Source organism: Glycine soja, chromosome 19 (genome assembly GCF_004193775.1).
Source record: "Glycine soja cultivar W05 chromosome 19, ASM419377v2, whole genome shotgun sequence".
NCBI lineage: Eukaryota > Viridiplantae > Streptophyta > Magnoliopsida > Fabales > Fabaceae > Glycine > Glycine soja.
Window position 1 is genome coordinate 5,227,576 of NC_041020.1, and position 72,089 is coordinate 5,299,664.

The 72,089-nt window shown below is 35.4% G+C and overlaps 2 protein-coding genes across 6 annotated transcripts; one reads left to right on the forward strand and one right to left on the reverse strand.

Annotated features, from left to right (window-relative positions):
- The first annotated feature begins 17,172 nt into the window (after positions 1-17,172).
- LOC114399686 (protein furry homolog) lies at positions 17,173-50,569 on the forward strand. Of its 2 annotated transcripts, none has more exons than XM_028361896.1 (17): positions 17,173-17,530; positions 17,631-17,749; positions 18,704-18,749; positions 18,897-18,969; positions 19,086-19,143; positions 31,855-31,950; positions 33,034-33,151; positions 33,228-33,494; positions 33,581-33,682; positions 36,309-36,666; positions 36,760-36,873; positions 39,294-39,922; positions 40,103-40,299; positions 43,003-43,210; positions 44,163-44,282; positions 44,591-45,361; positions 47,282-50,569. In XM_028361896.1, exons 1-17 carry the CDS (start codon positions 17,435-17,437, stop codon positions 50,330-50,332), a joined length of 6,423 nt encoding a protein of 2,140 aa, XP_028217697.1. In that variant the 5' UTR covers positions 17,173-17,434; the 3' UTR covers positions 50,333-50,569. The 2 variants fall into 2 exon arrangements, with proteins under 2 accessions (XP_028217697.1, XP_028217698.1); XM_028361897.1 differs by having other exon boundaries at positions 36,309-36,636.
- An 11,998-nt stretch (positions 50,570-62,567) lies between these two features.
- LOC114398418 (amino acid transporter AVT6B-like) lies at positions 62,568-66,866 on the reverse strand. 4 transcript variants are annotated; one of them, XM_028360606.1, is made up of 6 exons: positions 66,697-66,866; positions 65,901-66,333; positions 65,605-65,757; positions 64,726-64,929; positions 63,794-64,259; positions 62,568-63,001 (listed from the first exon to the last, which is right to left on the reverse strand). In XM_028360606.1, the coding sequence occupies exons 2-6, from the start codon at positions 66,331-66,333 to the stop codon at positions 62,866-62,868; spliced, it is 1,392 nt and encodes a 463-aa protein (XP_028216407.1). In that variant the 5' UTR covers positions 66,697-66,866; the 3' UTR covers positions 62,568-62,865. The 4 variants fall into 4 exon arrangements, with proteins under 4 accessions (XP_028216407.1, XP_028216405.1, XP_028216408.1 ...); XM_028360604.1 differs by having other exon boundaries at positions 65,901-66,339; positions 66,697-66,865; XM_028360607.1 differs by lacking the exon at positions 66,697-66,866 and adding an exon at positions 66,482-66,621.
- Positions 66,867-72,089: the final 5,223 nt, after the last annotated feature.

Below are 72,089 nucleotides of genomic sequence, written 5' to 3' on the forward strand. Positions count from 1 at the left end.
TCATGATACAAATGATTGTCGGTACAAATGCAAAAAGTGCAAAAGGAACCTACACTACGAAAAAGATTATTTTTACCAACAAAAAGAAGAAGCAAATTTTCTAGAAAATAAAGAATCCCTTGATCATACTTTGTACTCCGCTTTATCTTCTCAAGAATCAAGGGATGTATGGTATGTTGATAGTGGTTGTTCAAACCACATGACAAAAAACAAAAGTTGCTTTGTGCAACTAGATGAGACAATAAAATCCAAAGTTACACTTGGTGATGGAAATGTTCAAACAATTGAAGGAAAAGGCACCATTGCTGTTAAAACTCAAAATGGTAGCCAAAAATATATCCATGATGTTTTTTATGTGTCAGGTCTTACTCAAAATCTTCTAAGTGTTGGTCAACTTATTCATAAAAATTATAAAGTCATCTTTGATGATGATAAGTGTAATATCATTGATAAAAGAAAGGGCCAAATTATTTCTATCAAAATGGCTCATAATAAAGTATTTCCTCTATTTATGCCATTTAGGCAAAACAATGCATTGAAATGTGAGAATATGGATGAGTCCATACTGTGGCACTTGAGGTATGGTCATCTAAACTTAATGGCCTCAAATTATTAAAACAAAAAAATATGGTGCTTGGGCTTCCTTTTTTTCATCTAACCTTAAAGTTTGTGAAGGCTGCATTTATGGCAAGATGCACAGGTTACCATTTCCAAAAACATCTTGGAGAGCTAAAGCTCCACTTCAATTGGTGCTTGCTGATATCTGGGGACCATCAAGTACCCCCAACTTTGGTGGAAGAAGATATTTTCTCCTCTTCGTTGATGACTACACTCGAATGATGTGAGTGTACTTCATCCAACAAAAATCAGATGCATTCTCTTGCTTCAAGGAGTTCAAGGTCCTAGTGGAAAAGCAAAGTGGGCATTCCCTCAAAATCTTGAGAACAGATCGCGAGGGAGAATTCAATGGGCACATATTCATCAATTTTTGCAATGATCATGGCATCAAAAAGGAGCTGACTGTTCGTCACACTCCACAACAGAATGGTGTTGCTGAAAGGAAAAACAGAACCATTGTGAAAATGGCTCGATCGATGCTACAACACAAGAACCTGCCAAATAATCTATGGGCGGAAGCTGTTAGCACAGCAGTATACATCCTCAATCGTTCTCCAACTAAAGCAGTCTTAAATATGACGCCATATGAAGCATGGTTCAACAGAAAACCAACAGTTGATCATTTTAAAGTTTTTGGATATGTTGCTTATTCACACATTCCAAAGGAGAACCAAGAAAAGCTCGATGAAAAAGGAGAAAAGTGCATCTTTGTCGGCTATAGTGACCAATCTAAAGGTCACCGATTATTCAAACCAGATTCAATGTAGCTGATCATTTCAAGAGATGTCATCTTTGACGAAGGAGCAAGCTGGCAATGGAGTATTGAAGTCAATGAGACGCAAGAAGTAACCAATCTAAGCCCTTACACACTGCCACCATCATCAACACAGCATGACCAACAGCTGAAGCTACAAGTCTACCAGCTAGATGTAAAATCATCTTTCTTGAATAGAGAGATTGAAGAAGAAGTCTACGTGGAGCAACCACAAGAATACAAATTTCAAGGAGAAGAAGACAAAGTATATCGCTTGAAAAAGGCGCTTTATGGTGTCAAACAAGTTGCCCGAGCATGGAACAACAAAATAGACAAATACCTCGTCGAGCATAGATTCCTCAAAAGTCCAAGTGAGTTGTCACTATATGTGAAGATGCAAGGTAATCATTTCTTGATTTTGTGCCTATACGTAGATGATTTAATCTACACCAGCAACAATTCACAGATGATGGAAGAATTCAAAAAGGCTATGATGCAAGAGTATGAAATGACCGATCTTGGACTCATGAGATATTTTCTCGGCATGCAAGTCAAGCAAAGACCTGGACAAATATTTATCTCGCAAGAAAAATATGCGGATGACTTACTAAAGAAGTTCAACATGCAAGATTCCAAACCACTTGCCACACCTATGGCGATGAACGAAAAGCTTTCAAAAGATGATAAACAAAACAAAGTTGATGCAACAGTTTATAGAAGCCTAGTCGGTTCACTAATCTACTTAACCAACTCAAGGCCAGACATCGTACATGCAGTTAGCATCATGTCTAGATTCATGAGTAACCCAAGCAAAGCACACTTTGCAGCAGCCAAGAGAATCCTAAGATATGTCAAAGGCACAAAGGATTTTGGCATTTTGTATGAGCCAGATAGAGACTTTAACTTGACAGGTTATACAGATAGCGGCTGGGCAGGAAGCACAGATGAAAGAAAAAGCACAAGTGGATATGTGTTTCTTCTAGGCAACAAAGCAATATCATGGGTGTCAAAGAAGAAAACAAAAATTGCTCTATCATCAGCAGAAGCAGAATACATGGCTGCAACAAGCGCTGCGTGTGAAGCGACATGGCTCAGAAAAATTCTACAAGACGTAGAACAAAACTCCAACAGTTATTCATTGTGATAATATGTCAACTATTGCAATGACTAAGAATCCAATATTCCACAGTCGTACAAAGCACATTGAGATTAGATACTACTTCATCAGAGAGCTAGTGGAACATGGAGAAATCAAAATGGAGTTCTGCAAGACTGAAGAACAATTAACAGACATCTTCACCAAGCCAATTGCAACAGAGAAGTTCATCAAATTCAGAGACATGCTTGGAGTTCAAGACTTTTCTAGATTAAGGGGGAGCGTTGAAGATTAATCTAGAAAAGTGTAGATGTATAATTAGTGGTCCATTATCTAGAGAGTTCTACACCTAAGGAGATGTTGTAGTGTGTAGAAACTTCTTGAAGGATGTAGAAAAATATCTTATTATCTAAAGTCATAGAAGCACCTAGAACATTAAAGAGATGGATGGTAGATGATAGATGAGTCTAGAAGACTTTAGGACTACGTAGTATAGAAGTGTGTAGAAATCACCTATGTAACCTATATAAAGGCATAAGTTGTAGCAAGTCATGTAATGTAAGTCAAGAAGCTAATAAGCACAATTCAAGTTAAGGTGTCAATTATCTGAAAGCTCATCCTCTTCCTACTCTCATCATTTCTACCATATCCTTCCATAGAAAAAAGGCATAATCACGTCCCATATCCTAACAAGTGATGTGTCTAAGGATTGTGAAGAACTAGATGTTACTGTCGGTGAAGAACTAGATGCTACTATTGACAACACTTTTCTCCATCCATCCTCCTCTGTTGCCTCTGTGGCGGCAACACCTCACTCCAAAAAAACAAGCAAACTGATAAACTGCCACAAACCGAAATAGTAAAAGTATAAATTACTGTCCACATACTTCACATATTACCAGCAAATGCTATTGCTAGACTAATACTACCTTTGTCCTTATATATAATCTGGGAAGAGTAGTATAAATTATTGACAAATTTAATGTTATTAAACAAATTAACTATTTTTCTTAAAAGGTGTGAATTAATTGAAAGGGTCCTATAATGGAGGAGGTAGTATCAAAATCAACACAAGACTCCATTGAAATGAAAAACACTCATGGCATAAATAAAAATTCCTCAATCATAATGATCACGCCATTAGTGAAAAAATTAATTAATAATTAACCTTAGAATATTGTTGCAGAGTGAAAGATTAGAAAAGAAAACATGGGAAGTTTATGTAGAAATGTAGTGTAGAGAATAGTTATATAAAAGGTGTTTTTGGAAATAAAAATTTCAAACAAGGATAGGGGTATGTTTGGTAAGTAGTAAAAATAGCAATGGTCAAAACTGAATAAACAAAATTGAGGTAAAACCTTCGTAATTAGATTGGTCATTGGTCCAAACTCCAATATCAGTATGCTTCCAGTTGCACTGCATTCAGCCATGAGAATTAAGCTTTCCTATTTGGTGAGTTATATGGCCCTTTTCCTTGCATTGCACAATATAATAAAATTTCACTTTTTGTGAGGGTGATTGAAATGATTTCTGGTTTGTACATTCATTTCTATGATCATCGTGTTATTCAAGGTAAGTCTGTGATTGAACTGAAGTGGAATACAACATTTTATTTTCTTCCTTAGTTATTGTTTTTCATTTGTAATTGCTTGTTGTGCAAGTTTTAACTAGTTCTAACTAATGGCTTATTTTTCTGCCTAAAATATATGTTTCATGGGAAAATAAAATAAAGTGAGGACCCCTAATCAACAGTCATTTATAATCCACTAAATACTATCTGAAAGAAAGTTTTGATTTTTCTAGCAAATTAATGAATGGGTATCTGGGTATTGCTCCATTTCTTAAAGAAACTCGATCTGACAGGCCAACATATAAGCTGATTTTGATTATTGGGATCAGAATGGGAAAGATGTATTCTTTTATGGTTTGTCTTATGTCTCTATAACTTTGGGCCATTGTGTTGTTATGATATTTTGGCGTTTGGTACTTGGATTTTTTATTGTCATACTCTGAACTATCTCTGCCAAAGGTGTCACATTAGACAAGTATGTGCACTATCCTAGTGAATTTAACCTTAGCATTATCACATTTCCAAAGAGTAAAAGTTGACATGCTATATAAACATCACATACTGATACTGATATTGATTTTTGGATTAGTGACAGTTCTTTTGGATTATGTGATCTGATTTAGTTGTTGATGGTTCTTGCACTCTCCTTATTTTGTTAAGGTCTACTTTTTCCTTTCCTTGATTCTCTTCCGTAGCATCTTAATATCCACTAAACTTAATGATTATGAGCAGAGACATCATTGCTTGCTTTTTAATAGTGTCATTTTTTAATTTTAATACTTCTTTTGCTTGCAACTTAAAAAAAAGTTTGTGGCTTATAAAGCTTACTGTTCTAGAGATCCAAGATGGAACCAAAATGCTTGTTGTGCATTAATTTTTTTACTGGTTTCCTCAAGAATTCTAAGTTTTCCTAATATAAAATTCATCAAGTTATTTAAATATGACCTTATTTGTCGTACCATTCAATACTACACAGGATAAAATAAATGATTACAGATAGGATTGTCTTTTTGCTTTTTCTTTTCTTTTCTTTTTTAAATATTCATCCAAATAAGGAAAAATGATTAATTAATGTACTTTGTTACAAGAAGATGGTAAGAAGAAGCAAAACTATTATATATAGGGGACACTTTAAGCAAGAATAGGGATGTCATAATGCACACACATGACCTTTTTATAGTCTTGCCTCAGTTTAAGTTTAGATGAAGTGAAGATCTGGTAACTATCTAACTTCAATAAAACTGAAGTGTGTTGACTTTGAAAGGTGACATGGCTTTTTGAGAAAGATGTCAATGGTGTTGCCCATCAACTAGGAAGGGTGACATCATCTTTACCTAAGTCTCTATACTAATTATCATATAATCCCAAGTATTGAACATTTACTCATTAATAAAATGATATATCTAGTAAAAAAACTTTGAGAGAGATTAATTGCTACTCTAAGATCTCTAGATCCCAATCACTATTGTTATTATGAAATACTCTATTCATGAGTACCTAATCCCCATTCCAGAGTGATGCTTTTTTCGTTTCAAGTGGACAGAGTTTGAAAGTTTATTATTGGTTGGAAAGTTGATGCTTTTCTCATTTCTAGTGGACAAGGTTTGAAAGTTTCTAACTGGTTGGAAAGTCAACACTAAATCTTTTACAGGACAAGTTACCTTGGCTCTAGTGTTATTAAAATTTTGAATGAATACATTTTTATTTATACTATCTTAAATGGACATTGACCAACATAAAAGTAACCACTATAGGAAGCCATTCTCCAGAGAATGCAGATCATCCATAATCAAGTTTCACCTTTGATATTGTGTCATTTTCCATCTTTTTCCTAACTCTTTCAACTCACAACTCATTCATTCAAAGGAAAACAAAGAATGCAACATAAAAACTATATTAAACCTTAAGGCTTGTGTCATACCCTAATTTCGTCCGGGGATTATTATTTGATGATATACAACCTTTGATTGGCCGCTTCGAGACACTTGGCGTCCTTTGTTGCACAATGAATGAAGTCCCGAGACGTGTCAGAAATCAAAAGGAAGCAGGCTTGCGCAATCCGTGAAATTCCGTAATGTGGCGGAAATCGAAAAAAGGTGTTTTTGCGCAATTTGTGAGTTTCCGTAACTTCTTCGAAAGCTAAAAAAGAGTAAATACATAATCCGTAAGGATTCGTAACCTTGCGGAAGGAAAATAAGTATCGTTACGAAATTCGTAAAGTTTCGTAACGTTACGGAAAAAGAATTACCAAAAAAAATAGAAGGGGTGCACTTAGTAAAAAAAGGGGGTACAAATAGCAATCTGGCCCACTTGGGCCTTCCAGATCCTTCCTCCAGAAGGCTGTTGCTTCTGGAGGAAGCAACCTTGCTCGCCTGGGCGAGCTGGGTGGCAAGCTCCTCCCCTATTTTGCTATAAATAGGGGGAGGAGTGAAGAAGAAAAGGGTTCAGCCTTCTTGGCACTTCGTATTCTCTTAAATTTGCTGAGGAAAATTGTTTCCGTGAAGAAAATCCAAGCCGAGGCGCTTCCGTAACGTTTCTGTGAGTAATTACGCGAAGATTCTCGACCGTTCTTCAAGATTCATCGTTCGTTCTTCGTTTTCTTCAATCTTCAACGGGTAAGTACCTCAAACCGAGCTTTTCAATTCATTCTATGTACCCGTGGTGGTCCACATTTTGTTTCATGTATTTTTATTCTCGTTTTCATTTGCTTTTTATACCCCCTTTTGACGTGCTTAAGCCATTTATTTAAGTCATTTCTCGCTTAATCTAAAAATAAAATAAATTTCCACCGATCGTTTGAATTGTATCATCCGTTAATTTCGGTTAAAATGAATTCCGACCGTTCGGTCGTGCCGTAACCACGTTGGAAATAAAAAAAAAGGTAAAATAATAATATAATAATCAAAAAATACCTTTTAGTAAAGTAAAGCGAAAAATCAAATCAGACGTTTTCTCTTTGGGATTTCTCATTCTTAATTGAATTGACTAATAACTAAAGTGAAACTAAGGCTAAAATCAACTCGCCTAGTCAAGCTCGTCCACAAAAATAGGGTTTGAAAGTTTATCATTTCAGTTTCTTACCAAGTAAAAAGGATCATTTTTAAGGTCCAACGCCTTAAAAATGATCACAAATTCAAGTAAAAAGAATCGCTTGATTCACTCTTAAGGAAGAACTACGTAGGTCTGATTTCCTCTTTGATGGAGGGTACGTAGGAGCAAAAACCCCGCTTTTGTCGACCTCAAAAAACAAAAAGAAATAAAAGTTAAGGTAACACAATTTCCACAATTCTAAAAAATAGGCTGTTGTCCTTTGAGACAAACGTGAGAGGTGCTAATACCTTCCTCAAGCGTAAATACAACTCCCGAACTTAGAATTTTCATTTTGACCGGTTTCCTTCGGTTTTCCCGACGTTTTCCACAAATAAACGTTGGTGGCGACTCCGCACATCTTTCCTCCTTTGGAAAGCGCACCCGTGAGCCTCGCCCTCGCTCGCCCGCAAAAGGGCACGTTGCGACAGCTTGTTTTATATTTTGAATGGTGAGTCCACTAACAAATCATGGCCTTAACAATACACAATAAGTTTGATAATAGTGTAACAGAAGCAAGCATAACAAGAATAATTCTAAATACTGTACAGTCCAAAAACTAGAAAAAAGAATAGTGTTACTTTATTTTACAAAAGTTTTAAAATACAGTTCCGAATTCCTATTAGAGGTGCATGCTACTGTAATCATGGCCTTAACAGTTACATTTCTCATCACTGTAATTTAAAACCTTCAATTCAAAGAGCATAACAAATCAGGGCCTAGCCATTCATCTCATCCTAATAGCCAGACAAAAGAAAAAACAATACACAATAAGTTTGATAATATTATGACAGAAGCAAGCATAACAAGAATAATTCTAAATACTGTACAGTCCAAAAAAATTTAAAATAGAAAGTTTTTATTTGAATTTGTATTGAAATAGCAGTGGAAATTATAGACTCCTAGTCACATTTTTAAAACCTAAACTACGTGTTCTAGTTAAACATGTAACTTGGTGAAAAAGAGGTTACGGGACCCTTGTTCATAGCATTATATAAAATTAAAACCCACTGCAACTGCAACACAATGAAGACATTACTACTTGATGCAGTACCCACAGGAAAAGCATATTTGAGAAGAAAAAAAAGAAAGGGGAAAAATAGAAAAAATGATGAAAGCCTAAAATGAAGAATCATCATCCCCATTAAAAAAATCAGTAGAACATAGAAGACCCATGGACTCATGAAGCAAAAAAAGGGGAAAAAAGGAGACATGAAAGAAATCTCACCGAGAGATTGTCAATCGGAAATGGTGTGGTGCTGGTAGTGGTGCGGCGGAGCAATGGTGGTGGTGTGGCAGAGCAGGATCGATGGAGTGAGGTGTGAGGGAATGGTTTGTGTGAGAGAAGAAACATAGAGACAAGAAATGGAGAGACGAAGGGTTGGCTGTCTATGGAGGAAAGAAAAAAATAAAGAGAGTGAGGAGTATGGGAAAAACCCGTGTTTTCTACTGAAAATGTTGAAACCGAAAAAATATTGTTTTCATTTTTTGGTTAGTTTGGGAAAATATTTTCAGTGAAAATATTTTCAAAAATTCAACCAAACGCATTTTTATTCCTATTTTCTGTTTTCAGTGAAAATGAAAACAGAAAACAGGCAAACCAAACACCCCTTTAATATCCACTAAACTGAATGATTATGAGCAGAGACATTATTTCTTGCTTTTTAATAGTGTCGTTTTTTAATTTTAATACTTCTTTTGCTTGCAACTTAAAAAAAAGTTTTTGGCTTATAAAGCTTATTGTTCTAGAGATCCAAGATGGAACCAAAATGCTTGTTGTGCATTAATTTTTTTACCGGTTTCCTCAAGAATTCTAAACTGTCCTGATATAAAATTCATCAAGTTATTAAACTGTCCTGATTCGTTAACTGTTGGATCGACTCGAGAATTTTACTGGAGATCCCTAATACATAAATCTACATTTTGACCGTTGGGATCTGCTAGAAAATGTCCAGAACCCACTATGTACTACCCTTTCCACAACCAGCAATACACAACATTTTCTGCACAAGCACAATTTTCTACTGCACAAAATTTGACAGCTTTTTGCTGCACAAATTGGGCAGATTTCGAAATCACTCTTGCCCTCATCCAATTTTGCCCAAATTGGATCCTACAAGTCCTAAATCATGTATAAACCACATCTAAACCAAAGGCAAGCTTTAGACCAAGGCAATTCAAAATCTAGGTATCTAAAACCCCTCAATTTAGTGGATTTTCAAGGGTTAAGAAGTGAAAATGAGAATGGGGTAATTTTGGAGCAAGCTCTCATCTCACACAAGTCTATAACATTAATCTAAACTTGCTCAAACTGGTTTTACGACTAAAACTCCACCGAATCAAAATTTGACCCCTCTACACCCAATTTACCCTAGAAATGGCTCTTGCTTTCACCTTAGTCACTCATTTTTCTCCTTTGCTTAGGCCAAGCTTTCCCACAAGTCCTAAATGACATTTTAAACTAGGATTAACTCACTTTAACCTCTAATTACCACTAAATCCAGATTTAGCTTTTCAAACCCTCAAAGCCTCACGCTTTTTCACTCATATCACTACCATTCTCACTTTTAACCCTAGGTTAGCTCTACCCTCCATCTCTATCAGTTTTCTACCAACGATTTTAGCACACAAGCATCACAAAACATCATTATAAAACCCTAGAACAGAATGGGTATATTTAGCTCACATCAAACATGACAAGTTTAGCAAGCTTTCAACAAATTCCTTCACAAATAACTGCCATAAGGCATAAACCTAGTAGAACTACCCATCATATCTCCCAAAACCCAATACCCACAAAAATTTATGTGAGAAGAAGTCTACCCAAACTTGAAATTCGAAGTCCCACAACGTAGAGGTGCGCTTCACGACTCCGAAAATGGCTTCCTTTTGCGATTTGGAGCAGAAATGGTGAGTAAAGTTTGGAGCTTTGATGGAGGCTTCAGGAGAGGAAGAAGGGGAGAAAAAGCAACGTGAGGGAGAGGGAAAAGCTTCTGAACTTTTGGCTGAGTGAGGAGAGAGAACGTGGCTTTTTAGTTTAAAAAGGCTTCCTTTTTTTTTTTTTTTAAAAGGGTATGCCACATGTCTCCTTTTGAGTGGAGCAAAAAGGGGCCCACTTTTTCTCTTGATGTGACTCATACTCAGCCACAAGAAGAGAAAAATCTGACCTTTTGAAATGCTAAAATCCTGCATCGGTTTGCGTGTCGTTTCTCTGGTTCCAGTCCCTCGCGTTTCTCTGCATCCGTCGGGGCCAGTTTTTGAAAGTAAGCAATATATATCAAAACATTCAGAATGAAACCCCGAGTGTGGTTCAGAGGTTGGTTTTGTTAAATTTTAAGTTGCACGCAAAACAATAATTTTTTTAGACTAATTAATTGAGAATTAATCTATAACTATCTAGTTATGGATTTTTCTTCGTTAATTAGCCTAACCCGTGTATCTTTCCCCCAATATACCTACTTCTACCAGGAGTATATATGTATATATATACACTAAATAATACTTATATATATAATCATTCAAAATGCATCCTTTACAAAATTTCGGATAGAAATTTCCAGGATGTCACAATATTCCCACCCTTTAAGGAATTTCGTCCCCGAAATTAACTACTCTATGAACAAACTTGGGTACAATTCTCTCACCCTATCCTCTAACTCCCAGGTTGAATCACCCTCGTCGGGTCCCCACTGCACTTTCACCAACGCGATCTCCTTCCCTCTCAGCGACTTCATTCTTCGATCAGTAACCTTCCGAGGTTGTGCTTTATAGGTGAGGTTATCCTTCACCTATACCTCATCCACTGCAAGTATATGGGATGGATCCGGGTTGTATCGTCTCAGTTGAGAGACATGAAACACAGGGTGCAAGTTCGATAAACTCGGGGGTAAGGCGATTTGATAAGCTACAGGCCCAACCTTCTTCAAAATCTGATACGGACCTAGATACTTGGGCGTCAACTTCCTAGATCTGCCATGCACATGGTCAGTCATGACAAAAAATCAATTGAGGAATACTTGCGCAAAATCAAAGGCTATGTTGATGAATTAGCTGGCGTGGGCATTCCGATTCATCACGAGGAGTATGTTGATCCGCTCCTCGAAGGATTACCGTCAGATTATGCGCCAATCATCTTTGTTATCAAGAGTAAGAAGCGTACTCCCTACATTGTAGAAATTGAAGCTCTTCTTTATGGCCATGAGACTCGTCTTACATGCTACAATCGAGATGCTTAAACAACCAATTATGCATCACTAAACTACACTCAAGGCTACTCGAATCCAAACACCTACAAAATCGGTGGTTATCGAGACTCATCTGGCCGTGGCGGTTGTCGTGGTACCTTTTCTAATCGAGGTACTGGACGTGGGGGTGGTGGCTTTAGTAGAGGCCGCAATGGTGGTCATTTTGCTAACTTCCAGTGCCAAATTTGTCTCAAATATGGGCACACTGCAAATGTTTTCCATTTCAGGACTGATGTTAGCTTTCAACCGCATAAGTCCCTTTCTCTTTTTTATCCTACTACAATGTTGCTCATTCCTTATTCAAGTGAGCCACCTAGAACCTCCAACACTTGGGTTAATCCCAATTCTAAGTCAATAGGCTCAGGTCATAATCAACCCAATGCCATGCTCACAAACTTAGCCTCTCATAGGACTGCTTCAGCTGGTTCTACTTGGATACCAGATTCTGGAGCTAGCTTTCATGTTACTGGTGATTCTTAAAACATTAAGCAGTTCACTCATTTTGATGGCCCAGATCAGATCTTTATAAGTAATGGTAAGTATCTCCAAAACTGGTTCCTCAACCTTTATTTCTCCTATTGATATTGGTATAACTTTTAAACTTCATAAATTGTTACATGTCCTTTCTATTTCAAAAAATCTGTTAAGTGTGAGTCAATATGCCAAAGATAACTGGAGTCTCAATTTCATTCTCTCTCTCACTTTCACTCAGTTTATCGACAAAGGATTTTCAAGTGTTAGAAAGAAGGAAAAGGGATTGGAGTCTCAATTTCACTGTCTTTGTGTGAGGCAAATTTGTCTCTCTGCAGATATTATTTTGTAAATCCGAATGGTAGGAATCTTCAAAATTGAGTTCTGAAGGCGGTATCAAAATTTTAGGATGATCCAACGGTTAATAGGTCTGGGATCATAGTTTTACTGGAATAAGTTTAAGTATATGCGGGAAAGATAGAGTTTTGGGAGAAGAAGAATGGAGAATGAATTTGGGAGGAAGAGAGAGCGTAGAAACATATCTTAAATATAAAAACTGATCATCTCTAGTTATAAGCCTATTATTTACTCTTTTGTTTTAATTTTATTATTTTATAAAAATGAACTTTGTTTTACTTTTTCATTAAATAAATAACCAATTAAAACATCCATTTATTTTCTAAAACATCATTTTACTCTATTTATTTTTTAATACTATGAAACCCTTATTTTAATTAAAAAAAACTTTTTTCTCTATTCTATTTAATTTCTAAAAACTCTTTTAATTTTAAAATTAAACTCTTCTTATTTATTTTACAAAAAATGAGGTGTTACAGAAATCATGCATCACGAGCGATATTAGTCTTTTTAACTTAATGAGTTAGGGGACACCTATGGTCTCTGATCTAGGACAAAAAACAAAAGCATCTACAAATAACATTAAAAACAAGCAAGTATAATATTGATTCATCCAAACTTAAGTCATAAATAAATAACACTACAATGATAATCATTCAACGCATTGATTCTTAGAGTTAATGTTTTAATTGCTTAACAAAAAATCTAAATAAACTTGGACATCATTGTTTTTCACAGCAAAAACTTGTTCGTGAATAATAATCCGTGAATGCTAATTAGTAAGTGTACTGAGTCACACAAGTAATATAAAACGGTAAGAACCGAGTATCGAATCACATGAAACTTGTTTCATTTAGAAAATGTGCATTCAATAAGTAAACATTTGTGTAAAACAAGCATTAATCTAAAGGGGTTTTTGTCTACAATTCTAATTAACTACAAATTTAAAATATCTAAAAGCGAGAGGTAAAACCAGTTAAGTAAAAGCGTTGGGTCATTCTACTGAACCTACTTTGATGTTACTAAATATTTTTTTTCTATTTAATGTTGTTTTAGTGTTCTTATGCTGAAAACAACTACCCAAACCAAGATCCCTCGAGTGAATGAGCCTAACTCTATTTAAACTTCGTCCTTAATCCCTCAACAAACTTGGTTTAAACGAGTTGCATTAAGGTTACAACATAATATAAACTAAATCACTACACTTCGTCCCCAGACATACATTTCTCTAGCCTGCTCTATCCAGTTCTAAGGTTTTAAAGCACTTCCCAGTACTAAAAATCCTAACTTTACATACAAATGGGTGATCAAGCCACAAGCATGCAAGAAATAAGTGTAGATAGAAGCAATGAACACCTAAAAACAACTTTAAATAAATAGTTAGAGAATATTACATCAAATGTTCAGCAAAAATCCCCAACAAGAGGTTTAGTCTTCCATTGCAAGCTAGTAACTTTTAGCACAAAGGATAGATTTTTGAAGAAAAACTAAGGTTACAAATGGATGAGGATGTCTCCTCCATCCCTAGAACCCTAAAATCACTCGTAAAACCTAAACTCTCTTAAAGGCTGGAGCTTTGCTCTGTTTTTCGTCTCTCTGGGTGTGTCTCTTCATTTTCCTCCCTCTGTATATGATGTCGCTCTATTTTTATACCAACTTAAGTGTTTCAAAGGCTCCTTGACGTTTCAGATTTTGAAGGCTCGCTCAGCGTCATTTTCTCGCTAAGCACGAGTTAGTGAATTCTCGCTTAGTGAGCTGGGCGCGCTGAGCGCGAGAAGGGACAAACGACTCGTTGGGCAAGCTTGCGGCGCGCTGGGCGCGGGCATCTGAGACAGATCCTCTTCTAGGGTTTCCCCATGCGCTAAGCGGGCTGAGTGCCTTGTTTAGTGGATGTCACTCGCTAAGTGCATATGCCTAGCTTAGCGAGACACCAACTGCTAGATCTTCTCTTCATTTGGCCTGAAACTGAAGTTGATTCACAATAATTCACAAAAATGGGAGTATCTGTTGAGAAAAATCAAACTAAACATGAAAATATGTACAAATCCTACCAAAAGAACCATAAATTGAGGAAAAGATGCTAATTTCATATAACCATTCAATACAAAAGTTAGTTGTAAATGACGACTAACAATCATGTGATGATGATATTTTCCCAGACTTGTCAACTAAGTCATAAATTTATACATACAAGTAAATAATAGTTAAATATTGTTAAATAAAGTGAAGCAAATTTAATATAAGATACATATAATATCATCCGGCTACACAAAACAATATTCAAGATTTACAAGTCAATCCAAAACCAAAATGTTATTTGGAAGCATATGGATAATATTGACCTCAACATAAAAGTGCTTACATGAAATAAAATCAATATGAGATATCCTTAGTCCAATAACCTTAATTACAACATCAACACTTGAATTGAAAAGCATGAACTGTAGAGTTAAAATACAATTTGAATTAGAAAAATATAATTATTTTTGTTTATAGAAAAATATATGTATAATATAAATTATTTACTTAAGTAACATATATTAATTATATATATATATATATATATATATATGACATGTGTGGGGAAGGGTGGGTAATATAATACACTTAGCCACACTTATTCTCACAAAAATTTGCAGGTAAATACCCAGTCTCATTCTCAGTCCTAATAAGTGATTAATTATCCTCTCCACTTACGAATTATTTTGTGGATACCTATAATATTTGGATCCATTTTGTCATCCCTAGATGTATAAGATTTCTTGCTTTTTGTTCGATGTTATTTTCTTCTTTGTTCCTTCTTGTTGTAAGCTACGGATACCAGTGTAGCATATGTGAAGGAGTTTTTAGCATATGTTTCCATGGGAAAACTTGCCCATTCTAAGAAGCCAAACCTTTTGTAAGCTACAATTTATGATAAGGAAACAACCATAAGGAGCAAGTGGGAATGAATTTAGCCTTTCCTTCCATAGATCCACGAGATGCTTTTTATACAAATGGGTTATCCCAAAACGGGATATTACATTGGTATAAAAAACATCTCATGGATCTATCGGAAAAGATTGGTTCATTACTCGCCAATAAATAATTAGCTTTAGCATTGGAAAGTCATGAACTATTCAAAGCCGGTTACTAACCAAAGATCGCCAATAATAAATGAAGATCCGATAAATAAATATGATGGGGGAATAATCATAAAAAACACAACAACAACATTGGAAAGTCATGAACTATTCATAAATGTTTTTACACAATACATATACTCCTTTTAGTCTTAAATATAAGAAAAAAACATGACACACTTACTAAGAAAGTTAGAATTCACCCAAAGGTAAAAACATGACACACTTACTAATTGTATTAATTTCAATTAAAAAGTATTTTTTTTGGCAATTTTCATTCATTGAAACTTGGTATCAAGGGTAAAAAAAGTCATTGAAACTATCACTTCAATTAAATGAAGGATATTTTAAAGTTAGTAACATGAAATAAGGTAAAATTAGTTGAAATTTTCTTATATTTGAATGCAAGAAGAATGTATTTTTTTCTTCTTATATTTGAGACAAGTTGAAATATGGATAGTTCATCACTTTCCAATACTGCTGCTGTTGCGTTTCTGAGGGGTATTTCTCATACATATTTACTTGCTAGATCTTGAACTCCTCTTATTAGATTTCCCTTTCCAAGTGGACCATCCCCAAGAATGATCCTACCAAATTTTAATGAATTTCATTCTTACATTAGGGTTCCAAAGTACTCAAGCTCCTAAGTGATTCATGGCTACTTTCTTATATTTTGGATGATTAATCTATAATGGTTAAGCTACAATTTAATGAATGTTTCTTTGGAGAACAATTTACTTTCTTGAGTTTTTTTTTTGAATTTCTGTTGTCACAACATTATCTACTACTTGTGGACAGTACCATGAATGTTATGAAGAATATTTGCTGTACTTTTTTTTTTTGTTCAAGCTACCATCACATTAAATTTTTCATTAGTATTTGGCAATATAATGAACACAATTTTCTAGTTAAGGATGAATGTACGGTTATTATATAATTGTCGGGGGTCATTTTTTTCATTTAGTTATATTTTTTAGTGATTAGTTTGTCATCACATAAGAATAAATTAGAACAAAATCAAGAATAATAAGCTTATACTCAAAATAGTCCTTAATTACGTAAATTTAAAAAATCATCAATATAAAATTTTTAATTAACATTTTAGTCAAAACATTGTGTGCTGAGGTGAAATGTCCCTTATACATATGGATTTGTCATGTTAGCAATGACACATCACATACGTAACCAAAACATAAGATATTTAATAATTGAAATAATATGTCACAATATTTATACTTTTGGGACTAAATTGATTTTTTTTCAAAATATAAAAATTAAATTGTCACCAAATATAAAATACAACCAAAGTGACTGTATACCTAAAGTCTAATTGACTATATTTAGTGGGGCTGATATTTAAAATATAAAAATAAAAATATATATTAATTTTATAATCTTCATGAAAGTGTAGAGTAAATAAAAATAATTTTAATGATGAATAATGAATATTTTTTTTTTGGTTTAGTATCACATTAACTAGGACTATCTGAACAATCCTCTATGAAAACTTAATCATATTTAAAGTTTATCTTCCTTCTTCAATATTGTATTTTATGAGATCAAACCTAAATCTTCTTCTACAAATTCAATGTGTGTAATCAAAGCAGTTATATATTAATAAATAATGAACATAAACAGTACTAGTAAAATAAAAAAAAACAAGGCAATAATCTTACGAAAAATATTAATAAAATAGTATAAAAGTTAAAGTAAATAAAAGTAATATTATAAAAAGGAAAATAAATATAATAAAAAATCACACATAATAATAAAAATAAAGTAATTATGAATATTACAAAATTAAAATAAAAATATTTACATTTTACACCCGTCTAGTTTACGCTAATAATAATAATTTCGTTTCGGCATAGGCTCACCGCGATGGTCACGTCACGGAAGCCAAACCTCGAACGACCTTCTCAAAACTTAGATCCTCCGCAACTCTGAAACCCTCAAACCCTTGCAAATTAACCAACCATTCCTCCGAATTTCACTTCCCTTTTATCTTCAATTATCATTATTGTTATTATTATTAGTTGCAATCGCAATTGCGAAGTGAATCGGAATCAGAACAAAAAGAAAAATCGAATGGTTTTTCTCTAATTGAAATTGGAAATGAAGGCAGGGAGTGCTGCCAAGTTGATCGTCGACGCTCTGCTTCAGCGCTTCCTCCCTCTCGCACGGCGTCGTATCGAAACCGCGCAAGCTCAGGTACATAACTACATTTATACTTTTTTTTTTGGAAATGAAGTTTCAATTTCGTGTTTTTTGGATTCGGTAACTAACTGGTGTGAGTGAGGGTGCACCGTAGGATGGGCAATACCTGCGACCATCTGATCCGGCCTACGAGCAAGTCCTAGATTCGCTTGCAATGGTGGCGCGCCACACTCCTGTTCCGCTGCTGGAAGCCTTATTAAGATGGAGAGAGAGGTTAGGGCAATTAATTAACTCTTCCTCTTTTGCTATTTATTTCTATTAATCTTAGTTAATTAATAATTTGTTATTAGTGTTTTTTGTATTTTTCATGTTTTTTTAACATAACTAGTATAGTTTAGTTTAGGCTAAAATACACTCTTGGTCCTTTATCTTATTTTTTCTTTTCTGTTAATCTCGCTAAGTTTAAGATGTTTCGCTTAAGTTAAGTAGTGAGACTAAATTGGGTTGTTTGTGCAACTGACGAGACATCTCTCACTTTGTCACTCGTTGTGACCAAGTTAGGGTGTGCATTTGGAAACCGTTTGATTTGTGTTAAGTTTTACACTTTTCGATGCGAAAATGGAGAAGCAAGGTGATTGTGTGTTCGATTGACGAAAAGCGTGCGTTTAGTTGAACCCAACTAATATCGAAGCACAAGCTTAGTGTGTGTTTGGGTTACAATTGAAAAAGTGGATTTTGTTGAACTTAACTTTGTATACTTAAGTTTAGTTAAAAGTAGGTATAATGTAACTTAAATTATGTTTGCTACTTTCCATGTTCAACGATAAAGCAATCGAGGAGTAGCTTTGGGCTAAACCTCAGTTTGGGTGAAAGTCATGTTCAACTCAATTTGAAAAACAATTTGCCAAACAAACAGTTGCAATTTTCTATGAGGAGTGCACCTCAGTTTGGGTGGTCAAATGCCAAATCAAACACACCCATAGTGTGGTAAACAGACAGAAAGACCAACTCGGTCTTAACACACTTTAAGGGATCAAAGTGAACATTTTTAATCTTAATGGATTAAAGTGAAAAAAAAACAAGATGAGAAACCAAGAGTGTATTTTTGCCTTTAGTTTATGTTGTGGAACTTTGCTTGTGCATGAACTTATACATCTCCAACCCTGTTGTACTTAAGTAACTAACTTAAATGATTATTTTTTGTTTTTTATTTTTTCCCTGTTGTAGTGAATCTCCGAAGGGTGCAAATGATGCATCAACGTTCCAAAGGAAGGTTTGTGTGCAAGAATTTTGATATGTTAATGAAATAAGGAATGCCTAGGAAATTTTGAATTTCCGCACACAAGCTTAACTTTTTGTTTTGAGAACTGTGGTTAGTTGGTTCTGAGGTTTATGATAGCGTGTTTTTCATGGAATTTAGCTTGCGGTGGAGTGCATTTTTTGCTCAGCGTGTATCCGCTTTGTAGAGTGTTGTCCGCAAGAGGGGCTTACTGGTTTGTACATTGTTTGTAGCTATTATGTTATTGTGTTTGTTTTTAATATATTATGTGCATTTATTGTCCCATGAGTATTTATTTTTACTCATAACCTTTGCACGCTTTCGTTACAGAGAAGCTGTGGTCTGGGCTTGAAAATTTTGTTTTCGACTGGTTAATAAATGCTGACAGGTAATGCTGTGGTAGATGGTAGTAGGACCACTGTAGCGTGCTCATAGTTAATATAAATATATTTTATAATAAAACTATAGTCACTGCCAAAGCAATTGGGCCAGTCACTGAATTATGTAATATAGGGTTCACCAATCAAATACCATTCCACTTTTTTTTCAGTTCAGACTGTGGAAGTCAACATTAGGTTCTTTATTGCTAAAACTGTCAGTATTCTGGATTGTGCCAACTTTAGGTTCTTAATTGCTCATTTTTATGTAGATTGTGTCATTTTTGTGGGAAAGAAACTAAGAAAGAAAACCCCTAACCTATATGTTTGAAGAGTTCCTTCTTTTTATAAGTGCAATACAGAATGAGAAGCCCCTTTGATAAGTTCATGGGTTGAATCTCCCATGAAGCCTGAAGGACAAGTTTTTGAAATAAAAAAATGTGAGGAGAAAAACTTATGATTATACGTAAAAGCTTCAGCATTTCAATTCAGCTAAAATCACCAGAAACCTGAAAAGCACTGTCTCAAAGGATCTTGTTGAAATTATAGCAATTTAGGTAGGGAAGAAGGACGGAAGAGGATAGGGATTCTGAATAAATTAACTTGTGTATAACAACCTGATAGGTGATATGATGTGATGATTAATTATGATGAGATGTGATTTGATACAAAAGACGTAACACTAAACTCTATTTATGCTAATAAAAGATTCCTAATCCTAATTAAATAAGGAAACAAATAATGAAATATAAGGAAATATTGAAACCAATCCTAAGAGATCATATAAGATACTTTTAAGATATTCTAACATGAATAATCATATTCTGAGGTATTTCCAAGATATTCTTTTTATAACAGATCTTACACTATTTCTTCAACCAAAACCTCTTAGATGAATATAAAGCTGGCTAAACCCACTGCTCCTGATAAATTGTTGAAGTCCATTCCTAAGCTGCTATTAGTTGTAGAGTAGTTAGTCTTCTACTTGTGTAGTACTTCTGTTATTGGTTACATCGTTAAGAGTTTGACTTCAACCCCCCTTGCCCACAGTTACCAGCCACAACTAAGGTGGTAATAGACAGATTGAGAGAGAAGTTTTGTGTAACAGAGAGAGAAACTGATATTATTGAATATCACAAAAGTTAGTTACAGAGAGATATTTATACAACTCTAAACTAAGATAGTACAGCTGTTAATAGCAAAGAGGGAGTTGCATTTAGCAAAAGCTAACAGCTCTTACAAAACTGTTTTAACAATTATACATATATATACTCTAATACCCCCCCTCAAAAACTCAAGAGGAAGAGTTTTCAGAGAAAAAACTCTTCACATTGAGTTTGCCCCTGAGAAATTCAAATCAAGCTGAAGAAAGAGGCTTGGTCAGCATGTCTGCCCACTGATCCAGAGCTGGAATATGTAAGATGAAGAGTTTCTTAGCCAGAACCTTTTCCCTAACGAAAAAGACATCAATCTTCATATGTTTGGTGCGACTGTGGAACACAGGATTATGAGCAATTGACACAACACTCTGATTATCACAGTAAAGAACAGGAGTGGTAAAAGGGACTTGCAACTCTGTTAGTAAGGCATGAATCCATGTCAACTCAGCCGAGTTTTGAGCCAAACTACGGTACTCAGCTTCAGTGCTGGACCGGGCAGTGACCTTCTGTTTGCCAGACCACCAAGATATCAGATTTGGACCAAGAAAGATGACTGCCTCTTAGGTGGAACGCCTGTCATTCATGTCAGACGCCCAATCAGCATCACAAAACGCACAAAGAGCCAAGGGCTTGGTAAGAGAAGCAGGCTGAAGAAGTAACCCATGAGACAAGGTACCTTTGAGATACCTTAAAATCCTTTTAACTACTGCCCAATGAGATTCAAGAGGCTTAGCCATAAACTGACAGACTTTGTTGAAGCTGATTTTAGGTTTAGTTAAAGTAGCATACTGTAGTGCACCCACCACTGATCTGTATAGAGTTGGATCTTGAAAAATATCAGCACCATGCTTGGATAACTTGCAACTAGAAACCATGGGAGAGGAAATAGAATGGGCTTCTGCCATGCGGGTTTTGTGAAGTAAATCACGAATATATTTACTCTGAATCATAACTATAGAGTTATTAGGCAGATACTTGATCTCTAGGCCCAAGAAATAATCCAAGTGACCAAGTTGCTTGAGAGAAGGCAGTGTGGAGTTTAGTAGTTAACTGCTGAATGAGAGAAGTAGAACTACCTGTGATGATAATATCATCCACATAAACCAGAAGATAGACAATGTGAGATTGATGCTTGTAGATAAAAAATGAAGAATCACATGTGCTGCCCACAAAGCCAAACTGAAGAAGAGTAGACTTTAACCTATCAAATCACTGTGTCTTGGGGTTTGTTTTAACCCACAAAGAGCCTTGTTGAGTTTCAAACAAGAGACCTATCCCCAACTTCAAAACCAGGAGGCTGTCATAAACATTGATTCCTTAAGTAGCCCACTTAAAAAGGCATTGTTTACATCCAGCTGAAACAGCTCCCAACCATGTGAGAGAGCAACAGTGAGAATAGTACGAATTGTGATAGGCTTTACCATAGGGGAAAAGGTCTCATGCAAATCAAAACTATGGACTTGATGGAAACCCTTTGCAACCAACCTTGCTTTAAATTTGTTAATAGAGCCATCGGTATTTTCCTTAACTCTAAAAACCCACTTACATCCAATGGCTTGTCTGTTGGAAGGTAAAGGAACTAAGGCCCAAGTTCTGTTTTTCATAAGAGCATCATACTTCTGTTGCATGGCAGCAAACCAATCTGAATTCTCAAGGGCCTGTTTTACAGTTTTAGGCTCAGAATGAACAAGAAATAAGGAAGGATGAAGTCTAGGATTGTGAATCCCAGACTTGGACCTTGTTTGCTTAGGATGAGTGTTAAACTGTTAATTGGGGTAGGGTTAGCAATAGGAACAAACTCAGAAGGTGGTAAACTAAAGGTGGTGGACTCTAATGTTTGAGGATGCAAAGAATTGGACTCAGGTTGAAGATTCTTGAGAGACAGAATGTGATACTGAAGGAGGGTTGACTAGAATAGGAGAAAAACCAGGGGGAACACTAGGTGCAGGAGAGGAGTGGGAAGGAGACAGTTGGGATGGTTGAGGAGCAGGACTAGCAGATGGTGGAGACAGATTAGGACTAAGACTAAAATAGGAATCAAGACTCTTTAATGAGTTAGGAGAGGAGGGAAATAAGTCAGAGTAGGGAAACCGTAATTCATTAAACAAGACATCTTTAGAAACGTAGATTCTGCCAGTTGAAGACAGACACTTATAACCTTTGTGAGAAGAGGAATTCCCTAAGAACAGACACTCTTGAGAATGAAAGTCAAGCTTGTGTGCATGATAAGCCTCAATAAAGGAAAGCATGCACAACCAAAGTTTTTAAGGAATTGAAAATCAGGGTCCTTGTTGAACAAAGTGACATGAATAGCAAAATTGAGGGAAGCAGTGGGGAGTCTATTAATTAAGTAGACAGCAGTTGTAAAAGCATAATCCCAAAATTGTAAGGGTAAGGAAGCATGATGTGACAAAGTAAGACCCAAGTCAACAATATGTCTATATTTTCTTTCAACCACACCATTTTGGTGATGACTGTGGGAACACATAAGTCTGTGAGAGATGCCATGAGAGGCTAGAATGGTAGAAAAGGGTCTGTACTCACCTCCCCCGTCAGACTAGGGACTTTTGATTTTAGTATTTAAGTTGTAATTCAACCATGGACTTAAAGGTTTGGAAAACAGATAGAGTTTCAGCTTTAGATTTAATAGGAAATATCCAAGTGTATCTCGAAAAAACATCAATAAAGGATACATAGTATTTAAAACTAGCATAGGAAGTTAAATGAGAAGGTCCCCACAAGTCTGTAAAAATAAGCTCCAAAGGAGAGTATATTTTTTTTTGGAAGGCGAAAAATATATATATATTATTAATAGGCAAACTAGTACCAGTGGTACCAGAAATAAAGATTACAAGGCACCAAAGTGCTGCCCTCCAAAATAACAACCCACCCTAATATAACAAGATTATAAAAGCCCAGTCAAACTATCCAAAGGAATTCGATATATTGGAAGACCAATGGTTGAAGCTAATATTAAAATCTTTTTCTTTAGCCTTTAGCCAGGACCAAACTAAAAAGATAGCATGATCCATGACTTTATATGGATCAAAAGGTTTTCCTTGGAAAATCAGTTGGTTCCTATGCTGCCAAATAGAGCTAGTTAAGGCAATCCACCACCCACACCTTGTATTATGATTCACAGGTTCCCCAAAGCCTTCACAAAATTGAATAAAGTGGCACTTAGGGGTTATTGGAAGGGGACCTACTACCCGGATCCATCTCATGGATTCCCACCACAAATCTTTTGTCAGATTACAATTGAAAAATAGGTGACCCACATCCTCCTGTACACTTCCACACAAAGGGCAGTTATCTTCCTGGATAGTGATATTTCTTCTTAGAAGATTGTCCTTGGTGGGGAGTCTATTTTTAAGAAGCCTCCAATAGAAAACCACTGCCCGAGGGGGGATTTTCAACTTCCAAATTGTCTTATAGATCTTCCCATCTGAACTTGTTGTGCTGGGGTTAATGCATAAACTGTAAGCTGATTTAGTAGTGTATTGACCATGGGGTTCAGCCAACCACAGCATAGAGTCTTTAATATGCCTCTGAATAGGAATAGAACAGATTTCCTCCATAAACTGCACAGCTAAATCACTTTCATGATCAAATAAATTCCTCCTCCACCTGAGGTCCCACCCCCAACTATCATGATTAAAATCACCCATGTTTGAGATGAGAGCTTTTTGCTGTCTACTAATCAGAAAAAGCTGATTATATTTCTGCTCAAGAGTGTAGTCTGCCCCTAGCCACTTGTCTGTCCAGAATTTGATTCTTTCCCCACACCCAACCTTCCAAGTCAAATGATATTTGAAAATATCGGGATCCGACTGATGGTATAACTTTCTAAGGTCCCTCCACCAATGGGAATATCCCCTCTTGTCTGTATTAAGCTGGAATTCTGACCAACCACCATATTTAGAGTTTAAAACTCTTACCCAAAGCTGCTGCTGACCAGATGCAAAAGCCCATATCCATCTACCCATCAAAGCTACATTGAATTTCGAAATATCCTTTATTCCCAGACCCCCATCATTCTTGGGCAGACAAATATCAGCCCATTTCACCCAAGGAATTTTGTTATGAACATTGTCTCCACCCCACAGAAAATTCCTTTGTAAGGATATGAGTCTTTGGACTAGCCTTTGAGGTATCTTGAAAAAGGAGAGAAGGTAAATTGGAAGAGCATTCAGGACAGAGTTGATAAGGGTAACCTTCCCCCCATGGATATATCTTTTTGGGCCCATTTGGATAATTTAGATTTGAATTTAGTAATGAGAGGCTCCCACACCAGCTGGCTTGAAGGATTGGCACCAATAGGGATGCCTAAGTAGTGAAAAGGATAATCCATTTGTCTACAATTCAGGGTATGAGCTGCTTCCAAACCCCAATTAACTCCACCTCCTATGATCCCAAATTGACTTTTAGCAAAATTAATCTTTAAGCCAGAAGCCAATTCAAAGCCTCTAAGTAGAGCCTTTACAGCATAGACATTCTCCCAAGCAACCTCACCCACAAAAACAGTATCATCAGCATATTGCAATATATTGATAGGTTCCTTCCTCTTTCCAACTAAGAAGCTTCTATAGAGATTTTTCTGGGCTGCTTCCCTCATCATACCAGTGAGTCCTTCCCCAACCCAATTATGTTGAAAAGCAAGGCGGCTAAAGGATCTCCTTGTCTCAAGCCTCTTGAGGGGCTAAATTCCTTAGATGGGCTACCATTAATCAAAATTGATATGGTTGCTGATTGGAGGCAAGCTGATATCCATTTTCTCCATTTTTGGCAGAACCCCAACCTAAGCAACATATAATCCAAGAAGGACCAAGATACAGAATCATAGGCCTTTTCGAAATCCACCTTGAAAATCATTACTGGCTTCTTGCTTCTCATTGCTTCCTCCACCACCTCATTAAGGATCAAGATACCATGAAGAATATGCCTTCCTTTAATGAAAGCTGACTGTCTTTCATCAATGAGATCATCCATAACAGACCTTAATCTGTTAGACAACAGCTTGGCTATCACTTTATACATGCAACCTATCAAAGATATAGGTCTATAATCATTTAGGGACTGAGGGTGATTCATTTTGGGAATTAAGGCCACAAAGGAAGCATTGCTGCCTCTAGGAAAGCTTCCATGAGCATAGAACTCATCCACAAATCTTCTAAACTCTGGATTCAGCACATCCCAGAATTGCTTAATAAAATTGAAGTTAAGGCCATCTGGCCCAGGGCATTTATCCCCTCCACAACTCCACACTGCTTCTTTGATCTCTTGGTCAGAGAATGGGTCAGTCAGCTACTCCCTTTGCCCCTGAGAAATAGATTTGAAGTGAACCCCATCCAAGGTAGGTCTAGAGTGCATCTGTTCAGTGAATCTGTTATGGAAGAAATTAGCAGCTTCATTTTTCACTGTATTAGGTTGCTGGACCCACTCCCCATCTATAAGGATACCTGGGATAGCATTGTATGCTCTCCTGAAGTTTATTAATTTGTGAAAGTAAGCAGTGTTGTAGTCCCCTTCCTTCAACCATCTGGCCCTAGATTTTTGTCTCATTAAAGATTCAAAAGCATTTGAGGCATTCCATAACTCCTGTTGAAGTGAATTTCTGTCCTTAAGCTCTTGATCAGACAGATTTCGATGAGAGGCTAGATTCTCCACCTCATTTAGTTTCTGCTGAATATTGAGGATCTTCTTGGCATTAATATTCCCCTCTACCTTGCTCCTCTGTTTTATAACAGCTTTTAAGTTTTTCAACTTATTCTTAAGGACAATACCCCACCAACCCCCCTGCTGATCATTATTCCAAGCCTCCCTCACCATTTTTTGATACCCCTTCTGCTGCAGCCACCAGTCAAACACCCTAAAGGGCTTTGGACCCCAATCCACCATGCTAGTTTGCAAGATGGTTGGGCAATGATCAGAGAGATTCCTTTGAAGGACAAGTTGGCAGCTTTCAGGCCAAAGAGATAGCCAATTCTCTGAGACCAAGAATCTATCAAGCCTGCTTTTCACACAGCCATTAGGCTTGATCCAAGTAAAACTGTTCCCAGCACATTTAATTTCCTGAAGCTCCATATCAGAAATCCACTGATTAAAAGTTGAAATGTCATATGGATCTGCCCTTCTTTGAGATAAGCTGATTCTTTCCTCTGAACTTCTAATGTTATTGAAGTCCCCAAGAAAACACCACAATCCACTAGGATTAGAGGCCTTCAGCTGCCTCGGATCATCCCATAAAGCTTTCTTCCCAACCAGATCACAGGGAGCATAAACATTGACAATCATCATCCTCTGATTATTATTGGTGCATCTCCCTTCAAGCATTAAAAAACTTCTACCTTTCTCCCTCCTATCCACCTCAAAAATGGAGTTATTCCACATACATAATAGGTCACCAGCAGCCTGCATAGAAGGAACATAATCCCACTGAGCAGTCGAGTCCCCCCAAATGGCCTGGCAAATACTCTTATTAAAATTCTCCCTTTTGGTTTCTTGGAGACAGACAAGGTCCACTTTGTGTTTTACAATGAGCCTTCTAACAGCAGCCCATTTGATTCCCCTCCCCAGACCTCTAGAGTTATAGGAAAGAATGATCATAATTGTTGAATTTTAATTCCCTTCTCTGCTGCCATCATATTGTCCTTATTCTCCATATCCAACAACAACCCCTTAACCTTGTTATCATCTTCCCCATAAGTCAAGCCCATTTCCTTCAAAAGGGCACATTGCATCTCTATAGAGTCCTCGTGTAATGAAGGCAGAGGGTCAGTTTTAGAGGCTGGGTTGAAGTCCACAATTGGTTTCTCAATCTGTTGGACCTTGCTATTACTTCTCAACACCTCTTTTCTTCTCACATAAACCTTTGTGGCAGAAAGGGTTGGGCCACTTATCCGTTGGCCCATTTCCTTAGCTGCCACCTTTAAGTCATGTTGACCAGAGGCAGCATAGACCTTGCTGGTATTCGTGATATTCAAAATGCTGTTGTGATGCAGAGTTACCTCAAGTGGCCATGCTTTTTCGTGCCCCCCTCTATGACTTTTTCTGTCTTGCCCAAAATTTCCCCAAGGGTGTTAACCCCCTGACCCTCATCTGCATGGCAGTCTGTGATGGGGGCCTTTTCATTTAGGTTACTACCCTGCAGAGCTCTTTCGTCACAAGCACTTAATGCTAAACCATTTTCGGAAATTTGACCGTTGAGTGTTTCCTGCGCATTCTCCACATGAAGACAATGTTGGCTTTGCACGTTGTCATTCTGGGATTGGGCCACGTCATCGCTGAAGGTGGCGGACCGGTCCCTACCGATACGACCAAGGGATTGTACCCAGTGGTCTCTGCGAGCGTTAGGCGAAGGAAGCAGATTCCTTTGATCAAAGAAGCCACCGAGGACCTCGTCGGAGACTCCATCGGAGAACTCATCGCAGAAGGTGGCCCCAGGAATGTCGTCACCCACTGTTACAGGGGTGTTTGGCTGGGTCGAGAATGGAGAAGGGGGGAACCACGGGTTGTTTCGATTGAGCTTCTTCGATACTCCCAGGCTGGTCGCATCCTCTGCCACGTGTAAGACGTAATGTGCTCCATCAATGGTGGCCGGCACCGTCGCCTAAAACAGAGGTTTCATCTTCGTCCTCATGAGTATACGCGCCACATCCATCCTCTGCCTAGCCTCCACATACTCATCCACTTACACCACCTCACTGACATCCACCAAGACCTTCGCCATGTAATCCACCTCCCATACTGTCGGAGGAAGGCCCCATAGGAGAACCCACGTGAGCCTATGGGTCGGACGTATCTTCGGAGACCATTTCTGGAGCTCCGAGATAGGGGTGGACCCGTTCTCCTTCTCTTGGTGTATGAGTCGAGCGGCCCTGGATTCCTCCATGTGAGGGAAGAGAACCCAATCGTCGACCCAGTAGCAGGGATTAACGTCATCTTCCACCACCCATTTCAATTCCTCCTCCACCCTTTCAAACATGCCTCTGTTATTCAATCTTCCTACCCAAGCCTTATGAAGCCACTCAGTGTTCTCCTTATTCGAGCACAAGATCATTGGTCTATGATTGTCCTTTTCGGCGCGATGTGCACCTTCCACCAGGTTCAAGGAGCTCGTTTGACCAGGTTCGAACTCCTTAACCACCTCAGCATATGAACGAGGTCTTCCTTCTTTAACACTGGTTCTCTTGTCCATCTGAGCGCCTTTGTACACCTGTTGAGCATCCCCCATACCACGAGTAACAGTGCCAGTTTCCTGTGTGCAAAACACCTTCCCCCTGTCGAATTTCGGTCTATTAACGAACAACTTCTGCCCACCTATGAAGATGTTATTATCTAGTCGCCTTTCCAAACTCTGCACATCCACCACCTCTTTAAACCTGACAAAGCCAAACCTATGGCCTAGTTTGTTTTTGGTTCTGGGGATAAAAACCTCCCATACCTTTCCCCATTTCTGGAAAATCTGCCACATGTCTTGCTCCATTATCCCTTCAGGGAATCTGGAGAAGTAAAAGGTCGTAACATCATCCTTATTTCTCCATGTCATCTTCTTTTCTTTCCCTTGGCAGCTGTTCCTTTCCATTCTACCTCTACTAGCCGCCATTTTCGTTTTCCTCTTGCGTGATACTTCAACCCAGTCTCCATGATTAGTGATATCGTCAATCAGTTCCTCCTTCCTTGTATTCCATCTTTCTACAGTTCTTCTATATTGATTATGGCCTCCATTGTTACTGTTCCATTTGGTGTATCCGGTTTGAGCTTTATCCTCAGACATGTGTCGTGAAGAAGATGCTCGTTGATGTCGCACCCTCACACCATCGTTCCACCGAGAGGTCCTTCTAGTGCTCAAGGTTCTCCACCCATGGTCTTCCCTTTTCTCACCCTTTCTCTCTCTTTGTGTTCGGACTCTCTCTCTCGGTCTACCCACTCTCACACTCCCCCACTCTCTCTCCTTCACATTCTGAATGGACTCTCTCTCTCTCTCTCTCTCCCCCTCGCACTTCCTCGCTCTCTCTCTTTCATCTCACTGGAGTTATTTAGTAGATGATACTAACTCTTTTCCTACCAAATTTATTATGACTCAGGTTTAAGCAAGATAGAAGTTGCATGGCCTCCAACCCTGTCTAAAGATTCAGTATGAGACATTTGATTTCCATTTTTGGATACCCAAAGGAGAGTATATAGAAGTAGAAGAGTGAGAGGGCAATCTATGAGATTTTCCCATACAACAGGAGGAGCAAAAGTCTGAAAAAGTTTTATTAGATGAGGAAATATTACAATGTTTGAAGACTAGCTTCATGATATGGCTATTAGGATGACCCAACCTAGCATGCCACAAACTAATATTGCTAGGAGATGAAATTACAGAATTAGAAACTACATTGGAAATTTGATTGGCAGCAGTATCAACTGCACTAGACAAGGAACTATCTGTGGCTGAGCTAACAAGAGGAGTTGAAGTGGTCAATAACAAAGATGAATGGTCTTCAAGCTTGAGATTATGAAAGGAGTAAAGACTATCAGCACCAACAACTCCCTGAAGAAGGACTCTATTGGTCCCCTGAGATTTAACAAGACATAAGTGAGGATGGAACTCAAACAAAATAGAATTATCTTTAGCAAATTGACTCACTCAACAAATTTTTGTTATTGAAAGAACATTCAATAATTTGTGAAGTTTAAAAGTGATTTGAGAGTCATTAGGGGACACAAATGAAGAGGAACCAGTAGCAGAAATACTTAAAGCTTCACCATTTCCCATGAAAATCTGATCAGGTCCATCAAAGTGAGTAAATTGTTTAATGTTCTAAGGTTCACCAGTTACATGAAAGCTAGCACCAGAATCTGGAATCCAGGTGGAGTTAGCATTTCCATGAGGTGGAATTGGTGAGCATAGCACTTGGTTGTGTTGAGGCTGGAGCAGTAGTTCCAGATTTGGAATTGGGATTAATCTAAGTATTGGAGGTTCTGACAAAACCAGAGTAGTAGGGAATAGGTTGAAGTGCTGCTGGATCAAAGAAGGTGAGTGATTCATGAGGTTGAAAACTCATGTCAGACCTAAAGTGACAAACATTTGCAGTATGGCCATACTTAAGGCAACTTTGACATTGAAAATTGGCCAATTTGCCATCACTGTGATCTCTGTTGGAGCCACCGCTGTTGTGACTGGCAACACCACTACGGTCACCGCGGTCAGCGAAACCACCATGATTACCACCACCGCGGCCATACAAACCTTGAGAACCACCAGAATCACCAGATAAGTACGAATTGGAGTTCAAATAGCCTTGAGTATATTTCAAGGATGGAGAACTGAGCCCCTGAGTTTCTTTGTTGTAACAGACAAGACGAGTTTCATGACCATAGAGTAAAGCTCCAATCTCAGCAATGGATGGCGTACACTTCTTGCTTTCGATAACTGAGATCACTGATGCATAATTGGATGAAAGTCCTTCAAGAAGCGAATCAACATGTTCCTCATGACAAACCGACACTCCAACACCAGCGAGCTCATCAACTTAGCCTTTGATCTTATGCAGATATTCATCAATTGATTTGCCTTCAAATGAAACTGCACACATCGCAGTTCGCAATTGACGCGCACGAGACTTCGTCTGAAGACTGAAGTACTCATGAATCTTTTCCCAAACTTGATAAGAATGGTTCGAACCAAGAACACGTGATAGAACCAATTTTGAAAGAGTAGATTGGAACTAAACAAGGAGTGTTTGGTCCTGAACCTCCCATGCTTCATACTCAGGATTGACATGATCAGCTTCACGATCTTCTTCATTGAGATAACGCGGTGGAACAACCGGATTCATGACAAAACGTTGCAGTTTATGCGATTTGATGACAGGCTCAACATGCTGTCGCCAATGGAGATAGTTCGAATCATTGAGCTTCTCAGTGATGGAATTAGGAAAGGACCGAGAGATGAAACTCAAAGATGCGGAAACCATGGATGAAAGGATCTAGAACTTGTGAAGAGAAGAGCGCTTCGAAAAATTGGCTCTAGATACCATAATAGACAGATTGAGAGAGAAGTTTTGTGTAACAGAGAGAGAAACTGATATTATTGAATATCACAAAAGTTATTTACAGAGAGATATTTATAGAACTCTGAACTGAGTACAGCTGTTAATAGCAAGGAGGGAGGTGCTGTTAGCAAAAACAGAACTGTTTTAACAGTTATACATATATATAGGTGGGCTAGGGGTGACCACATTTAAGGTAGCTTTCCAACAGAATTCATATCATAAACACAGCTTAAATGTTCTTGAGGTGTTCTAAAGTCTGTAGTAATTGAATAATCCTCAGGCAACTCTTCTTTTCAATTTGATTTTTGGGCTATTCAATATTGGGTATGTTTTCAATATAGTTAAGCTGAATTACAGATAACGTTATATTGAAAGAATTAATATATTTATTCTCATTCAGACCAAGAATATGTTGTTTTTGAAACAAAATATAAAGTTTCATGATTAAGTTTCCATAGACTTTTTAATTCTCTTATTCTTCTATGAACTTTGGTGTGAACTTAGTGAACTCTTGTTCCAGGGTTGTTAGCCAGGTTGAATATCCCTCACTGGTTGATCTGAGGGGGCTTCTTCTGGACTTAGTTGCTCAACTCTTAGGTGCTCTGTCCCGTATCAGGTATCCAACTTATCAGAGTTGTATTTAAATTTTATCCAGCATGAAACAAATATATTTGATGATTATGAGGTTAATACATTTAATGAATACATCTTCATATCAATCAGATTCATTTGTTTTTGACACACACAAATTTTTGCTGGGCTTGATGAGTTATATAGATTTTTTTTTTTGTTTTTGATTCTGGAAGGGCCATATAGATAATTTATACATTGAAATCTGAATGATCTTAATTTTTTTAAATACGTAGTTTTCTTCTTTAGGTGTGTCATGGCTTTTAAGGAGGTGTTGTACTCAGTCCTGACCAATGTAGACTATTGGTTTTTGCGGTAGAAATTCAACAGTTTTATGATTTAATTCTTAAGTGAATTATAGTATGGACCAAATACCTTTAATTGTTTTCTCTGATTTATTAGTTGATGCCTTTAATACTGATTTTGAATAAAACAATGGCATATAGATTCTACTCAAAAAAGCAAATAGGGTTACTAATATACTGACACTTAGAAATTCTCTTGAGATGTGAATCACCTTCTGGTGCGCTTAGTGCTGGCTTTCCTTGTTAGAAAAGTGAAATTGGATGCCTATGGGCTTGACTTCATGAATAAATATGATTTTATTGGGTCTTTGTTGCCTTTTCATTCTGTATTGGGATTGCTAATGTTCTATCAGTACCTGTCATTCATTTGATGGCTTAGTTGCTGTAAGGCAACCAAAAGTGTATCTGAAAATATTTTGAGAACATAAAATCTAGTTATTTGCCAATTTAGAAGAAATGAATTTGATACTTCAGTTCTCTTATCAGATGTGGAGTTGTCTCCCTAAATATTAAAGATTGGTAAATTTTACATGTTTAACTTTTGGTGTTTTTGTGTATGTGTTAATTTTAAAATTTGATGGGTGAGTCTGGTTCAGTTCTAGTGGGATAAGGCTGTTGTTGTTGGGTGATTCTGCTTCAGTTCCTTTTACTATTGTTCAGTTTGTCATGGCTTATAATATGAAGCGGAGCCATTATTTTATTGTTTTGTGCCTCGATTGAAAAACTGTTTTGTATTTCATGGTATTCCTTTCTTGTTTTTATAGGTTTAGTTCTGTTACTGAGCGGTTTTTCATGGAACTCAACACCCGTCGAATTGATACCAGCGCCACTAGAAGTGAAACACTAAGTATCATTAATGGGATGCGGTACCTGAAGCTTGGGGTATGTGTAACAATTAAATGTTTCATGTAAAATATTACATGATATTAGTATAATTTAAATATAAGCTCCTTCTCAGGTTAAAACTGAGGGTGGATTAAATGCTTCTGCTTCTTTTGTTGCAAAAGCACACCCTATAAACCGTCAGGCTCATAAACGGAAAAGTGAGCTTCACCATGCTCTATGCAATATGCTTTCAAACATCCTAGCACCTCTTGCAGATGGTGGGAAAAGCCAGTGGCCACCTTCTGGTGTAGAGCCAGCACTAACATTGTGGTATGAAGCTGTTGGACGTATAAGAGTTCAGCTCATGCATTGGATGGATAAACAGAGCAAGCACATTGCGGTATGTGGTTCTCTTACCAATTTTATTATATTTCATGTCTTCTAATGCTAATTTTGCTGAAGTTTTTATTTCATTTTGTCATCTAGGTTGGGTATCCATTGGTAACTCTTCTTTTATGTCTTGGTGATCCTCAAATATTTCACAACAACTTAAGTCCTCACATGGATCAACTCTACAAACTTCTTAGGGTAAGTTCAAATTCAATTCACACACGTTTAGTTTACATTTGAATTGTGGCAAACAATAAACTTTACAGAATTTGTTATATAAGAGGTTAAATGAGATTTGGTCTTGAATTTTTTAATTAAAAAGTTATCTCGCATACCATGCATGGTAAAATGCTCATGTTTCAGCTAAGTATTACTCATCATTGCTAAACTTACTTTTTTGCATGAGAAAAGAAAGATAAAATATATATTTTAAAAAAATGTTTTGTTTTCTTTCCTTTCCTTTTACGTACTTCTCTCTCTAGGTATGGGGATCCTTCTCCTAAATTTACTTTGTTGAGATTAAAGTTTTATTTGATTCAATGTGGTGTATCTACATAAAAAGATTTATATGTTTACATTGAATTTCTAATATGTAGTTGTCTTTTTGTACTCTTAACATTTTTGCAATAGCTAACATTTGTTTTATGTAAAGGGAGGAGCATCTTATCATCTACAAAAGTGGGTGGCATGCTCACAAATTGATTTCTTTTTCATAAGGAAATTAGATAGAAAAATTTACATGGAGTGCAAAGTCATTCTTGGGCAAAGCTTAACGACCCAACATAGAGTTTTGGTTATGGATGTAATGTGAGAGTGGAGAAGAGAATAAGGACAAAAGGCCAAGATAGAGTTTCAAAGATCAACTGGTGGCAATTGAAGGTGAAAAAAAAGAAGCTTTTGGTGAATATTTATGGAGGAAGGGTGTCAGGAGGCATATGTAAGTGTAGATGATGTGAGACATAGTGGCATAGGGATTAGGAAGTTAGCAAATGAGACTCTTGGTGAATCAAGAGCTGGACTTTAAGGTAAAGAATCATGGTGATGGAATGCAAGTGAGCAAGATAAAGTAAGGGTTAAAAGGGATGTTATAAAGCATGTCCTTGTGTAAGAATGCTAAAAATTGGGGGAAAATGTGGTAGCTAAGAAGAATACAGAAGTTGGTTTGATGGGTTATACCACTTCTTAGGCACCAAAAGATTTACTTGCTTGCTAAAAGTAGGGAAAGAAAACCAAGAGACTGGATTAAGTTACATGCATTAAGGATGGAGAAGGCTTCTCAGAACATTTCAATTACTGGTCCAGCAATATTAGACAACAATTTTTTAGTACTAATAGAGGTCTACTTTAGCTATCACTTATGTTTTTCTTTGGGTTATATAGAGTGGTTCCTTTTCAGACCTTTTGTCTGTTTATGGAACCATTACTATGGCTACCCCTTATGTATTTCAGTACCTCTGGTACTCTTTATATATATAATATATTATCTTTGCTGACCAAAAAAAAAAATTAAGGATGGAGAAGGTTAAGTCTTGGTTATGGAACGAGACATTAAGGAAAGATGGACAAATTGCTTTCACAAGCTATTTAATGAATGACTCAATTTTTTGCATTTGGATGGCTAAACACAAGGGATGAAGACCAAAATTATACCTTTTATTGATGAATTTGAAAGCTTGAGGTTAAAAAACCATGGCAATTGGCAAAGTGGTTGGACTGGATGATATACTTATTATGGTAAGAAAGGGTCTAGGTGAGAAGGGTGTTGGTTGGCTTACAAAACTGTTTAACAACACTATAAGGTCTGAGAAACTGTCAACATAATATTATAGTGTTGTTTGATTCATGCAGACATGATTTACAATAGGAAAATATAATGTTGCTTGATTCGTGTGGCTGGCCCCACCTAGTAGGAAAATACTTGGTTATAGTTATTTATTTTTGTAAATAATTGTTAAATATATGAATATAAATTTGGGGCATGATTGAATATATGAATATATAAAAGTTTTTTTTCTTCCTTTTTTTGTTTGGTAAAAGAATGAAATTCAAAATAATCATTTGCATCCAATTCAATTAAATTGGATGGCTACACATAGGAATTTTTCTTTTCTCTTTCCCGATGAGATTTAGAATTATTAATAGATTAATAGAAAAGAAAAAACTGATTCCTAAATGATATGATCTATATTCATACTTTATATATATTGTACATATTCCAAATCTGTATTCCATCATCCTCATTTAGGGTGTCCTCAAAGGCGTTTGGTCCAAGGAATAGGTAAGTCAGAGAAGAGTGGATAAAATGTCCTTTCTTTCCCTGGTGATAATGTGAAATTTATCTTAACATTTTTAACTCCTAAAAGCATCTCCAATGGGGGTTTCTTAAGTGAAAAAACAGTTTCTAACAGTTTCTTCCCCATTGGAGCAAATCTATGTGGCAAGAAGAGTTTCTTAAAAATAAGATTTGTATCTTCTATAAGAAACTGCTTTTTAGCAATAAAAAATAATATTTATCTGACACATAACAATACCATAATTAAATCATAATTAAGTGAAAATAAAAAATATAAAAGTGAGTTTCTTGAAGTTTCCTTGAGTTTCTTACCATTGGAGCAAAATTGTGTATGGATTTCTTACAATGACATGACACTATGGGGACCACAAAAAGTAACTTAAGAAACCCACTTAAGAAATTTCCATTGGAGATGCTCTAAGATGTATAAGTGGCGAACTACAGTTCATAGTTACTTCATTATTTCTGTCCATTGTGTTTTTTTTTTTTTTTGAATTATATTAAGAATCTATTCCCTGGTTGGTCATGCAGGATAAGAATCATCGTTTCATGGCTTTAGATTGTCTTCATCGAGTTTTAAGATTTTACTTGAGTGTCCATGCCGCAAACCAGGCCCCAAATCGGATATGGGATAACCTAGACAGTGTAACTTCTCAACTTTTAGCAGTTCTAAGGAAAGGATTGCTTACTCAGGATGTTCAACATGATAAACTGGTTGAATTCTGTGTAACTATTGCTGAACATAACCTTGATTTTACCATGAACCATATGATACTAGAATTACTCAAGCAAGACAGTCCTAGTGAAGCAAAGGTTATTGGGCTTCGTGCATTGCTTGCCATAGTCATGTCGCCTTCAAGTAAGCATTTTGGTTTGGATATATTTAAAGGTACAATTAATCATATGCCAAGAATAATTGTACATGGTTATGTTTAGAGGTTCATTTTCTGCGGTAAAGCTGACAGTTTTGTTGAATAAGCAGGTCCTGATATAGGCCACTATATTCCAAAAGTGAAAGCTGCAATTGAGTCAATATTAAGGTCTTGTCATAAAACGTATAGTCAAGCACTTTTGACATCATCACGGACCACAATAGGTAATTGCTTCTATTATATGCTAGCTGGATTGAAGGTGTTTAAGTATAAGCATGACAGTGAAAAGGCTGAATCAAACCTCAAATTGAATTGTGGAAAGCATATTTCTTTACTTATGAGTTATGGGATTTTTAATAATTTTTTTTGCTTTAATCATATTTTATGTATTCAAGTCTGCTTCAAAATTTTCTTTTTATTTTATGATGTACAAATACTTTTCTTTGTGCTTTTGTAAAATATATAAAAGGAGCAAGGTAGAGGCATTAAGAATTGAAGATAGTGGAGACAGGGAACGAGAAAACTGGGGATAGAAATGGTGAATGTAATTATCCAAAATATATGATCAATTAAGCATATTTAATATTTAATAAAATTATATTATTATACTTTTCTATTGACAAGAACGTTACAATATTTATTTGATTAGCATTCAAGTGTTATATTCTTGACAAAAAACAGATTCAATAGCTGAAACTTTTAGGAGAGCTTATTTCTTGATATGGTATATAAAGTGTATTGTGTATATAATCAAATTGTTAGGAGTTAAATCCTTACTACTCCGTTTTTTCCTCCCTATTCTTCACAATTAAATTTAAATTAGCACAAGGTAAAGTGGCCCTATGCATTGTCCACACTTCAAGCCTGAGTTTATTTTTGGGAGTTGAGTTTTGGAGGAAAAGGGAAGAGGGTAAAGTTTTCATTTCTAATAAGTATTCTCTACTTTGATAACTTTTCAAAATAAAAGAAATTCAATGATAACTTTCCATAATTCATTATCCCAATTTTTTGTTTATTTTATAAACACTATATAACTCTATTTAAAACTATAAAAATTGCCTCCATTCTCTTTACCTCTAAAATGTCATCCTGTACATACCCTAAAGGGATCTTCTGTGAAGGGGAAGTGCTAGAGATAAAACCCATTAACATGCCTGCTCATAATGGCTGAAGCTTTATCGTTGATTTAGTTCTTGACAATAATAATAATTGCATATTGCACAACTTTGGTTTTCTCTTTTAATTTTGATACAAATCATGAACCTAAGGGCAGTATCCTTGTTATAATATTAGCATATTTAGCACATATATTTTGTTGGCTGTATTCATTGGATCATTTTTAATTAGCAAGTAATTAGCTCCCTGGCTGATTGTATCCACACTAAAAACAACAGATCCGTGTGCAAACCTAGATTCAATTTCATTTAGAACTCCTTGAATAAGAATCCCTAAGTACTACTTTTTCGCACGATAATTTGTCTTATCTACAGTTTATAAAATTTGAACTACTCATGATAAAAGAAAAAGAAAATTCAAAGCAATTATATTTTTTCCTCCTCAAAGAAGAGGACAACATCTCTACTTTTATGTTTGATTGATTTCTAAAATTTTAAAGTGAAATGAAAAGTTGTAACTTAATTCTAGATTTATATATATGTTGCCTTGGTAGTCTCGTGGTCTTGTGTTTTAAGAATATTTTTTCTTTCTTTTTGCAATGCTTTGGCAAACAATGCATAAAAAGATGAGTACTTTTGATTCTGAAAACAGACTTCTTTACAAGCGTATATTTGAAAGGACCGCCTTGGCTATTTTACTATTCACAACTAATGTGTTTAGGCTAGGAACTCATCTTCAATAGATCTTCTTCAGAGAGATTGGGGAATATAAGTGTCTATTTTTTTTTTCACTTTGTTTTCTTGATTTCAAGGGCTGTTTTTTATTATCTGCTTCTCCATTTGTCTTCTGTCTGCTGACAAGTTTCTTTTCTAATTTAAAAATAAATAATTGATGTTTATATATATTAGAGTAACTACTTTTATGGTAGTTAGTTGCGTCTGTTATCGGACTTTATGCAGAGTCAGCTAGGCTATTACAGCTGATGAGTAGTTAAGCATTTAGATAGTTAGCATTTCCTAATTATAAATATATTTATGGCCTTCCTTGCATAGTTAATCAATTAACAGTTACTTTCTCAGTAATAGAACACTTAATTCTTTGAATTTTCTCTGAATATTTTCTCACACTTCTCTCACTTTCTGTCTCTTTCTTGCACAGTACTGATTTCTATGAATGTTAGTTAACTTCACAATTACTTTGGAACACTACTGAACTTGATAAAGTACAAGCAGAATTTGAAGAATAAATATTTTTTAGATTTTGAGGACTTGAAGTCAATTATGAGAATTGAAGATATTTTCAGACTGGTCTGTCTTTCAGAGTTTCAGTACATTTCTTAATTATGCCTATCAGTATTCTAAAAAATGGTAGGATTGAATTGATGCAAACTGGAAATCTACTCATTTGCATAGTATGGGAGTTTCTTTGTAGTTTTTTTTTTTTTTTAATATAGAATGTTGTATTATCTGGTTAACTGGTTGACTATTGAATTTCTGCCCGTCATGACACCACAATAACTATGTTGTAGATGCTGTAACCAAGGAAAAGTCTCAAGGGTATCTATTCCGGTCTGTGCTAAAGTGCATCCCGAATCTAATAGAAGAAGTTGGGCGGACTGATAAAATTACTGAAATAATACCACAACATGGCATAAGTATTGACCCTGGTGTTCGTGAAGAAGCAGCGCAAGTACTAAACCGTATTGTGAAGTACCTCCCCCACCGTCGTTTTGCAGTAATGAAGGGAATGGCCAACTTCATATTAAGACTTCCTGATGAATTTCCTCTGCTCATCCAAAACTCATTAGGGCGCCTGTTGGAACTCATGCGCTTCTGGAGATCTTGTCTAATAGATGATAGGATACAACTTGAAGCAGATGCAAAATCTCTAGGGCATGAAACTGTGAGATTCAGAAAGTCTTCCATTCAACAATCAGGTGAAGCAATTGAGTTTCGCGCATCAGAAATTGATGCAGTTGGCCTCATATTCCTTAGTTCTGTTGATAGTCAAATTCGGCATACAGCATTAGAATTATTGCGTTGTGTTCGTGCATTGAGGAATGATATTCGGGACCTGAAGATACATGAACAACCAAATCATACTTTGAAATATGAAGCTGAACCAATATTTATTATTGATGTTCTGGAAGAACATGGGGTATGCATTAGCCTTTATTATTTTTATTTTTATTTTAAGGCTCAATTTTGTCAGGATGATATTTTATCTTGTTATGGGCTACACTCATTTATTTTATCTTATTTATTCTTTTATTTTGGGTTCAATCATGTCATATTAAGCTTTTGTCCCCTTAAAGATTTAAATACCGTGGCATTACAGGATGAGATTGTTCAGAACTGCTATTGGGACTCAGGGCGACCATTTGATTTGAAACGAGAACCTGATGCCATTCCTCCTGAAGTGACACTTCAATCTATAATATTTGAGAGCCCTGACAAGAACAGGTGGGCTCGGTGTCTTAGTGAGCTAGTCAAATATGCTGCTGAACTTTCTCCAAGCTCTGTTCAGGAAGCTAAGTAAGTATATGCTTCCTTTTTCTTCTTCTGTCTTCAGTGAAGTCCAAGCTCTGTGGAACTAAGTATATTTTAAAGGAAAATCATGGGCAAAGAGATCCAGAGAGCAATCAAAAGGAGACTGGTCTTTTTGTTTAAGCCAAGAAAAGATACTAAATTTCTTTATGTTTGATCCTACAACGCCCCTATAACTATTGTCAAAACCCTTTACATAGGGTAGGAGCCTAATAAATAAAAGGCAACCCTTAAATAAATATTTTTTCAATAGAAGAAAGTGGAAGGGATTTGGAAGATAAGGAATCCTCCAATGAAATGGGAGAATGAATAACAAAGACAAAAGAGAAAAATCAACAGAGCAAGTAACCTTACACTTAGAAGTCAGCCATTTAATCTTGCTTCAAATCAGCTGCATTGCCAATGACACATCCTTAAAAATAATAGCATTATGCGCCAACTAAATGCTTATCTTGGCAAGTTACTCTCTTGATAAACAAGGCTAGGGTCCTCTTCAAAGCAAACTACTTTCAGCTCAGGTTTCAGATACACCATAATAAATGCAGGAAATATCAGTTATCGGTTATGCAGAAAGTTTGAATAACTTAAGAGACCTAATGAGTATTTAGGTGGTATATGGCTCAACATTTTTTGGGTTTCTCTTAAAAATATTTAAGCCAAACACAATTATAGAAAAGCTCTAAAAATAAAAGGATCTTTGTTTTTCAATGAAGGATCTTTGGTTTAAGAAAATATTTTCTATTTTCATTTTCAAATTTTCAACTATTAGAAAACTTGTTTTCTTTTTAACTTTTATTTTCAATTTCTAAAAATTACTTTCACTTTAAAAAATTCAAGTAGGTTTATTGTAACTTTCTATTCCATGGGTGTTTGATCAATTTGGATTGCTTCACTTCCCTTCCCAAAACAAAAGGGTATTATTTGGCAACAAGCAAGTATCAGCATGAATCTGCTAGCTGCAGACATCAGATCTGCAACGATGAGGATGAGCACGAAAACTGAAATTGAAGATTTGTCTCTTTTGGATAAGCAAACCAAACGAATTTTCCTCTCATCCACTAACTCTTTTTGTTGCCACAATCAGAGTTCACAAAAATAGAAGAATACTCAAAAAGAAATCATCTTGCTGCAATGCCATTGCGCCACCATGTGAAAAAACCGCGCTACCATACTGCCATAGCGCCGCCATAACCGTTATTTGATAACAATGAATTAGAATAAGTTACTACAAAATATTATATAATTCTTAAATAAAAATTTATAACAAATCTTAGAATGTGGGTTATGGACTGAACTCAACCCTACAAAGGCCCCCCCCCCCCCCCCCCCAACTTATATTCACTATTATGGCCATGTCACTAGTCTATGTCAAATCTCCAACACCCCCTCTCACACTGAGGACTTGACATTTTGAGAATGAAGTTTGCTAGATTGGACATCTATGGGTTGTTTGATAATGGCCCGATAAGCCCTAAAATACTTGCTATAGGCTCTTATACCATCTAAGAGTTTGGGTTATAGGTCTAACTCAACCCTATTAAATCAATTTTTACGGTGAGGGTTACCCCCCAACTTATATATTCTATTATGGTCATATCATTAGTCGATGTGTGATCTCCAACAACAAACAATCCCAAATTAGAAAACCCCTAATTTTAATCGAAATCCTAAAACTACTCATCCAATCTACACCATCTATTCAATGAATAAGGTAAAAATTTGAAAAAGGATTTGAATGAAAACACTTTAGAAGGATCAAGAGTCCAAATCCTCTTATCCGATTACAAGATAAATAAAGAGTTGATGCAATCCAAAAGAGGCATGAGTTCAAACTATTCCTTGTCATTTAAATTACAAGAAAAGTGGAAATTTTCTAGAGAAATGGAATCTTGAATGTTATAAAAATTGTGGTAAGAGAGCTACGTACTGAAGCTGGATGATAGATGTGGGTAAATTTCTCTCAACAGACAAATCTCCTACAATCTTAGTTAGCCCTATCCAGTTTTCCTCCCAAAATTTAACATGAGAACCATTACCACTTCCAAGAGAAGCAAATATGTAAAGGAACACATAGAAGAAGGTAAAAGAAGGCATGGGCAGTAACGGACACATTTTTCCCCTTAATCACTTGCATCCTTCTTCATTGCAGATTGTTTTACTTTCTCCTGTTGAAATAAATGACTGGGATATATATTGTCTTGGTTTATTTATATTTTTGGTTTTTGATAGAACACAATGGTATCACTTGATTTATGTAGGCAACAACATCTAGAAGGAAAAAGGCATTGGTTTATCTTAAGATGTGGGTTTGAGCCTAACTCAACCCCAAAAGCTAGCTCATAGGGTAAGGGTTGCCTCCCAATTATATATTCTATGCCCAGCACTATTGGGCTTGATGCATGAATGACATGGTGGGTGTCCCGTTTAATGGATCTAAGATTGGTTCTAATACTATCTTAGGATGTGGGTTTAGGCCTAACTCAACCCCAAAAGCTCATGGGGTGAGAGTTGTCTCCCTTTTATATACTCTATTTTGGCCTTATCTCTAGTCGATGTGGGACTTGAGTTTTTCTCAACAATTTATATAATTGCTATTTAAAAAAACTTACTTGCATTGAGTGATTTATGATTCATTCAGTCTGTTTTTAATTGCTATCCAAAACTTAGCGAATATCACTTAAATTTGGGCAGGAAAGAGGTCATGCAACGTCTTGCTCATATCACACCTGCTGAATTGGGTGGAAAAGCTCATCAGTCACAGGATGTAGATAATAAACTGGACCAGTGGCTTATGTATGCCATGTTTGTCTGTTCATGTCCACCAGTTGCTCGAGAGTCTACCAAAGATCTTTACCATCTTATTTTCCCTTCATTAAAATCAGGATCTGATGCTCACGTTGTAAGAGCCCCTCACTTAACTTATCCATTAGTCTATCTTCATAAGCAGTCTATGTCAAAGCATGAAGAGTTGCATGCATACTTGATGTATTTAGTACTATTTTTCATGTTTTCTATCCCAAATGAATAAACAATAAACTTGGAATATCTTTTGTTATTTTTTGTTGTTACTATATTCTAATTTCTGTTTCATATGATTAAAACTATTTTTAGTTCCTTGATTGAATAGTAAGACCAATCAAATCTCCAATTTGAATAAAGAAATTGAAGATAAAGTTGGATGTGAGTTATGTAGAGTACATGCTATGTTGTCATAGTGCTTCTTTATTTTACTTCTAAATATAATTTTGTGGTGACAGGTTTGGAAACTTTTATACACTTAAGTATGAAATATTAATCCTTCGTTTTACCTATCTTGATCTCATTGTTTTCCTTTATAGTTCTTCTAATTGATGTATGAGGGTAGGAGATGTATTTAGAACCGTAACTGCCTATAGTTTGACCAAATTTCCCATATCCACACTCAATTAAACCTGATAATTTTAAACCATTGATATATCTTTTTGAAGGAAGTTTATGCTTTACTTTTGTAGTTTCTCGCAATAAATTGTTATGAACCAACTATCTCAAAAGCTTAAATTGTTAAGTGAAGACAAATGAAGGATTTTATATTATATCTAGTGATGTTAAAAAACCAAACTAAAATTCTTTTCATTCGATTTCTTGCATTTGTACCTGTTGAATATTATTTGTGAGATTTTACCATTGAAAGAAATCCTTTTTATATTTGCTTGTTTCGAGTCTTTTGCTCTGTGGTAGAGGTATTAGGAGAATTATTGGCTGTTAATCACTGCAGTTTTATTGATATAAAGGCATTTAAATTTTCAACTGGCAAATTTTTTATCCATCACTTCTGTCGTCCCTGTTTATTGCTAACAAGGTTTCTGATATAGCTTGCAGCGACCATGGCTCTTGGCCGCTCACACTTGGAAGCATGTGAAATCATGTTCAGCGAACTTTCATCTTTTATTGATGAGGTTTCTTCTGAGACAGAAGGAAAACCAAAGTGGAAGGTATTGTTATGGATCTGTAAAATTTTGTTTTTATATCTGTCAGCCATTGAGTACTTGAGGTAGTTAGTCATCATAAATTATAATTATAAATGACAAGGATAATATGGTAGTGAATAGTGATAGAAGTTAAAAAAAATGAATTCTTAAACCTTTCCAGCATATTCAAACAATGTTATAGACAATATCCATATTTCAACTTAAAAGTCATGAAACTATGAAATCTTTTGTTGTAGTATTATTTAAGATGCTTCTTCTCCTTGATTTTTGAATTAGAGTTTGGCACTTACAACTTTTATTTTTATTGGTAGAGTCAAAAGGCTCGCCGGGAAGAACTTCGTGTCCACATTGCAAATATTTATCGTACTGTTGCAGAAAATATATGGCCTGGCATGCTAATGCGGAAGCCAGTGTTCCGCCTCCATTATCTCAAATTCATTGATGAGACAACCAGACTAATCTCAACATCTACTGAAAGTTTTCAAGACATGCAACCATTCCGCTATGCACTTGCTTGTGTTCTACGATCATTAGCCCCTGAATTTGTTGATTCAAAATCAGAGAAATTTGATGTTAGAACTAGAAAGCGGCACTTTGATCTTCTTCTCTCCTGGTGTGATGATACAGGCAGTACATGGGGTCAAGATGGTGTCAGTGATTATAGACGTGAAGTTGATCGTTATAAGTCTTCTCAACATGCAAGATCAAAAGATTCTGTGGATAAAATATCGTTTGACAAAGAATTGAATGAACAAGTTGAGGCAATCCAATGGGCATCCATGAACGCAATAGCATCACTTTTATATGGACCGTGTTTTGATGACAATGCAAGGAAGATGAGTGGTCGTGTGATATATTGGATTAATGGTTTGTTTTTGGAGCCTACACCAAGGGCTCCATTTGGTTTCTCACCAGCTGATCCAAGAACTCCATCATATACCAAGTACCAGGGGGAAGGTGGCCGGGGAAATGCTGGTCGTGACAGGCTTAAGGGGGGCCATCGCCGTGTTTCATTAGCAAAATTGGCTTTGAAGAATCTTTTGCTTACAAATTTGGACTTGTTCCCCTCCTGTATTGATCAGGTAAATTCATTTTCATGCTACATTGTGCATTATATCCTAGTAGTCATTGTTTTCCAAGTAAACATGCACTTGCCTCTAAGAGAATCGATCCTTGATATGTATCTGAACCTTGTGACCTAAGAGTTAGTAATTTGATCTTTTTTGTCTCCATTCTTCTAAATAAAAATGAATTTGTACACATGATGTAAAATTAAAAATAGATTGTCTACTCTTCTAAGTCTAGAGGACTCTTGGATGAGGAAACATGTATAGATGTGCAAAGTCATTCATGAGCCTGCACCTAATAGCATAAGCTTTTAGGAGACATAGTTCATTCCTTACAATATTTTATTTTTATTTTTATTCTTTACTAGCAATATAATTGACATTGTATTTTACAAATATTTACTCTAAATATTAGATAATTTTGATTTTATTATACAACAGTATTTTAATACAAAACCATTCCTAATTTTAAACTTTATTATATTTAAAGTTTTGATAGTTTCTATTTGATTTTATATGGTCCGAATTCCTTCAAGAAATCAGTGGGAAGCAAAATATAGATTAGTGTATTTTACTGAGTGCTTATAGTGTATTTATTTTTCATAGCAACTACATTAAAAAAATATATAATCATTAGAAATTTTGTGATTGTGAATATTTATAAAACAAGGATAATATTTAGAATATATGTATTTGTTGAGAATCAGACAGAATGCGATGTTCTGCATTTTTGTAATAATTGTAGTTTATAGGCATATAATCTCTTATTTAAATGAAACTGAATATGTGTAATTAATACAATAAGCCTATATAAAATCACACCCGTGTTGTATTCAAATTTCAAACACACGGTTTCAGTCAAATTATGCCTCTGTTTCTTCCACTTTAATAGTATTAGTATTTTTTTATTTTTATAATATATACTAATGCTTCTTCAATGAATGAATAAATTTCTATAACATGTTTGGCAAGCACTTAGCAACATTATCTCCAACTAAACTTGGAAGGAATATAGAAAAGAAGTAGCCAGCTGGTGGGGGAAAGAAGGCAGCTTCTTGGCATTAACAGTTGAGTGGGAAACAAAAATACGCCGTGATAAACAAAATTCTGCATTTTTTACCTGTTAGGCTATTAGAAGACGAAAAACGAGCAGGAAAGATTTTTCTTAATTGAAATCGGGGAAATGCAATGTGTCATTAGAGGCAGACTCTTTATTAGGATATAATAGATGAACTTACGATTCAAGCTCTCCTTATCTCTGGGATGTGAAGTGATGAACTGCTCCACCTGGTCATACTTTACCAACAAGCCAAGGCCCAATGACTTTTTGAAGAAATCAAGCACATGAAGAAACCTAAGGGAAGGAGAACGCCGGGTTTTGAAGCACTTTTGTAATTGTTTCAGTTTACTTTTTAAAAGGTCTAGGTGTAGTCAACTTCATTGTAAACTACATAAGTGTAGTCCCATAGCTCTCACCATTTTAAATTGTGATGCATTAATCTGAAAGGCATTAACATATGCCACCAAACTCAATCATACCACCTGTTTTGGTCATCGTTTGTCTGGAGAATGGCCAATTTGTATGTGGTCTCCATATGACACTATGCCCTGTTCTTAATTGTGTATGATTTTCTTTTGATATTTATTCAAATTTTAAGATTGCAAGTTTGAGACATCTTCAGGAAGCTGTAAACCTGGAAGGCAAATAACATGAATGGGGAGGAAAGATCACTTTGGTCTATATGCAGTTTTGTTAAATTTTTTCCAGATCTAATTTCCTTAAGCCATGCCCTTCTGATCTTTGGCCGAGCTATTCATTTTATCTATTTGATTTCCTGCTTTTCAGATAATTTTTTCCTTGTATTATTTCTCTTGTGGAGTTATCTGTTTTGTCATGCTGGCATTATAGCTTATACAACTTATTGATTTCTGCAGTGCTACCACTCTAATTCTTCTGTAGCCGATGGGTACTTCAGTGTACTGGCTGAGGTCTACATGCGCCAAGAGATACCAAACTGTGAAATACAGAGATTATTGAGTCTGATCCTTTACAAGGTAGTAGACCCATCAAGACAAATTCGGGACGATGCCCTTCAGATGCTGGAGACACTTTCTGTTCGTGAATGGGCTGAGGATGGCATTGAGGGCTCAGGAAGTTATCGAGCTGCTGTTGTTGGTAATCTTCCTGATTCCTACCAACAATTCCAATACAAGCTTTCCTGTAAACTTGCCAAAGATCATCCTGAATTAAGCCAACTTCTTTGTGAGGAGATTATGCTGAGGCAGTTAGATGCTGTTGATATAATTGCACAGCATCAGGTCTTAACATGCATGGCTCCATGGATTGAGAACCTTAATTTCTGGAAACTCAAGGAAGGATGGAGTGAAAGGTTATTGAAAAGTCTCTACTATGTAACAGGGCGGCATGGAGACCAATTTCCCGATGAAATTGAGAAACTTTGGAGCACAATTGCAAGCAAAAATAGGAATATCAGCCCTGTTTTAGATTTCTTGATCACAAAAGGCATTGAAGATTGTGATTCAAATGCATCAACTGAAATAAGTGGTGCATTTGCTACATACTTCAGCGTTGCAAAACGGGTAAGTCTATATTTAGCACGAATATGCCCTCAACGGACTATAGATCACCTAGTTTTCCAATTGTCTCAGCGACTTCTAGAGGATAGCATTGAGCCGGTTACAAGTAAGGGTGATGCCAGTGCAAATTTTGTGCTAGAATTCTCACAAGGTCCGGCTGTGGCCCAAATGACATCAGTTATGGATAACCAACCACACATGTCTCCATTGCTTGTAAGAGGTTCTCTTGATGGTCCACTAAGAAATGTTAGTGGGAGCTTGAGCTGGAGAACGGCAGGCATGACAGGCCGGAGTGTATCAGGCCCATTAAGTCCAATGCCTCCAGAGTTGAATATTGTCCCAGTAAATGCTGGGCGATCAGGGCAGCTCCTTCCAGCCTTGGTTAATATGTCAGGACCCTTGATGGGTGTTAGAAGCTCAACAGGGAGTTTGCGTAGCCGCCATGTTTCACGAGACAGTGGAGATTATCTTGTTGACACTCCAAACTCAGGTGAAGATGGACTGCATACTGGGAGTGCTATGCATGCTGTGAATCCAAAAGAACTTCAATCAGCTCTGCAGGGACATCAGCAGCACTCACTTACGCATGCAGATATAGCACTGATTCTTCTTGCTGAAATTGCATATGAGAATGATGAAGATTTCCGCCAATACTTGCCTCTACTCTTTCATGTTATCTTTGTTTCAATGGATAGCTCAGAAGACATTGTACTAGAGCATTGCCAGCATTTACTTGTTAATCTGCTATATTCCCTAGCAGGCCGCCACTTGGAGCAGTATGAGGTGGAAAATAATGATAGGGAGAACAAGCAGCAGGTTGTGAGCTTAATTAAATATGTACAATCAAAGCGAGGAAGCATGATGTGGGAGAATGAAGATCCAACAGTTGTCAGAACTGAGCTTCCAAGTGCAGCACTTCTTTCTGCCTTAGTTCAGAGCATGGTGGATGCCATCTTCTTCCAAGGAGATCTTCGGGAGACTTGGGGAGAAGAAGCACTTAGATGGGCTATGGAGTGTACATCAAGACACCTTGCCTGTCGTTCACATCAGATCTATAGAGCACTTCGACCTAGTGTAACAAGTGATGCTTGTGTATCCCTTCTACGGTGCCTCCATAGATGTCTGGGAAATCCTGTACCTCAAGTTTTGGGATTTGTTATGGAAATTTTGATGACATTGCAAGTTATGGTGGAGAATATGGAGCCAGAGAAGGTGATACTCTATCCTCAGCTATTTTGGGGGTGTGTTGCTATGATGCACACGGATTTTGTCCATGTCTACCGCCAGGTTCTAGAGCTTTTCTCTCATGTGATTGATCGTTTATCTTTCCGTGATCGTACAACAGAAAATGTACTCCTTTCAAGTATGCCCAGAGATGAACTTACTACTAGTGATTTAGGAGAATTTCAGCGCACAGAATCTAAAAGTAGCTATGAACCTCTACAAGAGGGGAGTTTGCCAACATATGAAGGGGTGCAGCCTCTTGTTCTTAAAGGACTTATGTCAAGTGTCAGTCACAGTGTCTCTATTGATGTCCTCTCTCGTATAACAGTTCATTCATGTGATTCTATATTTGGTGATGCTGAGACTAGACTCCTGATGCACATCATAGGATTACTCCCCTGGCTCTGTCTTCAACTTAGCAAAGACATAGTGATAGGTCCAGCTTCACCACTCCAACATCAATATCAAAAGGCTTGTTCTGTTGCTGCCAATATTGCAATTTGGTGTCGAGCAAAATCTTTTGATGAATTAGCTACTGTATTTATGATTTACTCTCGTGGTGAGATTAAGAGTGTTGATAATTTTCTGGCTTGTGTTTCACCACTTCTATGCAATGAATGGTTTCCAAAACATTCAACTTTGGCCTTTGGACACTTATTAAGGCTTCTGGAAAAAGGACCGGTGGAGTATCAACGTGTGATTCTACTTATGCTCAAAGCTCTCCTCCAGCACACACCAATGGATGCTACCCAGAGTCCACATATTTATGCAATTGTATCCCAATTGGTAGAAAGCACTTTGTGTTGGGAGGCACTAAGTGTCTTAGAAGCCCTTCTACAAAGTTGCAGTTCATTGACTGGTTCTCATCCATATGAACCTGGTTCATTGGAGAATGGAATTGGTGGAACTGAAGAAAAGTTGCTTGCTCCACAAACCTCATTCAAGGCCCGCAGTGGCCCTCTGCAGTATGGTTTTGGATCAGGACTAGGCTCAGTTTCTACTCCTGGACACGTTGGGTCAACTGAGTCTGGGATGTCACCAAGAGAGGTTGCTCTGCAGAATACTCGCCTGATAATTGGTCGGGTATTGGACAGAAGTGCGTTAGGTAAGAGAAAGGACCAGAAAAAGCTAGTCCCTTTTGTGGCCAATATTGGTAACCCATGATTGTATAATTCATTTGCTGTATATATTCTGTCCAAAGATGTAGGGTTTGCTACAGGGTAGAGGTTGTACATACTACATAGGCTGGGATGAGAGTTTGTAACATTCTGTGTAGTTGTAGACAAAAATCATTTTGATGTCAAATAGCATGCACGATTTAACTTTGATGGTAACAACGGCCATTGCTATGCTGTTCTTCAGTTGTTCCCTCTTGTCCTATAAGATTTTGCTCCTTTTTTATATGCTTTTTTCTTTCACTAACAGTCTGCATAGTTTGGAGGATCCAGTTATTCAGTACGTTGTGTATAATAATCAGAAAAAGGACAGTTTATTTTTTATTTTTTACTATGCTATTAAAAAACCAAATAATCTGGTTAGTTGCCAATGGTAATTATTAAATATTCAAATATTCATAGTAGACTGTATAAGCCATTTGGGGCAATGTGATCGATTAGTTTTCCTTATTTATTTTTTATACGTTAATTGGAGATTGTTCTCAAGTGTTATGGCAAACCAAAATGAAAAGGTTGAATTTTCTATTATATACCATAAGATAGATTTTGAAATTTATAGTTACTATTGGATAATGCATGGCACAGATGTTAGGTGAGACAAGAAGATGAAGGAAAACCAGACGGTGCAGTTATTAGGAATTAAGTTAAGGATATAGGGTCGAAATCTAAATGGGAAGCAGAGTGCTAATTGAGGGGTAAAGAGGCATGAGTTAGTCTTAGTCACATGGACAGTTTTGGAAAAATATTAATCAAGTGACAAAATTTTATTGATTTTTAAGAATTTTTTTTTAAAAAAAAAAGTCGGATTCCGATTCATAGATCTCTCCGTTCGAGAAATAAAAATAAGAGAATCAAACTATTTCTTCTGATTCTTTTTTAAATTGGATAAATATTGGTTGATTGTGTATATTATTATAGTTCGATGATTCAGAGTGTTACTTAAAAAGATTTGAGTTTCAACATAAACTTTTTCAAAGGTTGGGACTATATCTCATATGAACCAAATTTTTAGGGTGCTGATATGCATTTTTCTTTAAATTAAGTTAGTTCTTGAAACATAAAATGTGACTTTACGGTGATATTTATAACATCCCATTTTTTCGTGAAATAAATTAAAAATGTTTTTCATTTAAAATAAATAGTTTTAAAAAAAATGATGAGATTTTTGTAATTAAATAAATAAGGAGAAATAATTTTATTAAAATAATGGTTTGAAGGAAAATAAAAAGGATATTTGATTTATTCATTTGATAGAAAATAAAATAGAGTATTTGTTTATAAAATAATAAAAAATAGAGTAAATAAATAGGCTGAAAGTACCTAGCTATAAATAGAGACATGTTAGGTCAGTTTTTAAATGACGATGAAAGTCTGTGTGCTTTCTCTTCCTCTCAATTTCGTTTTTCCTTCTCCTCCTCCCAAAATCCTCTCTTCCCGCATACACTCAAACCTATCTTAGTAAAATGACGATCTCAGACTTGTTAACCATTGGATCGTAGTGAAATTTGAGCAGCAGGTTCGGAACTCATTTCCAAACATTCTCACCGTTGAAAATTGCAAAAACATGTAGGAGGTGATAGAAATTACCTTCGCATCGTAACCTTCTCCTTTCCCGCAGAGACCCAAAACCTGTCCATTAAAACTACGATCTTGAACTTGTTAACAGTTGAATCGTCGTGAAATTTAGACACCTGGTTCACGATTCAATTCCTCACACCTTCACTGTTGGGATTTGCAAAATATTATTCATGCGGAGAGAAAAGTAAATCGCATGAAGACAGTACAAAATGAAGGCTTCAATCTCTTCTCCTTCTCTAACGTTTGGAAACCTTATCAGAGCAACTAGAGGAAAAGCTTGAGGAATGTTAGGGAACCGTTAGAGATGCCACTATCACTACCGGAATACACGTGAACCCGCTTAGAGGTAAGGGATGAGTTTATCGCAATTGGGGTTGGAATGAACATGTGTAGGAATCCTTAGGGGATCAAATTGGGAAGCATATGTGATATGAAGTTTTGATGATGTCAAAGATGAGCGCGATTTGAGTCAAGAATCCAGAAATTCAAGAAGAACAATGTACTTAGTTCCTAGGATCTTAGAAAGAATTCCTTAATTGATGCTGCACAGGTTTGACTAAAGGATATTTTACAAAAGCTTTTTGAGATTTCAAAAATATGATATTTTCTCTCTAATAATCGATTACCAGATGTTGTAATCGATTATCAGTGGCCAAATTGATTTCTGAAACAATTTTACAAATTTTGAATTTAATTTTAAAAGGCTATAATCGATTACCAGAAGTTAAAACTGTTTGTAACAACTTTTAGAAATTTGAATTAAAATTTTAAAAGCCTGTAATCGATTACAACATTTGTGTAATCGATTACCAGACATAAAAATTCAAATTTCAAGTCTGAAGAGTCACAACTCTTCAGAAACTAACTGTGTAATCGATTACCAGTAAGGAATCTTCGAAAATAATTGTCAAGAGTCACAACTATTCAAGAAGTTTTTGAATGACCATCAAAGGCCTATAAATAGGTGACTTGGGATACGAAATTCCTTAGAGTTTTTCTGAACAACATTGTCTTATCCTCTCAAAACCAAATTGTCTCATCACTCTCAAAATATTCTTTGGCCAAAACACTTGCAAATTCAATAAGGAATCTTGATCGACCTTCAATTGTAATATCATTCTCTTAAAAAGAGAAAATTCTTCTTCTTCTTATTCAAAGAGATTTGTTCAAGAGACTGAGGGTCTCTTAAGTTGTAAGGGTATCTGAACACAAGGGAAGGGTGTCCCTGTGTGGTTTGGAGTTTGTAAAAATTTTTTTACAAGATAGTGGAAATCTCAAGCGGGTTGCTTGGAGATTGGATGTAGGCACAGGGCGTGGCCGGATTAGTATAAAATCCGAGTTTGCATTCTCTCTTCCCTTAAACTTCTTTTATTTATTGATATTTATCTTTTGCTTTAAAGAAGTTTATTTTGAATTTTCTTTTGAGTACTTCATATTAAGGGTGCAGTGTTAATCCAAAAAGAGAGTTAAATTTTAATTGGGAATAGTTTTTGTACTTAATTCAACCCCCCCCCCCCCCTTCTTAAGATAACTGAGGTCACTTGTTCAACAAGTGGTATTAGAGCTTGACTCTTGTATAAAGTTTAGAAGCTTCAAGAATAATGACATCATCAAACTATTTATTTCCCGAAGGGAATTCTATAAATAGGCCTCCTATTTTTAATGGCATGGGTTACCATTATTGGAAAACCCGCATGCAAATTTTTATAGAGGCTAGAGATCTAAATATCTAGGAAGCCATAGAAATTGGGCTCTACATTCCCACTATGATTGCAGGAAATACAACCATAGAAAAACCTAGGCAAGAATGGAGTGAGGAGGAAAAGAAATTAGTTTAATACAATTTAAAAGCCAAAAATGTAGTTACATATGCTTTAGGAATGAATGAGTACTTTAAGGTATCAAATTGTAAAAATGTAAAAGATATGTGGGATACCCTACAGGTAACACATGAAGATACAACAGATGTAAAAAGATCTAGGATAAATACATTGACACATGAATATGAATTATTTAGAATGAATCCAAATGAAAGCATACAAGACATGCAAAAGAGGTTCACACACATAATTAATCATCTTGCATCTTTAGGAAAAATATTTCCAAATGAAGATCTTATCAAAAAAGTTTTGAGATGCTTAAGCAGGGAATGACAACCCAAGGTAACAACCATTACTGAATCACGAGATCTATCTAACATGTCTCTTGCTACTTTGTTTGGAAAGTTACAGGAACATGAAATGGAATTGATGAGATTGAATCAACATGAGGAGAATGATAAGAAAAAGAGAGGAATTGCTCTTAAAGCTTCATCATCAACCCAAGAAGGAAGTGATAAGGAGGATTCAATCGAAATAGACGAAGATGATGATCTCAGTCTATTTGTAAAAAGATTCAACAAATTTCTAAGAGTCAGAGGAAATCAAAGAAGATCAAATTTTAAATCAAAGAAAAGGGCAGAAAATTTATCCTTTATTCCAAAATGTTATGAATGCAATCAGCCTGGACATCTGAGGGTTGATTGCCCAATCTTCAAGAAAAGAATAGAGAAATATGAAAAGAAAGTCTTTAATGAAAAGAAGACTAAGAAGACCAACATTACATGGGATGACAATGATATGGACTCATCTGAAGATTCAGAAAACGAAGTTGTAAACCTGAGTCTGATGGCCAAGAATTATGAAAGCGATGAAGAGGTAACATCTTCTGAAAATAACTTATCCATTTCATTTGATGAATTACAAGATGCATTTACTGATTTACATAAAGAATCAATTAAACTTGCAAAACTGGTTTCATCTTCTAAGAAAACAATTTCAAATCTAGAAAAAGAAGTTTTAAAATTAAATGAAGAATTATAAAATCTTAAAACTGAAGTTATAACTTTAATATCAAATGATACAATTCATTCTTCTACCATGTATGATAATATAGAAGTATCTAATTCATGTAATTGTTGTAAGAAATATATAGAAGAAATCAAAGATTTAAAAACTTCTCTTGCCAAATTCTCTCTATTGGCAAAAATAATTTAGATATTATATTAGAAAAACAAAGGTGTGTTTTTGATAAAGCAGGACTAGGATATAAACCTGATAAACAGCAAAAATTTCTTTGCATTCACACAAAGATATAGTTCTCCTTTCTTAACCTGTTTTTATTGTGGAAAGAAAGGACATGGTACACCTACATGTTATTTTAAGAAAAATAACAATAATATTAAAATGATATGGGTCCCAAAAGGATCTTTTATTAAAACTAACACACAATGACCCAAGAAAATTTGGGTACCTAAGTCATAAATATGTTCATATAGGATTCCTTGAAGAGGAGTTGGTACATAGATAACGGATGCTCTAAACATATGACGGAAGATGCATCGAAATTCACTCATATTTCTCCCAAGAAAAGCGGACATGTGACTTATGGCAACAATAATAAAGGTAGAATTCTTGGAGTTGGAAAAATAGGTACGAATTTGTCTACCTCTATTAAAAATGTTCTACTTGTTGAAGGTCTTAAGCACAGTTTGCTAAGTGTCAGTCAATTATGTGATAAATGCTATCTAGTATCATTTGACTCTCATAACTATGTTATTGAAAACAAGCATGATAGGAATATAAAGCATATAGGCTATAGCACAAATAATGTTTACATGATAAATTTAAATAAAAAAAAAAACCATGATCAATGTTTTCTTAGTAAAGATGATGATCCTTGGCTATGGCATAAAAGGATTGCCCATATAAACATGGAACATTTAAATAAACTAATTTCAAAAGATTTAGTTATAGGTTTACCAAAACTCAAATTTGAAAAAGATAGATTACGTGATACATGTCAACAAGGAAAACAAGTAAGGGTTTCTTTTAAATCTAAGAATATTGTGTCAACAACTCAACCCTTACAACTGTTGCATATGGATCTTTTTGGTCCTTCTATAACTATGAGTTTTGGAGGGAACTATTATGCTCTTGTTATTGTTGATGATTACTCTAGATATACATGAACATTATTTCTCACTCATAAAAGTTATGCATTTCATGCATCAAGAAACTTGCTAAAGTTATTCAAAATAAGAAAAATCTTAAAATTACATCTATAAGGAGTGATCATGGAGGAGAATTTGAAAATAAAGATGTTGAATCATTTTGTGATGAACATGGCATTGAACATAATTTTTCTGCACCCAGAACTTCTCAACAAAATGAAGTTGTTGAGAGGAAAAATAGATCCTTAGAAGAAATTGCTAAAACTTTACTAAATGATACATTTCTTCCAAAATATTTTTGGGTTGAAGCTATAAATACTGCATGTTACATCATGAATAGAGCTTTAATAAGACCAATCTTGAAGAAAACTCCATATGAGTTATTTAATGGAAGAAAACCTAACATTTCACATCTTCATGTATTTGGATGTAAATGTTTTGTGCTAAACAATGGTAAAGACAATTTAGGAAAGTTTGCTGCTAAATCTGATGAAGGTATTTTTCTTGGTTATTCATTGCAAAGTAAAGCATTTAGAATATATAACAAAAGAACTATGATTATTGAAGAATCCATTCATGTTTCTTTTGATGAATCTAATGATATTTTTCCAAGAAAAGATGTACTAGATGATATTTCAAAATCATTAAAAGAAATGCATATTCATGGAGAAGATCACAAAGGTAAAGGAGATGGAAATAATGAAGATTTTCACATTGCTGAAATTAAAGCAAATGCTAATCTTCCAAGAGAATGGAGATCTTCTAGATATCATCCTCTTGACAACATCATTGGTGATATATCAAAAGGGATAACCACTAGACATTCTCTCAAAGATATATGCAATAATATGGCTTTTGTTTCTATGATTGAACCTAAAAATTTGAAAGAAGCCATACCTGATGAACATTGGATAATAGCTATGCAGGAAGAATTAAACCAATTTGAAAGAAATAATGTTTGGGAACTAGTTGAGAAACCTGAAAATTACCCAGTTATAGGAACAAAATGGGTATTCAGAAACAAGTTAGATGAAAATGACATAGTTATTAAAAATAAGGCTAGGTTAGTAGCCAAAGGATATAATCAAGAAGAGGGGATAAAATATGAAGAAACATATGCTCCAGTTGCTAGATTAGAATTCATAAGAATGTTATTAGCCTTTACATCCATAATGGATTTTAAACTTTATCAAATGAATGTGAAGAATACCTTTTTTTAATGGCTTTATCCAAGAGGAAGTATATGTAGATCAACCCCTTGGTTTTGAAAACTCAGATAAGGCTAGTCATGTTTTTAAATTGAAAAAGGCTTTATATGGCTTAAAACAAGCCCCTAGAGCTTGGTATGAACGTCTGAGTAAATTTCTTTTAGAAAAAAGATTTTTCTAGAGGTAAAGTAGATACTACTCTCTTTATTAAGAAGTTAAATAATATATTATTAGTTCAAATCTATGTTGATGATATTATTTTTGGATCCACTAATGACTCTTTATGCAAAGAATTCTCTCAAGACATGCAAAGTGAATTTGAAATGTCAATGATGAGTGAACTAAATTTCTTTCTTGGGTTGCAAATCAAGTAAACCAAGAATGAAATATTTGTCAATCAATCAAAATATTGCTAAGACTTGATTCACAGATTTGGGATGGAGAATGCTAAGCATATGGTTACACCAATGAGTACTGCTTGCTATTTGGATAAAGATGAAACCGGTCAGTCAATAAATATTAAGAAATATAGAGGTATGATCATATCACTTCTTTATTTATCTACTAGCAGACCAGATATAATGTTTAGTGTGTGTATGTGTGCTAGATTTCAATCAAATCCCAAAGAATCACATCTTAGTGTCGTTAAGAGAATTATAAGATATTTGTTAGGCACAATGAATATAGGTTTATGGTATCCTAAGAATTCCACATGCAACTTAATAGGATATTTTGATTCTGATCTTGCCGGTTCTAAAATGGATAGAAAGAGCACCAGTGGAACTTTTCATTTCATTGGATCTGCTATAGTTTCTTGGCATAGTAAGAAATATAATAATGTTGCTTTATCCACTGCTGAGGCAGAATATATTTCTGCTAGCAGTTGTTGTGCTCAAATATTTTGGATGAAACAACAACTTTCTGATTATGGAATATTTCTTGATCATATTCTTATAAGATGTGATAACACGAGTACTATAAATCTATCTAAGAAATCTGTTCAGCACTCAAGAACCAAATCTCTTCCAAACCCACCGATCAAAATTAGCTGAAACACCTTCAAATGGTAGAATCATCAAAGAAGCGAAAATGATCTTCCTCCACCACCATTGCTGCTGGTCACCGTCGCCAAGGAACCTCTGGAGACCCACCTGCACAAGTTCCTCCATCTCCTTGATCATCCATATTATTTTCCTCAGATGATCAGCGTCAGAGGTACTACTCTCAATTATGTAATAGAGTCATTCTAGATCCTAAGTACCTTGACCTTGAATTTTTTGATGGAGAAACATTTGATTGTTACCAAGTGTTTTAAAATTCTGCTTTGGTTGATTTCATGTCTCTGAAACTTCCCTACTTTCCTGAATTAGTTAAGGTTTTCTATAATAATTTGAACATTCTTTACTATTAATAACACTAACAACTACACTCAAAGACAATCTATTGAACATAAGGAGGATAAAACTCAATGAGTTACCTACTTGTCTAGATCATTGATATTTAAAAGATCTAATTCTCTTCTAACAGCAAAAAATGTTTCTTTAGGGAGAGGTTTTGTAAAGATATCAGTTAATTGATTCTTTGTATCAACGAATTCTAGAACACAATCTCCCTTTTGAACATGATCTCTCACGAAATGATGTCTTATTTCTGTGTTTGGTTATTTTATACATTGTTTTGGATGATTAAGACTTGCTTGGTTTATTCTATGGATTGAATCAGTTTATGGATGAATTGTGCTATGATTTTGATGTTGCCTTAGTTCCTTTCTCTAGACGTTTTTGGATTTTTGATGTTGCAAAGGGGGAGAGAACAAAGGTAGAATTTATCATGAACTTAGGCATAAATTCCAATCTTAAGGGGGAGTAAGGGTTGTGAGCACGCATTATCAAATCGTATATCGTTTATCTCGATTTCAAATTATTTTCATCATCAAAAAGGGAGAGATTGTAGAAGCATATATGATATGAAGTTTTGATGATGCCAAAGATGAGCGCGATTTGAGTCAAGAATTCAGAAATTCAAGAAGAACGATGTACTTAGTTCCTAGGATCTTAGAAAGAATTCCTTAATTGATGCTGCACAAGTTTGGCAAAAGGATATTTTACAAAAGCTTTTTGAGATTTCAAAAATATGATATTTTCTCTCTGGTAATCGATTACCAAAGGATGTAATCGATTATCAGTGGCCAAATTGATTTTTGAAACAGTTTTACAAATTTAGAATTTGATTTTAAAAGGCTGTAATTGATTACACACAGTATGTAATCGATTACCAGAAGTTAAACCTGTTTGTAACAACTTTTAGAAATTTGAATTTAAATTTTAAGAGTCTATAATCGATTACAACATTTGTGTAATCGATTACCAGACATAAAAATTCAAATTTCAAGTTTGAAGAGTCACAACTCTTCAAAAACTAACTACGTAATCGATTACCACATTTATGTAATCGATTGCCAGTAAGGAATTTTCGAAAATAACTTCAAAGAGTCACAACTATTCAAGAAGTTTTTGAATGACCATTAAAGGCCTATAAATAGGTGACTTGGGATACGAAATTCCTTAGAGTTTTTTTGAACAACATTGTCTTATCCTCTCAAAACCAAATTGTCTTATCCTCTCAAAACCAAATTGTCTTATCACTCTCAAAATATTCCTTGGCCAAAATACTTGCAAATTCAATAAGGAATCCTGATCAATCTTCAATTGTAATATCCTTCTCTTAAAGAGAGAAAATTCTTCTTCTTATTATTCAAAGAGATTTGTTTAAGAGATCGGGAGTCTCTTAAGTAGTAAAGATATCTGAACACAAGGGAAGGGTGTCTCTGTGTGGTTCAGAGTTTGTAAAAAGCTTTTTACAAGATAATGGAAATCTCAAGCGGGTTGCTTGGGGATTGGACGTAGGCACAGGACGTGACCGAACAAGTATAAAATCTGAGTTTGCATTCTCTCTTCCCTTAAACTTCTTTTATTTATTGATATTTATCTTTTGCTTTAAAGAAGTTTATTTTGAATTGTCTTTTGAGTAATTCATATTAAGGGTGCAGTGTTAATCCAAAACTAGAGTTAAATTTTAATTGGGAATAGTTTTTGTATCTTAATTCAACCCCCTCTTCTTAAGATAACTGAGGCCACTTGTCCAACAGAGTCTTAGTGTATCTGTTGCATAATGCTTGCGTATTTATTGATATTGATTGATTTAGTGATATTGTGTTTTGATCTTTGAGTACGTGAATGATGTGAAAATAAATGAGACGTGTTGGGTTGTGATGTGATGTTATGTGACAAAGTGGCGGAATTACGTGAGTTATGTTTAAGTAAGTTGTATCTCATTTACATGATATGTATGTCTAGTTGTCTCGTTTCTCTCTACTAGTTAGGAATGTGATAACTCACTCCCCGTGTGCTATTTGTGTTTGGATCTTGTGATGATTTCGAACTTTGTGTTCGTGGGAGCAGATGGTTAGATGAATGACTATGGAGAACCTCATGCTAGAGGATGCAGGAACACAATACTCTGATAGAATGTAACATTAGGGCATAGGTTTCTATATTTATTGCATGAAGTCTTGGACGACCTTGTTTGAGTCGAGATAATTTTATTATTTATTTGCACAAGCTTTATTATGATGCGAAAAAAGTGAATGTGAGTCTTTTACCATTTTGAAATGATTTTATTTAAATGTGTTTTAAGAACTTTTAACTAATTATAATTTGTTTTCCTTTTACTATTAGTACATATATGTATGTGGTAGAGGGTGTTACAATATTCCTGTTAAACCTTGTTATAATATCATATAACAATTACGTGACGCACGTTAAGTGTTATTGTAGCATGTTTCTTGTTACTTTGTCTTTATGTTTATTCAAAATGTGATGTAGTCTGGTAAATTGATAAGATAACCGATAAAAGCAACTCAATGAAATAGAAAAAAAATAGTAATTTTGTTTTTACTTATTACTACCTTTATCTCTATATATACTACCTTTATCTCTATATATAATACTTGTTCAACTAATTCTCATTTTTTAAGAAAAGTGATTAATTTAGTGTATCACTTTAAATTTGTCAATTATGTATATTGTTCTTTCAAAATTATCTTTCATTTCTCTCTCTACTTAGTTATTTCTTATTAAGGAATAATTAGTGTTCGGAGACAATACTGTGATTAATTAAGAGCATTATAGGATAAAATTAATTAAGACTTAAATATGTTTTTTATCCCTGATATATACCTGACTTTAGCATTTAATCCCTGATAAATTTTTCCTTCAAATCTGTTCCTTGATATTTGAAAAGTTTTATTTTAGATCTCTGTCGTCAATTAAATAATGATGTGTCCGTTAAATATTTGATAATGCGATTTGTGACCGCTAAAAAACCGTTAGTATATGTTTCAAAATCAAATTTATATTTTCTGGCAGTAAAAAATCATCGGTATTTGTTTCAACTCAATTACCCCTCCGTACACCCTTAATTCCACGAACCATAACCTCCTCCTCACTCCATTTGCAATTCAACTTTCTCTTGTTCCATTCCCTTCTCTCACACACTTCTCCTCGCTCTCCATCCCCGTTCCGTAATCGTTGTTGGTCGGAGCATCCTATTGTGTGCTTCCACCAACGAATCCACCTCCACCTACACCATCGCCCTCAACAACTCCGATGCCACCGACTCCATCATCTTCATCCTTTGTGCCCGTAACCGGATCAACCTCCTTCAGGTCATCACCAGGGTCTTCAAGGTCCTCAACCTCACCATCGACCACACCACTGTCAAATTCAAGGAAGACTTCTTCATCAAGACATTCTTCGCCATCGACTTCCACGGCAACAAAATCGAGAACTCCAATAGCATCCACCTCGTCTTGCCCCTCCACCTTGCCCTCGCCTTTTTGCTCCCCCACCCCTTCCCCCTCGCTCCATCGGCCGCCAACACACCTTCCGCCACCGCACCCTTCTCTGACAGCACAACCTCAACCTCGAACACCATAAGCTCAGTATCAACACCCTCCTCCTGGGCCCCACAAGGCCCACCACATGGGCCCACTCAAAGCCCTCAAGTTCTTTTGCTTCTCTTAATTATTGTTATTTATTTTTTAAGAAGGGGATGGTGGGGGAGGCACATGAGGTGTTTGATGAAATGATTAAGAAAAGTTTATTTATTTTTACTTGATTGATTCTCAATTGTCAGAAATTTAAATTTGATTTTGAAACAAATACTAACAATTTTTGAACCGCTACAAATCACGCTATCAAATATTTAACGCACGAATAATCACTTAACTGACAACAGGAATCTAAAACAAAACTTTTCAAATATTATGGAATAGATGCGAAGGAAAAATTTATTAGGGATCAAACACAAAAGTCAGATATATATGAGTGATCAAAAACATATTTAAGTCATTAATTAATGTAATAGACTTTTTGAAGTGGTTCTTATAAAAAGGAACAAAAATGGATCTTATATATAAGTATCGATGTAGAATATGTTTAGCCAATGCAAGCACCGTCACATATACAAGCAAATATGGGTCTTATATCTAGGAAATATAGGCATAGCAACAATAACCTCTACAATTACAACAGCAAAGATCACACTATAGCAAACTTCCATGCCTTCACATACTTTTGAATATTTATGTTACAATGAAGGCTTCTTGTTTATTCTACAATCAACCCATCTGAAAGTATGAATAAACCTGTACTATGAACTACAAAGAAAGTTTCAAGAAATCATTCATGTATAAGTTTTGTTCTTCTTGATCAAGGCATAAGCATCACTGTATATAGCCACAGCGTTTGACAAGACTGCCAAGACTATCATAAAGACAGATAGAACCTTGTCAGCTTTAGTTGTTATGTTGTGTCGATCCCTGTAATCAAAACAAAAAAAAATGGTTAATGATAATTGTTAATTAATTAGCAGAAAAGGCATAAACAGAACAAACCATTTTTCTTGCACGAGAAAGTTGCTGTTAGACACAGAAACAGAAGAAAACATTTCAATAAAGATTTAGCTCCTCGTGAGCAACTCACTCTAGAAAGTAAATTAAATATTCTCAATCATTAATGAGAAAATTAATAGTCGATATTACATGCACATGCATAACAAATCAAGAATGAGTTGAAATATCAACCGCTAATTTTTTTCATCAATGACTAAAATTAATTACTTTACCCTTATTCACTTTGGAAGAGCCAAGCCCAATAAACACTTCTCATTCTAGAATCACTCATCACATAAGGGAATGATAATTATCTCAAAATCCTAAAATTATTACTTCCACTTATACCTTAGTAAAGCCTAAAAAATTCCCCATAATTTCTTTGTATAGACTATAGTGGTAAGCTTGTAGAAGAGTGAAGACCATGACAGAATGCAACTTCCAGCACTTTCTGCAGTTTGCTATGTCAGGGATTTTGACAATTCATAATCTGTTATTGTTTACCATATAAAGTAGGTCAATGAGATCTTCCCTAGCTAGTTATTTCCTCTCTGTAAGTTAAAGAACAAAATCCTACAATGAAGTAAATTAATCAAATATGTATTCTCTATTTACATTTTCTATTCCACTCACTAGAGGGATACTTACCCAAATACAACAAAAAACCATATTTGAAAACCAAATTCATTGCTGAACTAAGAATTTGGCGATCAAACTCACCCAAGAGTGACAGCGGCTGGAAATATGAATGCTACACAGACAGCAGCTGTTGCTCCAGTAAACTGGAAAATATCCCAAATGCTGGGTATAAAATTTGCTCCCAGGAAGATAACACCAATAAGTGAAATAGTAATTGATGCAAATCTGAAGTTATCTTGACGCAAAGGCCTATATGATGAAAATACGAGACCATCTAGGTTGACGCGCACTGCATAGAAGACAACTGGAAATACAAGCACAAGATGCGCAGCATAGCTAAATCGAACAGCGTCATTGAGCACAGAACCAAAAGGAATTCCAAGATCAGTGTCAAAATTGGCAAGCACATCATCAAGAGTTCCTTCACCAAATAGAAGGAATCCAAAGAAGCTTGTCAGTAAGTACACTGAAGCGCATAGTGCAAGGGAAGTGCGTACAACACCATGCATCTGTGAGGAGTCCTCAAGTTCATTATTTATGCTGTGAACTGCAAAATAAAGAGTGCACACAATACAACCATCAGACCATATATCCATGAGGCAATCAGGAAAATCCAAATATCTAACTGCAATCATGTCATGCTCCTTTGTAACTGAAACTTTTGCAATGGTTGTCCGTTTTTAATAGTACTTGGCCATGGGGAATCAGTTTGAAAATTCTATATCAGACTTCAAGCAACCGAGCATATGAAGCAAAAGATATACAGACATTCATCATGTGGTTAACAAAGAATGAACTATAAAATGAATAAGTGATTTGAACTCATGGTGTACAGCAAGAAACAAACAAAAATAACAAGGATATTTTATTTTCAAATTTGTAGCTGTCAGATTGACCTCACAACATTTTTCATGCAAATTATTAAATAGCTTATAGTTATATAAGTATGATGTGAATAAAAACTAAAACAAAGGGAAATGAAATCTACACAAAGGCCTAAAAAATTTACATACCGTTGTAGTGGCAGATATAGGCAGTCACAAGCACAGGAACAACAGTGAACAGTTCAAAAACTGATGCTACATCTGTAATGATCGGGAAGAGTCTGGGCATCTCAAGGCCTCCAATTATAATCTTGAAAATTGAGATTCCCACAGCAATGACAAGAAAAACAACTGCTAGTCCTACTGATAATGCAGATGTGAATTTCAATGAATCTGCAAAAACCAGAGAAGGGGCATAAAATCTTCGATTAGTATAAAAAATGAACCTAGATATATCATGATTAGAAATCCCCAATGATCCCATCACATAACTAGAACACAAATAATATTACTCCAATGGATTTAATTTGTTGGTATGAAAAGCTAGATGTATGAAATATCAAAGCAATGGAATAGTCCTAAGAATCTAAATCATTTCTATTACTTTCTGTTGTGTCATTCAAGCATCACATCATATTTGTAAGAAAGTAACATACACAGCAATAGAACAGCCCACAGTTCTCCTAATTTTTCTGCTTTTTGTAACCTTATTTTCTTCCATAAAATATATATTTTCAAACCATGACAAAAAAATGAGCAGTATGGAAATTAGAACTACTAGAATGTAATTAATGGAAAAGGATGAAATTAAGGAGGGGAATATAATGAATTGATATTGGTATTGTTTAGATTGTTTAAAACAAGGTGGAATGAAACCTGATTAAATCAACTTGGTTGTCAAAAACCCATTTATAAACACAAATCTCAATGATCAGTCATTTTCCTCACACCATTGTCTAATTTATGGCCAGGCATTTTCAGAAAGTTGTAATTTGATAAGTGACACAGTAAATAATAAGTCACCAGTTATTTTTTTTTACTTGAATTAATGACAGAAAAAACACTCACCAATTCTCTTAAAGCTGACCAAAGGTGCAAAGACAGCAAGTGTCGTAAACAAAAGAACAAAAGCTCGCCCAGTCCACCAGTGAACTCCAAACCATCCTTCAAGGACACCAGAATGGTGAGTTCCACTTGAAGATGTTCCTGAAATCACGTCACCTTCAACATGAACAACACAAAACTGAATTAGACAACATTGATGAGAAATCAATCAAGGACAACCAAAACAAGTGGCAACAATGAAACTCCACCCTAATAAACTTTGAAATTTGAAGCAATAGGCTTAAGAACACAGTCCTTACCAATAATAATCATGTAAATAATCAACACACCAATGTTATTGACAACAACACATATCTGCACCAAAGCTTTCCCATATTTCCCAAAAGCATCCCCCATGAGACTCCCATAAGAAGAAAGATTCCCCGCCCGGGAAATTCTAATCATGAACTCGATTGACTTCTCTGTCAAGAAACCTGTTAAGATTATAGCAAGAAGACCAGGCACCATCCCCAACTTCTTCACACACGCCGGCAACCCCATGATTCCAGCACCAATAATTGTGGTGGACAAGTTGAAAACAGCCCCGGAGAATGAAGCCCCATTAAACTCATCAAACCCTGCAGAATCACTCTCCTGAGCCTTTGGTATCAAAGGAGCATTCTCATCAACAACTCTCTTGTTCCTTCTTGATTCTAGCTTCTCTGCCTCAGGTGCAACACTTCCACTCCTCATCTTCACCTTACAAAAAATAATTGTATCACAATTTAAAATCAGCGTAGTAATTCTCAAAAACAAAAAATACCCATTTTTCAAGTTGAAGAAAAGCATCAAACTTTGCAGCAATTAACTCAGCACAGTTCATTAGCACAGTGATACAAACCTGAACAATGATAAATTGATAATTCAAGACACCCCAGAATCCAGAATGTAATTAAAGCATAATAAAGATTCCAAATTTTGAAACGAGAGAGAGATTTAACAGAACGCAGTAAAGAAAAACAAGAGAATGAAAGCAGATACTGGAGTTCGACCAGTAAGTAGTAAAATAATATAAGCAAGTATATTCTATTTTATAAGAATAAGTTCTTGATGTACCTTTAGACACTGAATCTTCTAGTTGAACAAGAGAGGAGTGAAAAATGAGGGGATGAATTTAGCTCTTGGTCTTCTCTTCACAGCAATAAAAAGTTATCAATCAAAAAGTAAGTACGTGTACGGAATAGGAGATGCAGAAACTCATTGAAGATGCATTTTACTAGTAAGGAACCCACGGGATGCGCGGGCCACACATATAATGTATGTTTTATTGTTTACCTTTTTTTAATTAAATATAGGTGAAAAAAGTAAATATACTTACAAACTTTTTTTTTTGTTTTTATGGTAATTATTTTTTTTTCTCTTCCATGGTTGCATGCATTTTCTTTTTTTCTCTTTATGGTTAGCATTGAAATGAATATTGAACTTAAGTTTTGGTACATATTTCTTTTGTGGAATTTAAGTTTTATATTTATTTTCGTACAAGAAGTAGAAAGAAGTTTTATATTCAATTAATCAACTATTGGAAATTAGAAATTTTCTTCAACTCTAATACTTCTCACAATTTGAGGCAAAACATCTCTTCATTCCAAGGGGTGAGAGAAAGCATTGGCACAAACAAGTATTTGGGACTTCCATCCATTATTTGGAAGAAGAAAAAATCAATCTTTGGTTTCTTTAAAGATAGACTTTCCATGTGTATTCATCCTTGGTCCACTGAGTATCTTTCCAAGGTGGATAAAGAAACTCTCATTAAGTTAGTAGCTCAATCAATACCACTTATTGTATAAGCATTTCTCTATTTCCATCTACTCTTTAGGGTGAATTAGAAAACAAATAATGAACTCTTTTTGGTGGGGTAGTATGTAACAATCACTCGAGCAAGGGTATAAACGGTTAAATTGGGAGAGGTTGACAATGAAAAAAGAATTTGGAGGTATAGGGTTCAAGCATCTTCACGCTTTTTAATCTTGTCATGCTAGGAAAGCAAGGTTGGAAATTGATGACCAACAAAGATACTATTGTTTCTAAGGTTTGGTTTATGCAAGAAGTAATGATTGGCATGAATGATCACGTGATTTTTGATGCTCTGTGGGCTTTAGCTCAAGCTTTAGGAATCAAAGTGCCAGCAGTGGAGTGGCCGATGTTTCACGAGCTGGATAGGTTCTAAAGGAATAACCAGCTTATGTTTAAAGGGGGATATAACCCCAATGATGCACATAATTGGTTGAGGGAGATCAAGAAGATTTCTCAAGCTATGGCGTGCCCTAATGCTCAGGGTAGCTCTTGGAACCTTTTTTCTAGCCAAGGATGCCTAGTTTCGATGGGAGAATGCCCATGAATGCTTGTTAGCTGAGAATAAAGTGATCAATTTGAAAGTCTTCAAAGAGATTTTTTTGGAGAAGTACTTTCCCGAGGACATCATGAAATTCAAGGATATAGAGTTCTCGGAGCTTAAATAGGGGAACATGACCACAGTCGAGTATGCAATGAAGTTTGAGAAGCATATTTTCCTCACTACAATGGGGAGACAGGAGAAAGCTCAAAGTGCGTCAAGTTTGTCAATGGCTTGTGACCTAAGATCAAGCAAGTCATTAACTACCAAGAGATTTTCCAATTTTTCATACGAACAAATGTAAGATCTTTGATGAGGAAAGCAAGGCAAGGGAAACACACGACACGACATGATTGTAGGCCTAGTCAGAGATAAGAACTTTAGTGCTCAAAATCATAGGAAGTCGTATTCAGCTTCAGCTAACCAATATGGCAACTATTATAGCAGTTAGAAGACTATCTCTAGTCAACCTACTAGTGGTGAGAGTGAGAGAGCGTCTCCTTCTAACCCACAAAGGTAAGGAAACTATGGTTGTGCTAATCATTCAACATTTGAGTCCAAAGACAAGGATGTGACTTGTTTCAATTGTGGGAAGAATGTCACATTAGGAGGGATTGCCCTAATCTTAAGAAGGAGATAAGGACTGGAGGTCAGTCAACCAAAAACCACCAAAAAAGTCTTCACTTTTAGTTTGTTGAAGCTTTGTTGACCGTTTGACAAGTGTGTTGGACAAGTGGCTTCAATAACTTAAAAGGGGGGTGAATTAAGTTTTAAAATTTCCCATTAACAAACTTTTAACCCCCTTCTAAATGATAGGCTTAGAATGCAGAAGAAGAAGCAACAATCAATTTAATAATGTTCTTTAAACATGCAAGACAAAATTGATTGCAATAACATAAATGAGATAATGGAAAAGAGAAATGCAAACTCAATTTATACTGGTTCAGCCACTTCCCGTGCCTACGTCTAGTCCTCAAGCAACCCACTTGAGATTTTCACTAACTTTGTAAAAATTCTTTTACAACTTCGGAACACCCGAGGGATCCCTTTCCCTTGTGTTCAGGAAACTCACAATTCAAGAGACAAACGATCTCTTGATCTCGATAAGTCTTTAAAGAAAGTACAAATGTTTTTCTCTCTTTTAGAGAAGAAGATACAAGATGAAATTCTTGGATAAATTCTCAATAGATTTGCAAGTGTTTTCCCAAGAGATGTTGAAAGAGCATTTGGCAATTAAGTTCTCTTAGAATATCACTCTCTTATTTTTCGAAGTCAGACACACATATATATAGGCCCTTCGTGCCTTTTCAAAATAGTTTGAAGAGATGTGTCTTTTCAAAAAGTTTTTTCTGAAATTCTTCATTGGTAATCAATTACAGATTTCTGGTAATCGATTACACAATTATATTTTGAAGGGTCATGACTTTTCAAATTGAATTTCAAGAGTTATGTTGCTGGTAATCGATTACACATCAATGGTAATCAACGGTAATCTATTGAGAGTCTTCACTTTTAGTTTGTTGAAGCTTTGTTGATCGTTTGGCAAGTGTACCAAAATGTCCAAGTAGTAAAGACTCAAAAGTCTGAGTATCGATTTCCACAGGGACTTTGTTTTGTACTCGCGTTGGATAATTTCTAATTTATAAGAGGAAAAGATGAGATGAGGTAAAAGATGAGCAAAAAGAAACAGTAACTAAAATAATAGATATTAATAAGAGACAAAAGATATAATAGGAAATTCAATTAGATGAGAATGTTAGGACCTAGCATGCCTTTTTTGCCTAAGATGTATTATTTTAGATTTTTCTCTATCAATTAGGTGAATTTTTTCTAACCACATCTATTAGAATACTTGCCCCTAATGTCTCACGATGACAAGTCTATCTTACCTATTTATCTCCCAAATGTCTTTGCAAAGACTCAATAGATAAAATGCATGAAGTTCTAATTCTAAATGTTTGCTTTGATGCATGGGCATAATGCAATCATTCTATGTCTAGCAATGATTTTATTAAGATATACATTCCTTTTAGTTCTATTAGAAATTACCCTATGTCGAGAGACTAATCCTTAAAATTGATACATGTAAGACCTTCCTTGTATTTTTATTAAGGATTATCCTTTGTCGAGCACCTAACCCCTAAAGATGATGCAAGAATGAATGATAAATGAAATTAAAATAAGAAAGGATAATAGGAAAGAAAACACTTGTTGCATTGATACATATGAAGCATGCAATACATCTTTTGGCTTTTTAGGCCTGTCAGACCCTAACTAAGGATTTATCCTCTCATAGTCATAAACATACCTTTGGAAACACATATATGTCATGATGCATGGTTCACACATATGCTTATGATTTCACTAACTTACTTTTGGAAACATGTATATGTCATGATGCATGGTTCACACAAATGTTTATGATTTCATTAACTTATCACGTGGAAGATTCAACCTCACTTAAGTTTTGTCCTCATTTTTCTAATATATAAACAAATACACCATGACATCTTAAGCACACATACTTCACTCACATTAAACATATCATATTATCACATCTATATCAATATTTACCGGATACAACATACACATATGTATTAAATCAAACTATAACATTATCAGTCTCCAACATTATAAAAATATTTGAAATTATGTCATAATAATACTACAACATCATAAATATCAACTAGTATTTTGGAACAATATAATAATAATAATAATAATAATAATAATAAACCACGTAACACCTATATCCTATTCTCAAACTTCAACGCATATTGTTGGAAGCCTTTTGGCTAATTCCAACCTGTCAAGACCTTTGTTTCATCGTAGATAAACTTAAAATGCAAAATAGTACATTAAGCACGTATTCACACATATATAAATCATTAAACAATTAAATTAATAAAAAAATATAAAAATACTATAAGAACAGTGGTATCAACATCCAACAACTAAAAATGACATAACCCACGGACATTTGGGGATGCTGCACCTAACTTTAATGCATATACATGTTTCAGTTTCACATGTCTCTGTTTTTTTTTTCTTTCAATTTCGTGACAACCCACACCGCACCTATTGTTTTTTTCTTGTCCTTTCTCGCAATCACTGTCAACATATATGAAATATTCATTCAGTCCCAAGCAAAATATTCAGAAGAACAAAAATTGCGACGCACTCGGATTATAAACAAACAACTTCAATCATTAAAAAAAAAATAGTATCAATGAAATGCTATTGATATTCATAATCCGTCCAATTGAATTTAAAACATATCATACAATCAAACATAAACATATACAATCAATTAAGATCTAGGGCCAACTTTTTTACTCCCAACTAATGTTATACCCATAAGCAAGATAATTTCACTCCCTCTTACCTCAAAAGATGTGATTCCATGGAAAGCATGCAAATAACGGTGGTACTGTGCAATTTTCCTTCGCACTCTTCCTTTCCCTGTTCTCACGGCGCAGTTGCCAAAGACAAAAAAATGAGACAAGCAAAAACTAAGTTTTAGAAAACTCTGACAGTTTTTACTGTTGAGTTTGACTTCTAAAAGTTGAAAGCCCAAAAACATATAATCCAATGTAATTATTTAATTAATTAAAACTAATAAGATAAAATATTTAATAAATAATAATGTATATAATAAATTTTAAAAATCAAGGTGTTAAAAATAAAAAGTCAGTCTGTTCGTGACCTTGAAAAAAGATTTTTTCTATTAGCATTTTTTGCAAATAATATTTTTTTAAAAAATTGTAATGTCTCTCTATATGTTCCTATTTATTAGATACAAGTTTAAAATAATATTTATTTTTTCTTATAAGACTCAATCTATAATATTTCTTATATTAATTATTTTTAGAGTAGAAATACTCATAATTTGAAGAAGAAAAAAAATATATTGACAAACAATTAGAAGAGAGGTAAATATTAATTAAATGGATAGTTTAGGAAAAATTATAAATTTAAAATAAATTTATTGCTACTAACTAAATTAATCACTTTTCTTAATCTATGATGAATTAGGTAAATATTGAATCTTATATATAGGAATGGAAAAAATATATACAAAGAGAGGACATATATATGAGAATAATCATCTTAGGTG

What these genes read in the sequence shown, in the direction of transcription:
- LOC114398418 (XM_028360606.1), bottom strand. Translation starts at nt 66,333, where the DNA reads ATGAGGAGTGGAAGTGTTGCACCTGAGGCAGAGAAGCTAGAATCAAGA. An exon ending in CTATATCTGCCACTACAACG is followed by an intron (nt 64,260 to 64,725) that starts GTATGTAAATTT and finishes TTTATTTTGCAG; the next exon opens with TTCACAGCATAAATAATGAA. An exon ending in CCAGCCGCTGTCACTCTTGG is followed by an intron (nt 63,002 to 63,793) that starts GTGAGTTTGATC and finishes TTTTGATTACAG; the next exon opens with GGATCGACACAACATAACAA.
- LOC114399686 (XM_028361896.1), top strand. Translation starts at nt 17,435, where the DNA reads ATGAAGGCAGGGAGTGCTGCCAAGTTGATCGTCGACGCTCTGCTTCAG. An exon ending in TCGAAACCGCGCAAGCTCAG is followed by an intron (nt 17,531 to 17,630) that starts GTACATAACTAC and finishes GGTGCACCGTAG; the next exon opens with GATGGGCAATACCTGCGACC. An exon ending in AACTCTACAAACTTCTTAGG is followed by an intron (nt 33,683 to 36,308) that starts GTAAGTTCAAAT and finishes TTGGTCATGCAG; the next exon opens with GATAAGAATCATCGTTTCAT.